This window comes from Squalius cephalus (assembly GCF_949319135.1).
Source record: "Squalius cephalus genome assembly, chromosome: 8".
NCBI classification, from domain to species: Eukaryota; Metazoa; Chordata; class Actinopteri; order Cypriniformes; family Leuciscidae; genus Squalius; species Squalius cephalus.
The window spans coordinates 44,055,155-44,127,243 of NC_137129.1; the positions used below are offsets into that span (position 1 = coordinate 44,055,155).

At 39.6% G+C, this 72,089-nt stretch overlaps 3 protein-coding genes across 4 annotated transcripts in view; 1 reads left to right on the forward strand and 2 right to left on the reverse strand.

Annotated features, from left to right (window-relative positions):
- Positions 1-6,861: 6,861 nt before the first annotated feature.
- On the forward strand, positions 6,862-12,032 carry LOC307163731 (uncharacterized protein). The gene is made up of 6 exons (XM_079879950.1): positions 6,862-6,960; positions 9,227-9,276; positions 9,921-10,223; positions 10,501-10,746; positions 10,868-10,921; positions 11,021-12,032. Coding segments are annotated over exons 1-6 (813 nt in total). The 5' UTR covers positions 6,862-6,958; the 3' UTR covers positions 11,179-12,032.
- A 2,754-nt stretch (positions 12,033-14,786) lies between these two features.
- On the reverse strand, positions 14,787-48,858 carry LOC307163665 (NLR family CARD domain-containing protein 3-like). Of its 2 annotated transcripts, XM_079879810.1 has the most exons (16): positions 48,650-48,825; positions 44,543-44,614; positions 44,127-44,243; positions 43,304-43,363; positions 41,428-43,221; positions 34,317-34,490; positions 30,689-30,862; positions 29,588-29,761; positions 28,735-28,908; positions 25,910-26,083; positions 24,593-24,766; positions 24,100-24,273; positions 22,812-22,985; positions 22,309-22,348; positions 21,396-21,645; positions 14,787-16,973 (listed from the first exon to the last, which is right to left on the reverse strand). In XM_079879810.1, exons 2-14 carry the CDS (start codon positions 44,590-44,592, stop codon positions 22,342-22,344), a joined length of 3,420 nt encoding a protein of 1,139 aa, XP_079735936.1. In that variant the 5' UTR covers positions 44,593-44,614; positions 48,650-48,825; the 3' UTR covers positions 14,787-16,973; positions 21,396-21,645; positions 22,309-22,341. The 2 variants fall into 2 exon arrangements, with proteins under 2 accessions (XP_079735936.1, XP_079735937.1); XM_079879811.1 differs by lacking the exons at positions 14,787-16,973; positions 21,396-21,645; positions 22,309-22,348; positions 22,812-22,985 and adding an exon at positions 23,583-23,804 and having other exon boundaries at positions 48,650-48,858.
- Positions 48,859-64,998: 16,140 nt separating this feature from the next.
- LOC307163765 (uncharacterized protein) overlaps positions 64,999-72,089 on the reverse strand; it is an 8,764-nt gene continuing 1,673 nt past the window's right edge. The window contains exons 3-4 of the mRNA XM_079880002.1: positions 66,815-66,850; positions 64,999-66,690 (exon numbers count right to left, since the gene is read on the reverse strand). Coding sequence (XP_079736128.1) covers positions 66,518-66,690; positions 66,815-66,850 — 209 coding nt within the window. The 3' untranslated portion in view covers positions 64,999-66,517. The remainder of the gene's footprint in view (positions 66,691-66,814; positions 66,851-72,089) is intronic.

Here is a 72,089-nt window from a genome sequence, read left to right on the forward strand (position 1 = left end):
AAATTTATTTTACAAATTAATGTTTGAGTAGTAATTAATTATTTGGTACTTTCAAAACACCACTTTGTAGGCTGAAGTTATTGGATGTAGTTTAGAAAACTTAACTTTAGTTGGCTGAACTTAAATTCAAAGTTTTCTTAACTAAATTAAATCAGTTCTTTTAACTCCATAACGTGTCAGGTAAACCTTTACAAATTTGTCAGGTACACTTTTCTGAATAAGTTAGTTTAACTAAAAAAAAAAAAACATGCAAAAAGAGAACAGAAAATAATGAGTTAAGTCAACAAAAGATTTTTGACAGTTTAGAAACCGGAATAAAGCACTACAGCACTGGTTTATGATTATAGAGACTCGGTAGACTCTCTTCTGATCCACTAGGGCTTTCCCCCTTCGAGTGATCACTGTGGCGACGTCTGTATATCACGACACCAGTCAGAACCACCAGAACCAGCAGAACCACAGCCCCCAGAGCCACAGGCAGTACAACCGGCAGCATCAGCATCCAGTAATCTACAGGTGAAGGAGAAAGTGGGAAGAGAGTTTTTCTAAATGTTGAATTCCCAGTTTAAGAACTCCTGTAAAGCTCTCATGCCTCATGTTTTACTCACTTCCATGTTCAGTGTCGTCAGTTTTGTCTTCATCTGTGTCGATCAGATTTCCCTTCCAGTCTAGAACAGATTCTGTTCAGAATATTGAAAGGTTAGTCGTGCAGTTTAGGATTAATTTACTGATTAAACATAATATCTCTCCTCCTCCACTGATCTTCTCTCACCTGTGACTGAGACTGTGATCAAGGTTTCTCCTTCATAATCCAGAACTCTGTATGTTCCAGCATCAGTGACTGTAAACTCATTAATGATCAGAGTCTCGTCACTGACGGTCAGTCGATCACTGTTGACCCCGTGACCTCTCGTCCACACCTCTGTCCAGCCTTCACTAGAGTTTCTCTCCACTTTATAAGCGTTTTTTAACCTAGGGGTTAAAGTGGACCCTGAGCTTAAGTTTGACAGTCAGATCAAGGCTGTTGTCAAATCAAGGTTCTTCCATTTGAGACAGCTGATCAAAATAAAGCCATTTCTGTCAAGACAGTATTTCTAGACTGTAATCCACGCCTTTATTACTACTCGGCTGGATTACTGTAATGCACTGTATGTGGGGGTTAGTGGGTCCTCCATCACCCGTCTCCAGATGGTACAGAATGCAGCTGCACGTCTTTTAACTGGCACACGTAATCATGAGCACATTTCTCCTGTTTTAAAGTGCTTAACAAATAAAGTTGGATTGGATTGGACTGGATTGACATACTTGCCTTTATATTCAATAAGTCACTTCAATTACATTGGGTCCCTCATCTCTGGAAAGAGTCCGTGATTGTGCCTGTGCCGAAGACCAAAGGACCCAACTCACTTAATGATTTTAGGCCAGTGGCCCTCACTTCTCGCAGTATGAAAGCTTTTGAAAAAATGATCAAACAGGAGATTTTTAGCAATAACACAGTTTCAACTTGACCCCTTACAATTTGCCTATAGGGCAGGTTGAGGATGGGGTTGAGGGTTGAGGATGCTACGGGCAGCCTGCTCAATGCAGTTTTTAATCACTTGGAAGGGGCAAAGCAATTTGTGTGATTATTATTTATTGATTTTTTTCATCAGCTTTTAACTGTATTCAACCCCACATTTTAGCAGATAGACTTTTAAAGAATCACAAAATTAACCCAGGGCTAATAGCCTGGTTAGTTGACTTTTTAACCTCAAGATCTCAAAGGGTTATGAAGTTAATGGCGTTTTATCTGGTAATCTTCTATCTTCTACTGGCTCCCCCCAAGGACGTGTCCTCTGCTCCCTCCTTTTTGTCTTATACACAAATGAATGCCGTTCACAATATGATGGTAGACAGGTTTTAAAATTTACAGACGACTCTGTCATTGTGTCTCTTCTTAATGAAAGTGTGATTGACCATGGACCAATAGTGAAGGATTTTAATGATTGGTGCAAGCGTTCCTTTTTAAACATAAATTTCTCTAAAACTAAAGAATTCATTTTTGATTTTAGGAACCAGTGCCCCCCACTTCCCCCCACTATCATTGATGGCCAAACCATTGAGATAGTACAAGAATATAAGTACCTTGGCACAATACTGTTTGTGCCAAAGCCCAGCAACGTATGTATTTCTGTCATAGACTGAGGAATTTTAACATTGACCCCACTTTGATGAGAATGTTTTATTCTTGTTTTATTGAGTCTGTTTTAACCTTCTGTTTTATGTGCTGGTTTGGTTCATTGTCCACAAAAAATGACTAGAGAGTATTGTTAGGACATTGTTAGCAAGATTGTAGGCATTGACTTCCCCTCTCTCTCCTACATCTTCTCCAACAGAGTGTCAAAGAAGGCCCAATCTATTGCAGCTGACCCTAGTCATCCCTTGTCCTGCCAGTTTAAGCTACTTCCCTCAGGCCGTAGGTACTCCATGCCCAGATGCAGATCCAATAGATTTAGAAATTCTCTTATCCCGATTTTAAACAATTTGCCAGAACTGTATTGTATGTTCTGCTTTATTGTTGTGTGTTGTGTCCTTGTGTTTATCTGCTGGCTGTACAAATGTACAAGTTACCTTACCTTAATAAATAACTTTTCCTGCTTTAAAAGTTTTGAGAATATTTCCTTTCATCACAGATGTTGTTATACAGTAACTCAAACCATTTGAGGAAACTGATTGCCTTAAACCATTTAAGTTTTTTAAAAACCATTTAAGAGTACTGTAAACTCATTTAGGCCTACATTGAGTTAAATTCACTTATATGTTAGTGTTGGTTTAGTCAAAAACCTAAATATTTAAGGTTAATTCTTTTCATTCAATTTGAATTCAGGTAACAAATCTAACTAAGTCTTAACAACTATATTGTTACTTAAATGGTTTGAGGAAACCGATTGCCTTAAATGATTTAAGTTAATCAAAGTAATAAAGTTAAGCAAAACCTAACATTGGTACAAAATAATGACAGAACAGGAGCATATTAAGTATTTATTGTTTTTATTTATTAAATGCCCAGAAATGTGGAGTAAACATGATATTTCAAAATTGTTCTAAATGTGTAAGTACTTAAAAGCCTAAATAGAGTTGTTTTATGCATTCCTGTGTTCTCTTTTTATGTGAAATGTTAAATATAAGTCTGATTCAGCATGATTGATGTGCACTTCTGACACAAATTAATAAATTGCTGTCACTGTTAAATTTGTTATTATAAAGCACTGGTGAAATATCAATGTAATTGTCTTTAAGTATAAACATTCGCTTCTGTCATGCTCATTTTGCGATCAGTATCATTTTTGATTTTTAGTTCTGGGTAGAGTTGTTCTAGTTGATTGTTTCTCTATTGTGTCACTCAGCCAAGAGACTTCCCTACCATGTCATCACACACCATGACATCACTCACGTATCTATGCAAATCATTCCATTAATGTATTACTAATAATTTCAGGATTTCACTACAATTGCACTGACACATCTGCTACTTTTTTTTTTCATCAACATTTGAAATATTAAAGGGATACTTCACCTCTGGAAAGATGAATGTGTATTTAAAATGAGTCATTTATGTAGCAGAAATGTGAAATTATTTTAGAAGTTGGTGTCTTCTAGACAGAAAATGTATTTTTGGCTCATGTGGATGAAAGACAACAACTCCCAGAATGCACTTGCTTCGCTGCCCTATGAGGCTACTCCCAAGCCACGCCTACCGGTAAGAGAGCGCAGTTAAACAACTAGGCTAGGCTACTAGTTGACTCGAAACTTAAAAGACGGCATTTTATCGTGAGTCTCTGTGATGAGTCTGCCCGGAATTTCGAGATCGCCCAAAATGTCCGGGATTCGGCTTTTGCGTTCTACAGTCGCCATTCATTATGTTTACTGTGGCGAGCAGGACGAGGCTGAGGGCCGCGGGAGAACGATGAGAGGCCGGTGGTGTGATTACTGATGAGCGACACCTGTGAGGCACTGTTCTCGTATCTCGCAAGGAGGAGCAGGAATTTTCTTAGAAATGCTAAAACGCACATCAACCGATCACTTGTTTAGCATTCACCAGTCGGAATGAATTCAGTTAGACTGAAACAAAAGGTGTGCATGTAAACAATGAATGGCAACTGCAGAAAGCAAAAGCCAAATCCCGGACATTTTGGACGATCTCAACCAAGGTCGCATTAAAGGGGAAATGAATCAGTAAATCAAGTTTACATGATTTACAAAATGGATTTCCACTATAATCAACAATTATATAAGAAACATGACAAATGTAAACATATAAAAGAAAAAAGAAAAACCGTTAGCCTATATCTTTCGCGGCCAGGGCGCTGCCATTGTGCAGTATTCTAACATGTGACGTCACGCAGAAAAAGCGATCATCTGCTATCATATTATCATGTCAAACCTCTCATACATGTTTGCATCATACTGGCTCCTTAACAAGATGCATGTGCTGGTCGAACCAGCGAACAACTAACGTTAGGTACAGTCATTGTTAGCTAACATCTGTAAGCATGAACTAGCTAAATAACGCTTAGTGTTTAGCTAGTTAAGTTTATTAGTACCAGACAAAAAGACGACATCTAACGTTATGTTAACAAACATGCACATGCACACTGTAGATGTTTGTGAAAAAATGTTTTATTCAATATAATGTTTTACATTTTACAGACATGTTACAAACTATTTACAGGCTATTTGCTAACGTTATAGCTTGTGTGTGTGTGTGTGTGTGTGTGTGTGTGTGTGTGTGTGTGTGTGTGTGTGTGTGTGTGGACTACTCTTCAATCCTTGGCTCACTGAAATGACAAAATAAAAAAGCCGTCTTCCTGATGGCCAGTATTTGGCATATTTCATTCTGTAACATACATATCTGTATTATGCTATTGTTTTTGATAGTGTTATACATTTCTTACAGATAATCACGATGATCATTGCGTTTGTCTTACCGAATGTGATATCTTCCTGTCAGCAATTACAGTTTTTCTATAAGCTTTTTTTTTTTTTTTTATTAATGCCGACAGTAAAATGTTGCCAGATATTGCTACGAAAAACAAGCAACAATTATTTTTTATTTTTTTATAATAATCCGAATAATATTAATATATCACGAACCCTAACATGCAACTTTCCACTTTAATAACTTCCTAAAGTGTGACATTAAATAAAAAAAAAAACAAGTCCAGAAGACTACTGCCACCTTTCTATTAGGTGGATCTGGCAACACGGGATCGCACTCGCGCCCTCACAATGCGCTCTCAAGCCCCGTTCACTGCGCTAGATTCTCGCAGCAAAATGAATTGCAAACACTCATATGAGGTGGTTTAAACGGCTAATTAATCATTCAGAGAGCTTTACATTTTATTTTTGAATGTAAAAAAATTACCGGTGACCTCATAGCTGGCTATGGCCATGTCCATCACCGGCTGTTCGACATAGCGACGTACCACTGCTCGTTTCCCACGCCGTATCGAATCAAATGCAAGCAATGGTACACACGGGCTCAACAGGTCTTTCAAGTTCGTCTTCCTCCATTTCAAATCAATTGCAATTCAGTCCGGTCTAGTAACGCTTCACTCTCTTCACTCACCATGCAGAACCAACCAACCCCTTTACGTAGGCTGTGACGTCACTACAAAATGGCGACTCGCTAGCTAGAAATTACGAAAATTATTTTGTCATATCCGTGGTTTTAACAACTTTTTAAAATAAAATTTTTGGCAAGGTGATTTTTCTAATATATGTAGCTACTACCAGTGCCAAAACATGGACGTTTCATTTCCCCTTTAATGCACGGGGTTATATGGGCTGAAGCCCAGGGGCCTCCCAAGTTAGGTTTATGATGAGCTGAAAAGGTCATATTGTTTTGTCAGGTTTTCTGTCAATCACTCTAATCGCACATTACTTGTCTGCTGACTGAGAGACCCACGTGGCCCCATAAGCCCCGTTCACACGGCCAGCGATTTTGTCGCTGTATGTCGCTAGTCTCTATACTGTGAAGTCGCATGTGGACGTTGGTGTTGCTGTCGCTCTAATGTTATTGGTAGACTGCACGTGTGGCCACATCTATACAAAACACCATCACAAGTGATACAACTATATTATTTTAATTTGACTAGGAATTAGGCTCAAAAGAAACAGTATGCTGTTGGGAGAGTGTTTTTATATTACCACACAGCAGTGTTCAGTGGATTAAATAATTTACTAGATTAACGATCGATCAATCTACAAATTAAACTCACTCATACTGTCATAAATTACTAAAATGTCATCCGAATTTGACAAATAATACATTGTCTTGTCCCTGATAGTCAACATAATGCAGGGGAAACTGTTAAAATGAACTGCAGCTAAACTTGCATCATAAAACTACAACACTAGAAAATGCTGATTTTTGCGTCATTCGAAAATACTACAGGTTTCCTACTGATACAAAGCTTAATGCTAAACGCTGAAGTTTCCCTTTAAAATGTGGCACAGGCACAGCGCTGTTTGTAGATCCTAACTTGTATGAAACCTGAAATATTTATGATCATGGATTCACAAATCACTGCTTTGTTAGCCAAGAGTCAATGCAAGCTAATGTAGAACAGATCCAGCAGGTTAAAAAATACACTGAGAAATCAGGAGGTTTTTAATCCATCTTTACACACTGTGGTTTGACGCAATGGGTTCAACACTTAAACTGATAGAGACTATTATTCAGAGTTTTACAGTGGAAAGACTTTGTGGTTTAGCGTCTCTGCATTGTGGTCTAATGATACAATGTTGTAAACTATGAACACAGAATGAAAGGAAATGGCATGCATTTTTTTTTTTTTTTTTTGCTGGGTTTTCATTTCACATCAATCACGTGACCCGTGAAGAGCTTGTGTGGTTGACGAGAGACGATCAGACACTAGTTTCTCTTCTATTGACATCGCTTGCAAAAAGTTTTATCATGTAAGTTTTCATGTTTTATAATATAAATCCAGCCTTTGTGTTTTTGTGTTATAAAGTAGGCTATGTGTTTCTGTTTGTGGAAAACTAAAGCTGCTAGTGATGCGGAAATGATCGTCGATATGTTTACGATGAACAATACTGTGATTTTGATAATGACCATGATTGTGATGATCGTTTTTACTAGTGGGGTTATTAATACATTATCACTGAATTTGTAAAGTCTGTTTTTTGTGTTTTGAGTTTGACTGATAATTTTCAGTTTTATATGGGGGTGGGGGGGAGGGGGTACAAATCAACTATGGCGGAAAACGCTGTCAAATCACTAGGCAATTTGGTTGGATCTCACATTGCTGGGGACGTTCGTGTAAGTCCAATCTGTGCAGATTTAGAGCACTCGACCCGTGAGTCATAATGATATAGTAAATACAGCGTAGTGTTAGGACGATTCTAAACTGTGACGCAGTCTTAATTTTGGCAGCCATTTTTGATTTAGTCTTCATGGGCGGCAGTGACTCAGTGGTTCTGGGGTACCTAACCCCAGCTGCTCCCGACGAGCTGGATGGCGCCTTGCATGGCTGACACCGCCGTCGGTGTGAATGAGTGAGTGAATGGGTGAATGTGAGGCAATATGTAAAGCCTCACCAAAGCGGTGGCCATAGGTCTGTGAAAGCGCTATATAAATGCAGTCCATTTACCATTTACCAGTCTTTATATATTTTTTTCATCTTCAGACGAAAATGCTTATTGGTCTTAGTCACATTTGAGTCATTTTGTCTTTCATAGTTTAAGTCTAGTTTTAGTTAACGAAAAGTCATTGCATCTTTTGTCAACTTTTAGTCAAACTGCAGTTACCGACATTAATTTTGGTAGCTATTTATATGTAGTCTTTAGACAAAAAAATGTCATTATAAATTTTATCTCTAGGCCAATTCAATTAAGCTTATGAGAAATTTTAATTAAGGTAACAGGCTATATTGACATTGCACTCTTTAGCAGTAGCACTTGTGCAATTCTACATTTCCTTAGTTCAGTGGTTCAGTGTTTTTAGAGTGCCCTACCTCCTGGTATCCCCTCTCTTCCACTTAGACTGCAGTCACACCTTTTCCGTTAAGGGACAATATTTGCCCCCTTTAATCGATTTTTCCAGTTAATTTTTTACCTTTATAAGTACCTTTATAAAACAAATAATGCTTTAAATTAAACAATGTTCAATAAATATGCAATGATGGTAAAAAGTAAGTGATACTTTAAAATATTAAATTAAAATCGCCAGTAGGTGGCGGTAAGTCACTGTCTTTATGAGTGAGTCATGGAGTCATTCATTCATTCATTCAGTAACGGAGCAAATTGCTTTATTTATGAACGGGTCATTGAATCTCACGATTCGTTCAAAGCCACAGATTCGTTCACGAACCACCACTGTGTGCTGTAGTTCTGCTATGGCTTTCGTTGCAAAATAGAGCCATAAGCCTACTGACAATACTGTTTTAAATGTAGTACATCACTTAATGTTACCCTTCTGTTTGTTGAACTGTTGTATAAAATCAATGTCACATTTGAAATCGTGTGAATATTCAGGAAACATTGCATTCTTGCTCGTATAATATGATCAACATTAAAAACACTGCTGGATATCAGCCTGCATTTCGACCGAATGACACTTTAATTTAAGTAGAAAATCTCAAATGAAGATCGCTGATCTCCAGCTTACTTGTCTGTGTTTTCAGATCATCGCGCTTCTTCAGCAGTGTAGAGAGCGTGCGCGCGCATGGTTGCCAGATGCTATTGTAGAACAGAACAGAAAAGCTCTGAATGGGGTTTAATTATTAAAATCTGGCAACTGTAAGGCTGAACGCTTGTAAAAACAGTCAATGTGTTGTCGTCTCCTTTATTTGACCCAAACAAGTGGTTTTGGTCAAGTTTAAAAAAAAATGTAAACACATTTCAGTCTCGTCTTTTTAGTCACAGTTATCGTTTAATGACGTGGGTGTCGTCTCTCATCGTCTTGTCTTAGTCAGGGGAAAAAAGGTCGTCAACAAACATTTTTCGTCATAGTTTTCGTTAACGAAATTAACACTACTGTGTGACGTAGTTAATCTGGTTCATTTCTTTTTTCTTTTCTTTTCTTTTTTTTTTTTTTTTTTTTGGCTAGTAGAATTTCTGAATGGCCTGTAACTTAAAAATGTAGTAGCCAAATTGACCGTTCATTTCAAATCCTGTGTGTCTGTATCTGTGACATAAACCATCTCTTCTGTTTTCTCATCAGGTTCAGGTGGTTGAATCTACTTCTGGTGTTTAGCTTTATCAAATATAGCGGTCAGTATCATATTTGTTTATACATTATAACAATATTTGATCTTCAGTTCCAGGTAGAGTTATTCTAGTCGAATGCTTCTTTGTTGTGTCAATTGGTGGTGAAAATTCTCCAGCATATTACATTATCATATCCCACATCCAGACTTAATCCAGTTCATTCCAGTTCATTCGACTGTTTGCTTGCAAAGGCCAATAAGAAATACTGCCTTAATAGCTGAACAAGCTAACTCTGAAGAAAGTGAGATGATCGTTTAATTGTTTATTGTAAATGTTAATGATTATGTAGAGGAAATGTTCATGGCTTTAACGAACAACCTTAATCTTTCCTGGCATTTCTGATGCTAAATATTGAAGAAACTCCACCATCATCAGTTCACAACTGTTAAATCCACTTGGATGTTTACATTTACATTTATGAATTTGGCAGATGCTTTTATCCAAATCAACTTATATTGCATTTCAAGGTACACATTTACATTCTTATCAGTTCAGTTCAGTTCAGGATGTGTGAACAAGAGACTGAAATAACTCTACTAAAATATTTCATGATGACCTTTATATGATGATTAATTACTGAGAATAGACAAAAACGCATGTATTTTTTCAGTTTGTATTGAATTAATTTATATTGCCTGTATTTGCAGAAACCACCACTGTAGGAAATATCCTTATACATGTGACGGGACAAAAAGCAGAAAACGCCACCTTGCCATGTGATATTGAGGCCAGAGACATTTTTCATGTTATTTTAACCAGTCAGTCAAAAAACATCCTTGTCTGTGAGAATGAAGAATGTAAGACTGAAAATAGCCGAGTGTTTAAAAAAGGATCATGTGACATCATCATCAAGGATCTGATCTACAGTGACGCTGGAAAATACATTTTAAAAGTCCATTACAATAATACTCCAGAGTCACAAATCAGGACGTACCATCTTCAAATTCATGGTAAAGTCAAAACTGATCAAACCATCATCTTTCCTTCAGTGATTGTGCTGGTATTCCATGAATTCCTGTAATCAGAGACACTGAATGTGACACGTACCGCTTATTCAGATAAGTCGTCTCCAATGGGTTATTACAATGTCTTGCATTGTATATAATTCAATATAATACCATAGATTGCATTTGTTCCCCTTAATCCTAAATATGTGTTTATGGCCTTGACTGATTGACACCATTATAACAATGATTGAGGATAAAGTGTCTTTCTGTTCCTCCTCAGATGAGATCTCTGTGAAGAAAGGAGAGGATCTGAAGTTGGATGTTCTGTTGATCAACGCTGATAAAGTGGAGAGAAACTCTAGTGAAGGCTGGACAGAGGTGTGGACGAGAGGTCACGGGGTCAACAGTGATCGACTGACTGATCGTGATGGAAATCTGACCATTAATGAGTTTACAGCCAATGACACTGGAACATACAGAGTTCTGGACTCTGAAGGAGAAACCTTGATCACAGTCACAGTCACAGGTGAGAGAAGATCAGTGGATGAGGAGAAATATTTGAGCTGATTTTACAGCTGAGGTTTATTCATCATGATTTGAACAGCAAATGCTAAATGGTATGACTAACATTTCAATATCATCTCCAGAATCTAGAACAGACTCAGACTCGCCAGGAGAACGCAAAGATGACACTGAACATAGTAAGTAAAATAGGAGGCATTGAGAAATCTTTAAGCAGTGAGTTTAAAAAAAAAAAACATTTTAAAACTTCTTTTCTCTTCCCACCTCGCTCCTTCCAGCTGCAGTGTATTGGTTCTGGGGTGTTGGACTGCCTGTGATTCTGCTGGTTTTGGTGGGTGCGATTGTCTTTGTTGTCATCAAGAAACACCGGCGTCGGAATAATCTTTATTCGCAGCCGTCACACCAGAGTACAGAGGAATCAGAGGGCCTGTACTAATCTCTCCTGAGCAGTGGCGAGCACAGACCTCCTCAGGTCCAGGGGCGCAAGGACCAAAAATGGTATAAAAAAGAAACTGCTTACTTTCGTGAGGAAGAAAATACTTCAAGTAGGCTAGTTGTAAAGGTGTGTGAGTTTCATCATTTTAATTTGCACTACAAAGAGTGAATGTGTATGTATATTTTTTATTACTGTTTATTTATTTTTGGTACATTTCTTAAGAAGCATCATTTATTTTTAGACTTATTTATTGGCCAGTTGTTGACTGGGCAATAAATATTAAAAGTTCTAAACCTTCTATTGTTTTGTTGTTCCATAGTAAAGATAACATTTTAATATTTAAGGTAATAGGTGTCTCTCACAATGTCCCACACCAAATTAACATTAAAATAGTGTGAATTAGTGTACAATATTTTATAATAATAATTTTTTCTATTTAGTGTCCATTTAATTCATTTAACTTTTTTTTTTAAGTAACGCAATAGTTACTTTCCCTGGTAATTAGTTACTTTTGTAATGATGTAACTCAGTTACTAACTCAGTTACATTTTGTGAGAAGTAACTAGTAACTATTAGGGGTGTAACGGTACACAAAAATCACGGTTCGGTACGTACCTCGGTTTTAAAGTCACGGTTCGGTTTATTTTCGGTACAGTAAGGGAAAGAAATGCAAACATTAAACTGCAGGTTGTTTATTACTATAATTTTTTTTTACAAGTTGTTTACACTTTTTTAAACACTTTTTAATAAAATGTAATAAAATAGATATAAAATAAAAAAAGAATAAGAAATAAAATACTGCTGCAAAGTTCTCCACTAAATAAAATACTCTCAGTCTCAAACCAATATCACATAATAAAATATAATGAAAAATATAAATAAATAACTATGATTACAGTGCAGGAACAGAAAATAGCCCTATATTAAAATAATATTAAACAAATATATTAATGTATTATTATTTTTCAATAATCAATCAACATAATCAATTTAAGATTTTTTTTTCCACTTTTTTAATAATTATCAAAATAAAATATAGTCCAAAGCTATAGTACAAAGCTATTATTACCAGAGCATGTGATCAGAGCAGGTCATTTTACCATTGTTGCCAGCATGACATACCAGCTCAGCAAACAGAAATCTAAGTTACTACTGAGAAATTTCACCTTATTTGAGCGGACTTTGCTTTTCCAGTGCGTGATCGGTACATGATTGGAGTGTTTGGGCCCTTAACGACAGAGCAGAACGCGCAGCGCAAACACGGACTCGAACATTGAGCAGAGAGCGCAGCGGGTCGTCGACACACACACACACACACACACACACACACACACGCACGCGCGCACGCCACGGAACGGAGAGTGCGGCGGCGCACACGAAGCGGAAAAGCTTTTTTTCGCCCTGCAGTCTATTTCATTGTTACAGTGACGACGGGTAAAACACGGGTAAAACCAGAGAATGTCTAATAGGAAAAAACATTAGAATCAGCTGCAGGGCGGGATTTGCGCTGAACGCGGAGACTTCCGCCACTTCCGCCACACGAAAATGTACCTATGTTCCGCACACAAAATATTGCATTCAGTCATTCGGTACACACGTGCACCGAACCGAAAGCCCTGTACCGAAACGGTTCGGTACGAATACACGTACCGTTACACCCCTAGTAACTATAACTAATTACATTTTTAAAGTAACTTGCCCAACACTGAGCGCGGGTATAAATATGGAAGCAGATGCATGCACCATTTGTTTTTCGCTGAGGAGTCGAGCGGAGCCCGGGGTCAGCGGTGGTCCAGCAATAGTGGCAACGGGACTCACGTCTCCATTCCCTCCTTCAGGGAACGAGGGTTACATACCTAACCGAGACGTTCCCTTTCAGTTTGGTCACAGCCTCTGAAAAAGTTTCAGTGGGACCACTGTTCTGCTCTTGTCCGTACTCAAGCAGTTCAGCACTGACCGGACACATTCCTCTGTGAGGCGTGCCGTCTGGTGGAGCGAGTCCAGCTCCATACCGAGAAAAGAGATCCTCTGCACGGGGACGAATTTGCTCTTTTCTCACTTGACCTGAAGACTCAACTGGCTGAGATGCTGGAGCACCATGTGCCTGTGTCCGCACAACTGCTCCCGAGACTGAGCCAGTATGAGCCAGTCGTCCAGATAGTTGAGGACACGAACACCACGCTCTCTCATGGGAGCAATGGCCACCTCCGTGACCTGTGTAAAGACGTGGGGTGACAGGGCCAGCCCGAAGGGTAGGACTTTGTACTGATGCCCACGACCCTGCATATGTCTGTCTATGCAGACCCTTGGACGCAAAGAGCAAGAATGACCTGTGTCGCGGGAGGATGGAGACATGAAAGTTTTTAACGGAAGCTTGTAAAGGGCCCGATTCAAGACACTCAGGTCTAAGATTGTCCAAAACCCACCACCTTTCTTGGTTACAATGAAGTAGGGGCTGTAGAAGCCAGGCTTCATATCAGCTGAAGGGACCACGTGCATAACAGGGGCTCGTTCGCTGAACACCGAAGTGAAGTGAACACCCCTGTATCTGGGCGGGTGGCGGTGGAACTGAATCGTATAGCCGAGTCTTATGGTATGGAGGAGCCAGCTGAACAGACTGGGAAGCCCTTTTCAGGCTTCCACAAACTGAGCCAGGGCTGGAGATACAAGAGCCAGTCTGGCCCTCTTGGGACCCAGGAACAGAGGAATTTGCTCTTTTTTTGAAAACGTGGGCGGAACAGAAACAGAAACAAAACAAAGATTCTCAACCCAGTCCTCCTCCGGGGGAGGGAGTGGTGCGGTCACCATCTCCCGAAGAGCTCGTTCCTTCATCCCTGGGTGGAGGCTGCTGCTGTGGCCTAGCAGGAGCGGAGGCAGCGGCAGGGGGACGCAGCCGAGTCATCATCTCCAGAGTCCAGCTCCCCATCCGATGCAGTGATCGACATCCTGTCCTCAGGAGGAGCCCATAACAAAACGACTGGTTGGTCCACTACTGGGGGACCAGCATGTTTCAGTCGGAAACTCCACCGGCTGCGGTGTGAGTGGTTACCGGGTGGGGAAGCCCTCACTGTGATCCTTCCAAGGCAACAAAAAACGTGCCATTTTCCCTGCTTCAGTCACAGCAGGACGGGCTCACGCCACTCTCAAGAAAAATAACAGGAAACCATTTCAAACTTCTTCAATCATATTTAGGGCACCTTTGAACATTTTCTGTTTTATTCTCATAGCTTTATCTGAAGATTAACCAGCTCAGCAATGCTAATGTGTGTAGCGTTAGCTAGCAAACAATCGAAGAGCCAACGCGCTGTTACATCAAAGTTATCAACTGCAGGCATTAAATATGCTGTGTTTTACACCCCAGTTTGTCAGTGGGAAATTAAGAAATATTTTTTGTGCTTACAGTCGGGCACAGTCTGATAAATGTGACTTTAATGTTTTGAATAAACAAATAAGGATTTCCTGTGTGGATAATACTTTATTTGAATGAAATTATAATGAAAACAATTTCACAAGTATTCGAGAAGTTCATTTGCTCGCATGTTATCGTCTTTGTTTCCATAGTGACTGAGTCTTGAGGACGTGTGCCGTAAACGTGCGTTTAAAAAAAAAAAACACGTCGAGCTCACATCCGTCCTTTGACTCAAGAGGCTCTCCAAATATAGATATGAATGGAAAAAAAGTTAACAATTGGTCTGTCCAATAACTTATGATGAATGTAAGGCGAACTGCACTGTTTGCAGAGAAGCATTCTGACTTAAAGCAGAATGCTGTGACAGACACATCCGTGCTTTTAAAGGTATAGGCCTATTGTTTTTTGTTTTAATTTTGATAATTTCTTAATATAATATTCCATATATTGTCAGAGCTTGTTAGACAGTTAAAGCTACAATATATAATTGTTTTAGGTCGCTAGGGGTCGCAAACCTCTTACAATATCAAAAGGCGTAGGTTGAGGACGCAGTCAATAATCAGAATCATGGAACTTGTCGTCATGCCGATGGATCTAATAATGTTTATTTTTGCTAATGAGAGACAGATATCAGCGCCACACGCGAGTCCTGTGGATATAAAGGAATAAGGACATTTCATTCTACCTGTCACGCTGGGTTCTCAAAGAGGACGATGGAGGCAACAGGTAACAAAATAACAAGAAGCTTTATTTCTAACAACAATATTAAACTAGGTGCGAAACAGTGTGATTTAACATGAAAAATCACAGACAATAAACTGAAAACAAGCAGGAACTAAATACACAGAAGATAACAAGACAACAGCTGAAGACAATGACGATGACGCTCATGACTGGCAGGTGCGGGTAATAGTAGAGGAGGTGCAGGTGTGGGCCAAGGAGGATCATGGGAACTGTAGTGCAGACAATGACGATGACAGTGACAGTGAATCATGACACTACCGCTCTAACGTACCCGCAAGTCCTGAATTAATACTCACACAGGTCAGTTTTTTTGACGAATTAAACTTGTGAGGTAACGCAGCACTGTTTCACTTGTTCTAACGTATATCACACTAAACAGCATTAGTGTGTTGAAAGTTATAATGTTATTCTATGTGTTAGTTTGTTGGCTGTATGAGATTAGCAGTAAGCTAGAGAAACATTAGAATAACATACTGATTATTCTAACATTTCATCATGTTGAGCTATATAACATTGATTTGTTTTATGTACATTTGTTCATCTGTCAAATAAAGTACATGCAAGAGCAGCGTGCGTCTCTGTCAAGAAGTTTGTCGCGCACGTGGAGCTCTCTGCATTTCACCGATATTGATCCTCGTTTTATTTCTCCTTTTGTCCCAAAGTCTGCTTGCCATGGTCCATAATATTTGAACGAAACAACAACAGCGTGAGCGTGCCGCTAGACGTAACGCAGTTGTCCATGTCTGTAAGTAAGTAAGTAAAGTTTATTTATAAAGCGCTTTTCACAGATAAAATTGCTGAACAAGAGAATAGGTAAAACAAGCAATATAAAAATGTATATACATATGTAAAATTAAAGTGACACTAGTGAAAACCCATCAACCAAAAGCTTTCCTAAATAAACAAGTTTTCAGATCCTTTTTAAAAGAGACAACAGAGTCTGTCAGACGCATGGACAGGGGCAGGGCGTTCCACAGTCTGGGAGCAACAGACTGAAAAGACAGGTCGCCTCGGGTCTTATAACGAGTCTTAGGGACTACAAGCAGGTTCTGGCCAGAGGACCGAAGAGTCCGGCCAGAGGAATACGGCTTAAAAAGGTCCAGGATGTACTGTGGGGCATGACCGTTTAAGGCTCTGAAAGTCAGCACTAAAATCTTAAAATCAATCCTGAATTTTACAGGGAGCCAATGGAGAGCCAACAAGACTGGAGTGATATGAGACCTTCGAGGGGCACCTGTTAAAAGTCTAGCAGCAGAATTTTGAACAATTTGCAGTTTGTTCAGAGCAGACTTATTCAGACAGGTAAAAACAGAGTTGCAGTAGTCAAGTCTTGTTGATATGAAAGCGTGAATTATCATTTCCAGATCCTTCTTTGACAACATTTTGTGAATTTTAGAGATGTTCCTAAGATGATAAAAGCAATTCAGGACGAGCTGTTTTGAGTGTGTCTACAAAGACATGGCCTGGTCAAACACAACCCCCAGGTTTCTGAGGCTGGATTTGACAGAGGAGCCCAGAGAGCCAAGGTCCTGTTTGATCAGCGGGATCTTATGGTCTGGAGCAAAGATCAGCGTTTCAGTCTTGTTTGAATTTATCTGCAAGTAGTTAGTGCCCAGCCAATCTTTGATGGAGGACACACACTCTAGGAACAGAGACAAACGATGAAACTCAGCATCATTAAAAGAACAATACAACTGGACATCATCAGCATAGAAATGATATAATACATCCTTGAAACAACCGATAATTTGACCAAGTGGCAAAATGTACAGTAAAAACAAAACATGGGTACTATGGCAGTACGAGCAGAAACCAGGGATAACACGTATATTACATCATTGACAGGCGACAAGGGATGGGCACTATTTAAAATTGTAAATTTCTCTGAATTTACAAATTCTTGGAAACATTTAGGATAATGTAAGTACATAATTGAAAGAAATATATAACACTGTGCAAGTACTTTTTAGATATTTTAATACAAAATTCTTACATATTGTACCTCTAACTTTTATATTTGTAGACATTATTAGACATATTCATGTATTGATTATAATTAATGTTATTAATTAATTTATCCTTTATACATATTAATCATATATATGCATAATAAATTATGATCCTATCTGTCCTATACAATTTATGGCATTTATTTTTTTAATTATTAAAATAACAGTTGGACATATAATTACATAATAATGAAGTCTTAAATGAATAATGAAATAATAAATAGTCATAAAGTGGAGTTGGCAATAGATTAAAGACAGCATATGGAATGTATATTTTGTAATTCTAAATGAAAATGAAAATGTGATTAACCTTTGTATTACTGAAAGGTGTCCATAGATTATAAATTAAAAAAATTAAAAAAAGATTTTCATTTTATATTTAAAAGTGGCGATGCATCATTGCTTTTAAATAAAAAAGAAATAAACGGCAATAGATTATAAAATTGTGAATGTTACTATAATCAAAGGCATTTGAATATGTTTGGTGGGCTGAATTACTCAAATTAAGTCATTAAATAAATATTATATATGGAGTTCCCTTTCGTGGTCACTACGAGTTATGTTGTGATGACGAATGGGGTTTCGCTTAGAAGCCTATCACCGTTGAGTATTACAAAACGAGCCAATGGCAAGGAAATGTCATGGGTCTGCGGAATTTGCATAGTGTGACTTAGTACGTGGGTATATAAGGAATATAAGGTATATAAGGAAGTACGCTGGCAACATGCAGTTATGTTTTTGCTTCGCCTAATTCTCTGAGTGTCATCTGAGTATCTTCGAGACGAGCAGCTCTCCTGTTTGTGTTGGTGTTACGGTGTTTCTCCAGCGAGTTTCTAATTCCAGCCTGCTGATATGTGCAGTGGTCTGCAACAGCGTGTGTGCAACAGCGGAATCACTCTGCCCTGTCTGCCCTCGACGGGGCACTGGCCTCACTGCATGCCATGGCCGTCCTCCAGGTCTACCAGGCCAGGATGCTCAGGGACATGCACAAGGGTAGAGCTGACCCTTCTGCGACTCCCGCCCCTCCCATTCGGCCCCAGCAGCAGCCTTCACCCGCGCCGCGCCGTGTAGGTAGTAGCAGAAAGGTGCTCCAGTCCACTTCAGCCCCGCAGCCTGCTAAACGCCAGGCAAAGCGGTGCTCCTGACGCGGACAGCTCAGAGATGGGCTTCAGTTCTGTCGAGGAGGTGGTAGCAGGGCCACTCCTACCCCCAGTGGAGGGCCAGGGGAGAATCTCTTGTTCTCCCACCACTGGCCGGCTCCCTTATGTGGTTAAAGACAGAACTGACTCCCCCATATCTGAGCCCCCAGAGCGTGCGGATGTCAGTGTGCGCCGCTTACGATCCTCACCACTCTTGTCCTCCTCTGTCGCCAGAACCCTGTCAGAGCAGGCCCCAGTGGAACGCACGTCCTTCCCTGGTCTCCTCTGTCAGGACGCGACTTATGACCATGCCCTCACACCGGGACACTCCACCTCCCACGTCCGGGCCGGTCATTCCACCTTGCTGCCCCACCGAGGGTACATCTGTGGTTTGCGTGACCCCGCTGGTTCAGTTTTTGAGCGCCTGGCTAGAGCTTCCCAACCTGTCCCGCTGGGTCGCAAGAACCATCAGGCTCGGCTATGTGATTCAGTTCGCACAATCTCCTCCCCACTTCTGGGAAGTCTGTTACACTATGGTCAGTGGCAATGCCCCTGTCATGTGTGTGGAGGTTGCTACCTTACTGGCAAAAGGTGCGATCGAGATTGTCCCTCCAGCCGAAATTAAGTCCAGGTTCTACAGCCCCTTCTTCATTGTACCGAAGAATTCCGTGGGTTACGGCCAATCCTGGACCTGCGTGTCTTGAACTAATCCCTTCAGAGGTTTCCGTTCAAGATGCTCACAGCCAAACGCATTTTCGAATGTGTTCAGCCGCAGGATTGGTTTGCAGCGATCGACCTGAAGGACGCCTACTTTCATGTCTCCATTCTTCCTCGACACAGACCGTTTCTTTGGTTTGCTTTTTGGTTTGTGACTTCACTAAAGTTGTCAAGGCAGCCCTTGTGCTGCATGGTGTTCGCATCCTGAACTATCTAGAAGACTGGCCTATCCTAGCTCACTCTCAAGACCAGGTTTGCGAACACAGAGACCTAGTGCTCTGGCACCTAGTCTGTCTGGGCCTTCGGGTCAACTGGGAAAAGAGCAAACTCTCCCCCGTGCAGGGGATCTCTTTTCTCAGTATGGAAATCGACAGCATGAGCAGTCACTGCTGACTGGACGGGACCCCAGCACCTTTGGCATATCAATTGCCTCGAGTTGCTGGTGGTACGTTTGGCTCTGCACCGCTTCCATGCGTTGCTCAAGGACCAACACATACTAGTCCACTCAGACAATACCGCGATAGTAGCGTACATCAACAGACAAGGTGGTCTACGCTCCCACAGTATGTCGCAACTCGCCTGCCACCTCCTTCTATGGAGTCAGAAGCATCTGAGGTCGCTTCGAGCCATTTACATCCCGGGAGACCTGAACCGTGCAGCCGATGAGCTCACATGGTTTCAGCCTCTTCCTGGAGAATGGAGACTCATATGGGAACAGTTCGGCGATGCACAGGAAGACTCTGTTTGCCTCCCACGACTCTTCCCATTGCAGCCTGTTTTATTCCTTGACCGAGGGCACGCTCGGCACAGATGCACTGGCGCACAGCTGGCTGCCGGGTCTCCGCAAGTATGCGTTTTCCCCAGTGAGCCTTCTCGCACAGACTCAGTGCAAGATTAGGGAAGACGAGGAGAAGGTAATTCAGGTTGCGCTTCACTGGCCCACCCGGACATGGTTCTCCGAACTTGTACTCCTCGCGACAGCACCTTCCTGGCCAATTCCTCGGAGGAAGGACCTCCTTTCTCAGAGACAAGGCACCCTTTGGCACTCTCGTCCCAATCTGTGGAACCTACACGTGTGGCTCCTGAATGGGACGAGGCAGGTTTGAGTACCCTACCACATGTGGTGGTGGCTACTAGCACTTCCGTTAGAGCATCGTCCACGAGACATGCCTATGCGTGCTTTCCTTCCTGCAAGATGGGTTGGAGCGAAGGCTGTCTCCCTCCACCCTCAAAGTGTATGTTGCCGCAATCGCAGTTGAAGGTAAGTCCGTTGAGAAGCATGACCTGGTCATCAAATTCCTGAAAGGTACCCTCTTGGGACCTCGCAGTGGTTCTATCTGCCCTGCAGAGTGTTCCCTTTCAGCCTTTGCAATCAGTCGAGCTTAAATTCCTGTCAATGAAGACAGTGCTCCTGGTTGCATTGGCTTCTATCAAGAGGGTAGGGGACCTGCAGGCATTTTTGGTTGACGAAGCATGCCTAGAATCCGGGCCGGCCTACTCTCACCTGATTCTGAGACCCCGGCCTGGATACATGCCCAAGGTTCCCACCACCCACTTTCGAGATCAGGTGGTTAACCTGCAAGCGCTGCCCTCAGAGGAGGCAGACCCACCCTTGGCACTGCTCTGTCCAGTACGTGCCCTTCATGCTTATGTAGAAAGAACACATTGTTTCAGGACCTCAGACCAGCTCTTTGTCTGTTATGGTGGGAAGCTGAAGGGAAAGGCTCTCTCCAAGCAAAGGTTGTCTCACTGGATAGTGGACGGCATTGCTTTGGCATACCAGCAGCAAGGTCGACCATGCGCTGCTTGCGACCATAACTGGTCTCTAGCACATGGCGCCTCGCTAACAGACATCTGCAGAGCTGCAGGCTGGGCCACACCTAACACATTCACGAAATTCTACAATATCTGAGTGGAGCCAGTATCCTCCCATGAACTCGCTTCAACTAGCCGGTAACTAGGATCTGCTCAGGTGTCTTCGCTTGCTATACCACTCCTCAGACTGGAGACTGGATATTCTCCTCAGGTGAGTTTATCCGGGAAGCCCTGAGTTCCTCCACCGCCGTTGACGTCAACGCCAGAGTTATGCCGCCGGCAGCTTTCGTATTGGCTAGGTGCCTCCATGTGCATGCCCCCCCCCCCCTTGGGTGACCCCCACATGTGTATTTCCACTGTAAGCCTCTCTCGAGCGTGTCTTACCCTTGGCAAGCCACCTTGCCAGCCCTGGTGTTGAAAGATTCCATCCTACTGGATACCCCAGTGTTCTTCCATATGCAGGCCGCTCGCGGGTCATGTGTATTCTATAAGTCCTCCCTTCTGGCAGGCATTGTGTTGAAAACCCCATTCCTCGTCACGACTTAACATCTCCGTTCCCTACTCAGGGAACGAGGGTTACATACGTAACCAAGATGATGTTTGTAGTATTGCATTTGCAGTATAAATGTCACTTCTGTAGAAACAAAAGTCAAGTCACCTTTATTTATATAGCACTTTTTAAAATACAGATGTTTTCAAAGCAGCTTTACAGTGATAACAGGAAAATAATGCAGCAAGGTTTGTTCCTGCTGTACAGCAGATCTAGAAGAAAATAATATCATAGTCCATCTTAAGTAAGTTCAGTGTTGATTAATTTCTGTTGTAAAAAAGTTATTACTTTAGTTCATTTATTTATACAGCTACTCTGGAAAAAATCGTGATGTCATCATCCAGCTCAATTCAGTTCTCATATAATGGTGTCAATTCAGGCAGATCAATAATATTGTTGAATATTAAGTGTTCCCAACTAAGCAAGCCAGAGGTGACAGTGGCAGGAACTCAAACTCAATCAGTGACAGGATGGAGAAGAAAACCTTGGCAGAAACCAGCTCAGTTCTCCTCTGGCCAATGAACGAACAGTGTATTATTATGAATCAGGCATTACAATTCAGATTGGATCTGAACATTCAAAATATTTATCCAGTTCCATCTGGTTGAAGGTTTCTTGGTTTGACCTTTGATGAAGAATTGGATCATTCAGTAAAGTTACACAAACACGTGTGTGTGATGATCACTGTGGGTTTGTGTCTGTTGATTGTGTTGAATGTGATTGTGTCTGTAGTGGCTCTTTATTCACCCTCAGCTGATCCAGAAAAGATCAGACCAATATCTAGAACCTGTAAGTAAAACACAGACAGTCAAATGTGTGTGACATTATTGCACTATCAACTTTAGAACAAGTAAAAGTAACTACTTAGATGATTAAGTGATTAAGATTATAATATAATACTGAGATACATGATTGCTAAAGCTTATATATAACCCTGCATGACTGTCCTCTTTCTGTGTCACTGGGTCAGTTTTATTTATGATAAAGAAACTAGTGATAAATATTTACCATTATATTTTATTGCAAATGACATTGACAATGATAAAAGCAAAATATTGAATTGTTTGGAATGAAAAGAAACTTGAAGATATTTTATTGTTGCTATAAACTATTATATAAAAAATAAATGAATCAAACTCTTATTAAACATGTTTACAGTGTGTAATTCACCATCACAAGGAAAGTAAACTAAGAAGAAACTAAATGAACTTTCAATTAAAATTTTAACAGTTTTAATCATCACTACTCACAGAAGCGTCTCTAGTTTATAATGTGGATCCTCCTTCAGATCAGAGAGCAGCTTCACGTCTGAGTCTCTTAGTTTATTAAATGTCAGATCAATTTTTCTCAGGTGTGAGGGGTTTGATCTCAGAGCTGAAGCCAGAGCAGCACAACCTTCATCTTTAACACCACAATCCTCCAACCTGTAGAGAACAATGACACTCTTCAGTCTCTCAGTTCAGGATCTACAGCTCAGATAAGCAGAACTTCATAATCAGACACTTAATCCACGGCACCATTAACAGGTCCAGTCTAAGGTTCAGACCTGCTTCTACAAACTGCTTGAGCGTGTTAGTTTCCATATCATAAAAATTCCAAGAATATTCGATAACATTTTATTTAACAGTGTCCTTGTTACATGAGTTACATGAACTTACCATAGTAATAACAGTAAATTATGCATAATTACATGCAACTAATCCTCAACCAAATCCTAATCCTACCCTTACCCTAAAATAATTACATGTAGTTGCTTAATATTACTCAGTACTTAAAATATATAATTACACTGTAACAATGACAATTAAAATAAAGTGTAACCGAATATTCATTTTTTATGCAAGTACCCAAAAATCATTAACATATCTATATATGAACACGGCTGTCACATCTTTACATCATCCAGTCATGTTTATACTATCATTAATATTGTTAAATTATGTCAGACATTGGAAAGAGTCTAACGAAAATTCTCATTCCCGTTAGTAATTTCACAGTAGTTTTTATTTTTTTTATTTTTTATGGCAATCTGTTAAGGAAGCAGACTCAAGAGAAGGAGATTGAAGTTAATTGAAGGAGAGGGAGTTTATTGAGACAACAACTGAGCAGATGAACTGAAAGCAGGTAAGTGGAAAGTGCAATGATTCTTTGGAGAGCGGGATGCTGACAGGGATTAGCATGTTTCTTCTGACAGGTGTGATGACTGGTAGATGATGTAGGGAAGGCTGGAACTCTGAAGAACACTAGACTTGGAGACACGGAGGAGAATGGAGATGAGACTGGAGAAGGATTGCTGGAGATATCAGGTTGTAGTCGCTAAGGCAGGGTAAATAGTCCTCTTCATACAAACGAGAACGGACAATGAACTGTGGTGAAGTGTGTTTCTAAATAGTGGCAGTGATGAGGATGATGATGAGGTGCAGGTGTGTGTGATTAGAACTCAGGTGAGGGAGTGCGTTGTGATTGGCTGGTGTGAGAGCCTGGCAGATCTGTAACACAATCATTATTTACCATATTAGACATTTTATACAGTCTTACCACAGTATCTCCAGTTTACAGTGAGGATCCTGCAGTAGATCAGAAAGCTGCTCGACTCCAGAATCTCCTACTTTATTCGATGACAGACTCAGTTCTCTCAGGTGTGAGGGGTTTGATCTGAAAGCTGAAGTCAGAGCAGCACAACCTTCATCTGTAACACCACAATCCCTCAACCTGTAGAGAACAATGACACTCTTCAGTCTCTCAGTTTAAGAAACACCAATATAAATGTTATGATATGATATGAATTTCTCATGAATATATTTTATATGAAAGCAGTGGTCACCTCTTCAAGACATCCAATCATGTTTTTGACTTGTAAAACTATAAAAAGTAAAATTACCTCAGAAACTTTGGGAATAATCTAATGAAGATTAAACATCCTTTTCAGTTTCTTGATGGTAAACTTTTTTTAATATATTATTTTTGTATATCATTGATTATTCACCACAGGAGAGAAACAGATGATGTTGAGACTTTTATAAAATCTTACTTGAGTATTTCCAGTTTACAGTGAGGATCCTGCAGTAGATCAGAAAGCTGCTTGACTCCTAAATCTCCTACTTTATTCCATGTCAGATCCAGTTCTCTCAGGTGAGAGGGGTTTGATCTCAGAGCTGAAGTCAGAGCAGCACAACCTTCATCTGTAACACCACAATTCCACAACCTGTAGAGAACAATGACACTCTTCAGTCTCTCACTTCAGGAAACACTGATATGAATGATACAATTTATATGAATTTCTCCTTTCTCCTCAACAGAGTTGTATATGAAAGCACCTTTTCACATCATCCAATCATGTTTATAACTATCAAAAACTATCAAAAGTAAAGTTACCCCAGAAGATTTGGAAAGAATCTAATGAAGTGTCAGGGTTCTGCCCTGGCAGCTTTGTCTGTGTCTTTGTTTCATGTATCTATGTTTGTGTTGTACTTCAACATATAGCTCTGTCTTTGTTTGTGTTGGCCATGTGCTCCTCTGTTCCTGCCTCATTGTTTCCCTGTACCACGCTCTCTTGTCTAGTTAAGTCCTTGTTTGTCTGAGTGTTGTCACCTGTTCCTCATGTTCTCTGCTCCCTTGTTTGAGTCCTCGTTTACCTGAGTATGCTCACCTGTTCCTCTTGTTCTTAGCTCCCTTTATATGTGTGCTCTTTCCCTCATGTGTTGCCAGTTTGTTAGATGTTGTGCTACATTGTACTTCTGTGCTACATAGTTTGTTTCTTGTTACTAAGGTCTATAGTGTTTTATTTGTAGAAGCTTCTTATTGTTTTTTAGTGCTTTATTTCTGCCATCGGTCCTGTCTCCTGTGTCTCTAGTTTCAGTCCTGTCCTGCTAGTAGAGCGTCCCTGGCTGATTACACTCTTTGCTTTGGAGCAAGCCTGGTGCTAAGCCTGAGATCCCTGAGTGCTTTGCCTGGTGTACTTGAAGTTCCTGTCTGGCTATTGCTGGTATTCTCAGGTCTCATTCTGCTCTGCCACTACTACTCTCCAGCCTACAGTCCTCTTGTGCTAGTTACAACGGCTGCTTGGCTAGTTACAACGGCTGTCATTGTGTCTCATCCCTGCCTATGGTCTGGACTGTTCACCTCTCCCACCACATCTTGTCATCTGTCTACTGTTTGTCAATAAACCGGTTAACACTCGATCTGCATTTGAGTCTTCCTTCATAGACCCGTGACATGAACATTAAACATCCTTTTTAGTTACTTGATGGTAAACTTTTTTTTTTTTTGTATATATTATTTTTGTATATCATTGATTATTCACCACAGAAGAGAAACCAATGATGTTGAGACTTTTATAAAATCTTACTCGAGTATCTCCAGTTTACAGTGAGGATCCTGCAGTAGATCAGAAAGCTGCCTGACTCCAGAATCTCCTACTTTATTCAATGTCAGATTCAGTTCTCTCAGGTGTGAGGGGTTTGATCTCAGAGCTGAAGTCAGAGCAGCACAACCTTCATCTGTAACACCCCAATTACTCAATCTGTAGAGAACAATGACACTCTTCAGTCTCTCAGTTCAGAAAACACTGATATAAATGATGAGATATATATGAATTTCTCCTCAACAGATTTGTATATGAAAGCGATTGTCACCTCTTCACTTCATCCAATCATGTTTTTGATTTGTAATACTATCAAAAGTAAAATTACCCCAGAAGCTTTGGAAAGAATCTAATGAAGATTAAACATCCTTTTCAGTTACTTGATGGTAAACTTTGGTCAAACTTTATTTTAAGGTGCCATTGTTACAGTGTAAATATATATTTAAGTACTGAGTTATAATAAGCAACTACATGTACTTACTATAGGGTAAGGGTAGGATTAGGATTTGGTTAAGGGTTAGTTGCATTTAATTATGCATAATTTACTGTTATTACTATGCTGCCCTACAAAGGCAAAAGACCTTAAGTCGCTAGAGTGTGGAACTGAGAAAAATGACTTTAAAGATTTTTAGTTGTCCCGCCAAATTAATTATAGGTAGGACACTGGAAATCTGGCAAATAGATGTTTTAGTAATGGAAATGATATACATAAAAAAATCTTGAGCTCAAACTTGACTTTTGACCACTATTTTAAAGTTACTGTACTCTGCCTTTGTATTGTCAGCAAAAAGTGAGAAGTCATGCCAAGGCAAAAGGCAGTAACTTCCACATTATCAATATTTAGTTGCTGATCACCATTAACAAAATCATTATAGTACACACCTGTATAAAATCTAGTGATCATGGCATTTATTTTGTATGATTTACAATTATTTATAGCCATCTACTTATTGCTATCCTGTGCTTTGGTTGCAATTTCTGATGGCATGTATTATTAATACATTTGACATGACAAAATACCTCCTATTAGTCCAGCGTTGACTCGACCGCGTTTAGGGCGGGGCTGAAGGCGAAGTTTTGGCACTCTGCCAGCTAGTTTGCCGAGCTTTAATTCTTGGTTGTATTCATCTGATACGGCAATGTGTAACGTTTTTCTGTCAACTCTGCATAATCCTTCGCGATCGATATCGCACGTTTGTCGAGGGAGCTAACACAGTCTCACCCCAAAACGTCATGTACTGACGTGTCTTGACCAAACGGCAACATACGACGAATAGGGTACCCCTAAAACGTCCATATGTGACTATTCGGGTTATGGGTAGGTTTAGGTATGAGTTAGGGTACCGCTAGGAGGCGCTGCTGGTGCGCTTATGTCTTCGTCTCATATGGACGTTTTAGGGGTACCCTATTCGTCGTATGTTGCCGTTTGGTCAAGACACGTCAGTACATGACGTTTTGGGGTGAGACCGGGCTGAGGGAGCAGACCATACTAAATGTTCTGACTGCTCTGAGGACATCAGAAGTTAGAGCGACTGATGGCAGCTGTACAAAGTACACAGGCTACACCGTAATTTAAATTTGAATGGACATTAAAATAAAGGCAGATAACCGTACAATCTGGTAGGTAGCATTATTTGATTGAACACCGGCACAGTAACTTCATATTGACGCGCACCTAAACAAAGGCAGAGCACCGTAACTCAATTTGAGCGTTCCAAAACAAAGCCAAAGAGCGGTAACTGATGTTACGGTGTTCTGCCTTGGTTTCTCATGAGCTTTTGGAAGTTACTGTTAAGACAAATCATTATTTTCTCGAAAAAAAAACGGAATTGATTCAAGATACTTATCCACATGATAAAGAAGGTCTTGAATGTGCCAAAAATATAAATAACTAATTTTCGACCAAAAACGAAGTTACGGTCTTTTGCCTTTGCACGGCAGTATGGTAAGTGTTACGGTTGTGATGCTTTTGTTGTTGTTCCTACTGTCTCCTCCTCCTCCTTTAGGATTGGTCCTGGACTTAATGAGAAGCCGTTGGTGGTTGGACCAGAGAAAGAGGCCTGGACTATAAAATCCCCTGGAATTCGTCTAGAGGGAGCTCTCTGGTTTTTTTTGCCTGCACTTTGTTGTACTGTGTGTTTGACATGTGAAAGTGTAACACAATGTCTGCTGTGCTCTTTCTGTGTAGAGTTAACCGAGTGCTGTTAGCCACCTAATTTTTGGTGATATGTTTTTTTTAGAAACCTCAATGCTTTTGATTACATCTGTTACATACAAGCTACATGACTTTGAGAAGCCATAGGGGGTGAGTGCCTCGTTTTCTTTGTAGGCCAAAAGGCCTTCACTTTTCTCCTGTTTACTGGATAGTTAAGGAGATAGGGTACTTTTTTGTATATTTTGTTTCTTTTATTTGTGATCAATAGGGAAGTTAGCTTTCTTGTGGGAAAGTTAGTTTCTGTTTGTTTGTTATTTTGGCATTAGCTCACCCCTGAAGATTTTGCTTCATATATTGTTTTGTTTGATTTATTTGATTTATTCAAGACACTGTAAACTCTGAGATACCATATTCTGAAAACAATCAAGAGAGCAAGAAAAGTCAAATAAAAAGACTAACTGAGAAGCATTGTGTTGTTGTTTATGTTACTTCCCTGACCTAGACCAGGGTCCGTAACATAAGTATATGTATCTTATGCAACAAGGACACTGTAAAATAAAAAGTGTTACCTAAACTGTTTTTGTATATATTCATATCATTCATTATTCACCACAGGAGAGAAACAGACAACGTTGAGACTTTTATAAAATCTTACTTGAGGATCTCCAGTTTACAGTGAGGATTCTGCAGTAGATCAGAAAGCTGCTTGACTCCTAAATCTCCTACTTTATTCTCAGACAGACTCAGTTTTCTCAGGTGTGAGGGGTTTGATCTCAGAGCTGAAGTCAGAGCAGCACAACCTTCATCTGTAACACCACAATCCTCCAACCTGTAGAGAACAATGACACTCTTCAGTCTCTCAGTTCAGGATCTACAGCTCAGATAAGCAGGAACTTCATAATCAAAGACTTAATCCACGGCACCATTAACAGGTCCAGTCTAAAGTTCAGACCCACTTCTACAAACTGCTTGAGCGAGTTAGTTTCCATATCATAAAAAATGCAAGAATGTTCGATAACACTTTATTTAACATTGTCCTTGTAACATATGTTACATGAACTTACCATAGTAATAACAGTAAATTATGCATAATTACATGCAACTAACCCTCAACCAAATCCTAATCCTACCCTAACCCTACAGTAAGGACATGTAGTTGCTTAATATTACTCGGTACTTAAATATATAATTACACTGTAACAATGACACATTAAAATAAAGTGTAACTAAATATTATTTTGTTTTTTTATGCAAGTACCCAAATATCATCAATATATCTGTATATGAAGATGGCTGTCACATCTTTACGTCGTCCAGTCATGTTTAAACTATCAATAATATTGTAAAATGATGTCAGACGCATTGGAAAAATTCTAATGAAAATGAAAGCAACATTCCCATTAGTAATTTCAAAGTAGATTTTTTTTTTTTTTTTTTTTTTTTTGTATAACATTCATTATTTACCATTAAAATAGAGGACTATGTTGGGACATTTTATACAATTTTACCACAGTGTTTCCAGTTTACAGTGAGGATCCTGCAGTAGATCAGAAAGCTGCTTGACTCCAGAATCTCCTAATTTATTCCATGACAGACTCAGTATTCTCAGGTGTGAGGGGTTTGATCTCAGAGCTGAAGTCAGAGCAGCACAACCTTCATCTGTAACACCACAATCCCACAACCTGTAGAGAACAATGACACTCTTCAGTCTCTCAGTTCAGGAAACACTGACATAATTGATATGATTGTAACGGGGTTTAGATGTTCTGGGAAGAAGGAGGCGGGAACCGGCGGACATTCAACAATATTTAATAATAAAATACACAAATACAAAAATAAAAGTAAAAGCCAGCAGCCCCTCACGGACGACTGCTGGCGACACAAACAGAAACAAAACATGAACTAAAATCAGGCCTGTCCTCTCTCGCTCTTCACTGTCGTCGCTCCTCCTTTATGCTTCCGCTCCTCCGTGAGAGATGCGAGACCGGTGCGTCGCGCACGTGTCGCTCATTATCAATCGCGCCACCGGCCTCGCGCCGTCCTCCCACGGCCCTCGACCTCGTCGTGCTCGCCACAATGATATATATGAATTTCTCCATTCTCCTCAACAGATTTGTATATGAAAGCAGTTGTCACCTCTTCACTTCATCCAATCATGCTTATAACTATTGTTGTGGAAAATATGCAATTGTCCTGTTACAAGTATGCCTTTTTGTAAACTAGTTAACCTGTAAATAATAAAACTATATTTAATTAAAACTAAGAAGCTTGTCTGCCAAAAGTCTTTGATTTCTAAAAAACTGAGCCGAACAGACCATGAAGAAGTCTTCTGACCTATAGATTGTGAGTATGAAAATTCAGATGCTTATGATTTAGGACAGATTTGATGTACTTCACCTAACCTGAGAATAATCAAAATAAGGTTAAAGGTGTCTAGAAATACGCACCATAAAACATTATCAAAAACTATCAAAAGTAAAATGACCTCGGAAGCTTAGGAAAGAAACTAATGAAGATTGAACATCCTTTTCAGTTACTTGATGGTAAACTTTTTTTTATTATTTTTGTTTATCATTCATTACAACGTTGAGACTTTTATAAAATCTTACTTGAGTATCTCCAGTTTACAGTGAGGATCCTGCAGTAGATCAGAAAGCTGCCTGACTCCAGAATCTCCTACTTTATTCAGTGACAGATCCAGTTGTCTCAGGTGTGAGGGGTTTGATCTCAGAGCTGAAGTCAGAGCAGCACAACCTTCATCTGTAACACCACAACATCTCAACCTGTAGAGAACAATTACACTCTTCAGTCTCTCAGTTCAGGATCTACAGCTCAGATAAGCAGGAACTTCACAATCAGAGACTTAATCCAGGGCTCCATTAACCCCCTGGGGTCGGCGGTATCGCCGGCGATACCAGCTTGCTTTTTTTTTTATCAGTTCAAAAGTGATTAATTTTGCTCTGTTGACTTTGATATTACAAACACGTTTCATACATCAATCGATTCTGTTAAATGTGTATTATTTTTGTGTATACTCACAATAAAAACAAAGTGTTTTGCTTTTTGCCAAATAAAGAAAAATAAACACGAAGCGAGTTCTGCCTTCTCTCTGTCAGTGAAGTCCATTCTGAAACGCGTCCGAAAATGAACAATAACTCAGCGAATACTCAGTCAAACAGACATACAGACACACAGGCATGAAGCTTGAATTCTCTTCTTTTAAATGAAGTAATTTATATAAAAAACAAATATTCTCAGTTCATGTAATCTGTAAGAAAAGAGCGAGATGTCAGTCGTTCTCATCTCATCTAATTATTTTTAATGTGACTCCGCTCACCGAGAGCGCGCGCTATTCAAACGCAAATGACTGAGGTAATCCACGCAAACCTGTGAACACCCCCATATCAGCTCGAGAAAACACAAGTTTAATCAGATCATTGTAGCCTACTTGTTTACACCGTCTCGCAGCGCTGTGAGAAATAATAATAATGGAAAATGTACCTCAGAAGTGCGGGTATTTCGAGGAGCAAGGATCCGACTGAGCTGAGGAATACTGTAGTAAGTTTTTTTTTCCTTCTCAAGTGAATCACGTTTCTGTGTGAATGAATGAACGGCAGAGATGTGCGCTGTTTACCACAGCTCGCAATCTGTGTGTGAATGAATGATGATGTTTTAGCAAACTGTATTGCTATACTGAGATGAGTAAAAATCGACTGAAATATGTTGAAATAAAATGTAGGCTATTTGTATAAGCAACGTATTAAACTGCAAATTAACATTTATATGTTGGCTATATTCAAACTAATGAATACATAATAAAATGTAGGCCTATAATAATTTTTTTACAAAGAAAGAGTACACTTGAAATATTGTTGAAATTGTAATTATTGTTGTAATTGTAACCTTTTTAATAAAATAGCAAAATATATTTACAAGATAGATGTAAGCAAAATATTAAATGGTCAATATAAGTCTTCTTCTAAATATATATTTTGTCCTTGCATTGTGGCTCAGTCAGTGTCACACCTGAATGAATGGCTCATTATGCAGAGTGGGTGTGACATTGTATTCTCAGGTGTAAACCACTCCTCGTTCACGCCCCCCTCGCATATTGGCTTTCCAAGCAAAACCTGTCTTAAATCAATGTATTGTTTTATGTGAACGATAAAGCAAGACTATTTTCACATAATTTTGAAGCCAGAACTCGAAGTGACAACATCCATTAGTCAAAAGTCTTGTGGACACATATTTAGTATGATTTTTGTGGTCTTATTTCAGCAACTTTCATTTAATTTTTTTCAATAACCACGCATAAACATTATTCTCTTAAAAATACAAACATCTACATACATGATGCTTACATATTATGGTAGCCCTGTTTGTGCTATATAGAGTGAATTTACACCTTTGCCATTATCATGTTTAAACATGTCAAAACATCCCAAGGGCCCCAAAAACACCTTAGACCCCAGAGGGTTAACTGGTCCAGTCTAAGGTTCATACCCGCTTCTACAAACTGCGTGAGCGGGTTAGTTTATATTTGATAAAAATTGCAAGAATAATTGATAACACTTTATTTAACAGTGTCCTTGTTACATATGTTACATGAACTTATCATAGTAATAATAGTAAATTATGCATAATTACATGCAACTAACCCTCAACCAAATCCTAATCCTGCCATTACCCTATAGTAAGTACATGTAGTTGTTTAATATTACTCAGTACTTCAATATATAATTACACTGTAACAATGACACCTTAAAATAAAGTGTAACCGAATTTTTTTTTTTTTTTTTTTTTTTTTTTTTTGCAAGTACCCAAAAATCATCAACATATCTGTATATGAAGACGGTTGTCACATCTTTACATCATCCAGTCATGTTTATACTATCATTAATGTTCTAAAATTATGTCAGACACATTGGAAAGAATCTAATGAATATTTCCATTAGTAATTTCACAGTATATATATATATATATATATATTAGAGGTGGGCATAGATTAATTTTTTTAATCTAGATTAATCTAGATTAATTTTGAAATTAATCTAGATTAATCTAGATTAAAATGGCTCATTTGAATTCTGCCGAAAGCATTCAGAGTATGTGTGCTACCCAAATAATGACTATAAAAGTAAGTCTTTGAGAACGGGTTTCTCAAGCCAGGTGGCGCATTAGACCAGGGGCTCATCTCCTGTTTCCAAAATGCATCACAAACTGCTTGAGAAAGCTGTTCTACTCATAGACTGTAAGGTTACTACTGTACTGTTACCGTCCGTAGGCAACATTAGGTAGGCCTATGTTATTATCAACTACTATAGGCTATCAATTAGGGATGGGCGATATGGCCTAAAATCCATATTGTGATATACATTGCAGCCTCTTGCGTTAACGATAATAAAACCATTTCAGAACAGGTTACACAGACCCTGCAAAACAACTGCTAAATGTTTTTTTTTTTTTTTTTTTTTTTTTGAAAGGGTGTATGTAGTTTTGAGAACATATATTGTGCAAAACTGTAAGTATACAACATAATTTTGCAGATAAATAAAATTTAAGTACACTAGCTGCAGAGACTTAAGTAGGTCTAATGTTTATTATGGCTTGGAGCTTATGAAACCCCAAATTTAACATTAGAATATTGTCTAACTGATGTCTTTTCAGTTAAAAAGAAACACAACAACGATTCTTAAAATCGGGCGCTTTTAATAAAAAGAGATTATGTGCTACTCCACTCACTAAGATATATTGGGAATAATACGCGCGCTGGTATTCAGTGATATGTTTCGTTTTGAATTTGAGGTGGTAGAACGGATCACACTGGATCGTGTGTTAACTTACCGAACTGTTACACCACACAGTCTACGTCGGACGGCTTAAATCCGAACCAAGTCCAAATAATGGATGTTGCACCGATCTTTTACACCAGCTTTCACTTTCAGCCGTGTTTACTTAAGATGACGACGAATATGATGCGTTGAGCCGGGTGTTCCTCGCGGCCGCGGGTAGATTGCGTCATCATAGCTTGTGTAGCTTGAGCCAGCTCCCAACCCAATTTGGAGAATAGATTAACGGCGATATTTTTTTTATCGCGCGATAAGAGTCTCGCGTTAACGCAGCGCGTTAACGCCGATAACGGCCCACCACTAATATATATATAATGATATATGATACCATTACCATTAAACTAGAGGACTATGTTGGGACATTTTATACAATTTTAAACAATCTTACCACAGTATCTCCAGTTTACAGTGAGGATCCTGCAGTAGATCAGAAAGCTGCTTGACTCCAGAATCTCCTACTTTATTCAATGTCAGATCCAGTTGTCTCAGGTGTGAGGGGTTTGATCTCAGAGCTGAAGTCAGAGCAGCACAACCTTCATCTGTAACACCACCATCCCTCAACCTGTAGAGAACAATGACACTCTTCAGTCTCTCAGTTCAGGAAACACTGATATAAATGATAATATATATATGAATGTCTCCTTTCTTCTCAACATATCTGTATATGAGAGCAGTTGTCACCTCTTCACATCATCCAATCATGCTAATAACTATTGTTGTGGAAAATATTGTCCCGTTACAAGTATGCCTTTTTGTAAACTAGTTAACCTGTAAATAATAAAACTATATTAAATCTAAGAAGCTCACCTGCCAAAAGTCTTTGATTTTTAAAAAAACTGAATGAACAGACCATGAATATGTCTTCTGACCTAGGAGTATGAAAATTCAGATGCTTTTGATTTAGGACAGATTTTAAGTACTTTATCTAACCTGAGAATAATCAAAATAAGGTTAAAGGTGTCTAGAAATATGCACCATAAAACACTATCAAAAACTATCAAAAGTAAAATGACCTCAGAAGCTTTGGAAAGAATCTAATGAAGATTAAACATTCTTTTCAATTACTTGATGGTAAACATTTTTTGTATATATCAGTGTTTCCCATAGGTTGACTTGTGGTGGTGGGCAGGGCGAAGTGGCGCAAAGTTTATTGAGCGGGTTCAGAATAAAATAGTCAAACAAAGGTTTATGAACTCTATTTATTACAGAAAATACTCAATACTCTTAACAAATAATTTAGAAATAATGTAGAAATCCATATTATGCATATATTCATAAAATGTTAACTGAGTGAGTTAAATGAGTGAGTCATCGAGTCATTCATTTATACAGTAACAAAGCAAGTGGCCGCAATTATGAATGAATCATTGAATCATTGATTCAAAGCCGCAGATTCGTTCACCAACACTGCTGCGGATTTCGGAGCTATTATTTTGTTGCAAAAAATACTGACAATACTGTGTTTAAAATGAACATCACTTAATATTAATACCTTTTGTTTGTTGAACTGTTGTATAAAATCAATGTCACATTTGCAATCGTGTGGATATTCGTAATGTGATCAACATTACAGGAACTTTGAAACTTTTAAGAGTTTGAATCTTCAATCGATCTCCTTGCACAGCCTGTGTCTATATTTGTTCTTCATGCTAGTAAGTGCTAAATACCAACTTTTACAAAGGTACATGGTCGAGAACGGCAGTGTAGCGTGATTTGGCAAGGCAACATAATCTGAACACAACCTATCATACCATACACGCTGCTTGTGTGAATGCAAAAACAGTTTTGACCACAAAAGATGAGGTTATTTGATCGGATGTCATGTATTTACAGCATTTTATAATACATGCTCAGTTTAAAAGGTTAGTTCACCAAAAAATTTAAATTCTATCAGAAATTACTCTCCCTCATGTTGTTCCAACCCCACAAGACTTTCGTTCATCTTCGGAACACAAATTAAGATATTTTTGATTAAATCTGAGAGCGGTCTCACTTCTCCATAGGCTTCTATTTTATTGAAACTTGCCAGCCCAGAAAGTTAGTAAAGACAATGTTTAAAATAGTCAGGCCTCAGGTCTCAGCATAGAGCCTCAGTCAGGCCTCAGCTTAGAGCCGGCCGCAGTAGGGATGCCTAGCCCGCTCTAGGTGCTGCCAAGCCAGGTGGCAAGTGACAGTGAAAGCATTCCTGAGCGTGCCGCTCAGGGATGGGGAAGGGTGCTTTGGAGTTGGTCATCCACTCCCTCCCCCCGGATGAGGGCCAGGTGGAGTCTTTGTTTGTGTGTCTGTCTGTTCCACTGCTGGCTCCCAAAAAAAGGGCAGAGCAAGCGGTACCCACACTTCAAAGAAAGAGCAAATTCCTCTGTTCCTGGGCCCCAAGAGGGCAAATCTGGTGGTGTGCGACCCTGTAAAGCCTTGCACCCCTCAGCCCCCTCTTGTTCGCCAGCTGGCAGCTGGGTGCGGTTCGAGGACCCGGTTATCCGCCCTTCACGCATCCCCTGCCACCTAGTGGAGTCAGGTAAGTGTTGCATCACACACTCACACTTGCCCCATTCGGTACCTTCAGACCCGGCTTGCGATTCATTTCGCTCGGCTTCCGCCCAGGCTCAGTGATATTCATCATACCTAGGTGTTGAGCAGAAATGCTCCTAAAAGGTTTTTTAATGAGATCCATCACACCTAGGTGCTGAGCAGAGCTCCTGTCCTGTGTGTGTGCGCGCCGCAGTCCTACTGGCGAAGGACGTGTGCTAGCCGTTCCCTCCAGCCGGTATGGAGTTTGGCTTTAGAGCCCGTACTTCACTGTACCCTTATTATGTGGTGGATTATGACCATCTTGGTTCTGTGCCAACTGATACGGGCCCTTTTTCGAAAGCCTCCGTTCACTTGTAAACACAGAGTTGCATTTTCAATGCCCCGTCCCCAAGCTTGGTCTGCAGCGTTCGACTTAAAGGAGAACTCCGGTCAATTTTAACATTGAACTCATTTTTTTGTAAATTTGGAGTGCTGTCAGTACAGAAAACAACGACAAAAATCAGTGTTGCCTACACCGTGTTCACTCTGAAGGAATCACTTACAATGGTTGGCCACTTGTAATGACACATCAAGGATGTTAAGAGGCTAAAAGCAGGTTTAAAACTTGCCCCATTTAAGTCAACAGGGTGCAAATTTTAAAAAGAGGATAACACAGTGTAGGCAACACCGATTTTTGTCGTTGTTCTCTGTACTGACAGCACTCCAAATTTACAAAAAAATGAGCTCAATGTTAAAATTGACCGGAGTTCTCCTTTAAAAGACGTGTACTTCAGATCTCTATCCTTCCGCTCCACAGGCTAACTGTGTTCATGCGTTCGAAGATGCAAAGTATCAGTACATGGTCCTACCCTTCGAGTGCTCCGTAGCCAGTTGGGTCTTCAGGTCAACTGGGAAAGAGTAATCTTGCCCAAATGCAGAGTATCTCTTTTCTAGCATGGAGGTGGTCTCGCCCTAGTACATCTCTCAAGTGAGATATGCCAGCTCAGTGCTATTTAGAAGTGAGAAAGGTTCCCACTGAAACTTTGAGGGGCTCCTGGGGCATATGGCAGATGCAGCCGCACGGCTTCCTCCAAATGGAGACCGCTTCAGCACTTGTACTTTTCTGACAACATTGCGACCGTCGAGCTGCGCTCCCCTTGCATGTTGCAACTCACCCGCCACCTCCTCCTTGTAGTCAGAAGCTTCTAAGGTCGCTTCATTCCACCTATTTTTGCTGGCCTGCCTAATCGTGCCGCTCACAAGCCTCACGACAGCCTCCGGACCAGATACAATGGAGACTCCATCCCCAGCTGGCCAGCTGTTTCAGACCACTTCGAGGCCTTCTTTCACTATGGTGCTAAAATCAGAAAGAGATGGAACAGGTTTTGTTAGTTGCCCCTAATTGGCCCAACCAACCTCCTCTAGACAGCCTTCCTGACACCTTCCTCTGAGCACATTCTCAGGGATGGGGCACGATGGCACCCGCATCTAGACCTTGGAAAGTTCCAGGTCTGGTTCTATTAAGAACAGGACTCGGAGGTTCTGGTCTACTGCAAGAATTGTTATGCAGTAGAGACCATCACTTCTGTGAGCACCCTCTAGAAAGACGCTTGCTCCTCTTATAGAAGTCGAACCTGTTCGTTTAATTGAGTCTTCTCTCCGTGAGGAGATCCCGAAGGTGTTCGATCACTTCAGTGCTCCATTTTAAAAAACTGCTTGTGGTTGGAGTGAGGGCTGTCCCCTCCACCTCAAAATGTTGTGGCTTCTACATTGCCACACATCATGAGGCAGTGAATTCAAATCCAAGCGGAGTGCGATTTGATCATCAGGTCCCTGAGGCGAGCAATGAGATATATCAGCCTTGCATCCCCTCCTTACCCTCTTGGGTCTTTTTCTCTGGTGCTTCTGCACTGCAGAGACCGCCCCTGAGCCATCGATGGCAATGAGCTAAAACATTCAGTTTTTTAAGAAACAGTTCACCTGATCGCATGGTCTCCACTAGAGGGTAGGGACTTGCTGGCTTTCGGTCAACGAGTTGTGCCTGGAATTCGGGCCGGCTAACTCTCACAAGTTGAGACCCCGGTCTGAATGTGTGCCCAAGGTTCCTACCTTTCCTACGGGACCAGGTGGTGAGCCTGCAAGTGCTTCCCCGGAGGAGGCAGACCCAGCCCTGGCTTTTCTCTGTCCGTCCGCCTCAGTGCGGTTATATGTGATCAGAATGCAAAGCCTAAGCCATAGACCAGCTCTATCTGTAATGGAAACCAGCAGAAGGGAAGGCTGTTTCCAAGCAGAGGTTGGCCCACTTCAAAGTAGTTGCCTTCGTCCTGGTGAGAAATCCCAAGATGCACGTGAGCTCCTCCTAAATGAGAGTACTGCTCCCTCCTAGGCGTTGGCATACAGTGTCTCGCTGAACAGATGTTGAATAGAGTTGGGGGCATGGCGACACCTATACACATTCCCTAGAGAAATGCCATGTGTCGAACTGTTGCTTCCCGTGGGCTCCCTTCACATGAAGCCAGTTTTCACTGTAAGCACAGTTCGAAGTGTCGGATTGCTGCGCCATTCCCCTCCTATGGACTGGATACGTGGGCAATTTTTTCTCCAGTTGAGTTTCCTCTTAAACTGAACCCTGTTGAGTTCCTCCATACCCTTCGGCATCGGACGTGGCGGAGTGTCCGAAGCCAGGCCTATCACTCGTATGCACTGGTGGAACCTGTGTTAGGCCTGGTCCATATGTTGTGATCCTTGCGGCGATCCCATATGTGTATTATTCCACGATACAGCTCCCTACGGTGCTCCCTACGGTGCTCACTGTTGGTTGATCCTCCCCCCTTTTAAGGCTTTTACCTAGGCACTGGAAGGTGGCAGCTCTAGTGGCGTTTTCCAGGGTTAAAGATCCCATTCAGTCGATGTCAACTACGTCTGACGTTCTCGACTGAAAGGGAACGTCCTGGTTGCGTATGCAACCCACCATTCCCTGAAGGAGGGAACGGAGGACGCCTTTGCCACTATAGCTGGACCACCGCTGACTCCAAGTTCCGCTCGGCTCCTCAGTGAAAAACAAGTGATGTGTGCATCTGCTTCCGTATTTATGCCCGCGCGGCGGGGTGGAGCGCACGATGCGTCTCACGCACGCCAATGCGCGCATTGGCTCGTTCTAACATGCTAGAAGAAGACAGGCTCCCTAGCGTGATCCCATTCAGTCGACGTCGACTACGTCCTGCGTTCCCTCCTTCAGGGAACGGTGGGTTACATACACAACCAGGACGTTCTTTATTCTTAAGTGCTTTGTTCTAATCGCAATATGTTTTAGTGTCTGTAAACCGCAAAAGACTTTAAATTTGAATCGCGTATCTGTGTGTGAATGAATGAACGACAAAGCTGCGCGCTGTTGTTTACTACAGCTCGCACAAAAAGACTGTTTAAATATTAATCGTGTGTCTGTGTGTAATGAATGAACAGCTTTTACCAAACTATATTGCTATATTGAGATGAGTAAAAATCGACTGAAATATGTTGAAATAAAATGTCTTTGTATAAGCAAAGTATTAAACTGCAAATTAACATTATATGCCCTAATATATCATAAAAATTATAGGCCTATGTTACAGACGAAATACGAAAGACAACATTTCGTTGACTAGTTTTGGATAGATTATAAAGTTTTTACTGTAAAATAGACTACTGACACATCAAAGAAGCCTTTGTTTGCCAATTTCTGCTCATATGATAAATATATATAGTATGTTTTGTTAAAAATAAAAGTCATCAACTAAGATGTAATTGTAGTGTTTGTTCCAATGTGGGCTATATTCAAACTAATAAATCCTTAACTTTGAAATGGATGATAAAATATATACTTTAGTTTTTACAAAGAAAGATCACACTTGAAATATTGTTAAAAATTTAATTGTTGCTGTAATTGTAACATTTTTAATAAAATAGCAAAAACTATATTTACAAGGTAGATGTAAACAAAATCTTAAAAGGTCAATATAAGCCTTCTCTTAAAGTTTTATTAGTGACAAATTTGGGGAGAGGATAAATATTCCAAAACTTTCTGAAAATACAGTATGAGAATTAACTGCACAATTACTAGAAATGTTTACCTTGGATATTATACAATTTGCAAGCATACACAATTTGTGGAAAAATATATTTTTTTCGAGATGTTTCCAACTGTGAACCAATTTTGTAGAATATATATTTTTTTTTTTTCTTATATATATTTTTTTATATATATATTATATTTCTTTTGTCCTTGCATTCTTTCTTGGGGCTCAGTGACACACCTGAATGAAAGGCTCATCATAAGGGTCATTGTCTTCTCAGGTGTGTACTACATCATTATTCATGATCATTCACGCCCCCACACATATTGCCTTTCCAAACAAAAAGTGTCCTATAAAATTTAAATCAATGTATTGTTTTATGTGAATGATTAGGCAGGATGATTTTCAGATGATTTTGAAGCAAAAACTCTAGGCGGCAACATCCATTAGTCAAAAGTCTTGTGAACACATATTTAGTATGTTTTTTTGTGGCCTTATTTCAGAAACTTTAATTTTTAGTTTTTCAATAACCATACATAAACATTCTCATATTCTCTCAAAAATACAAACATGTACATACATGTTGCTCACATATTATGGTAGCCCTGTTTGTGCTAAATAGAGTGTAATTACACCTTTGCCATTAATATGTTTATATGTTTATGTTCACCTTAGACCCCAGAGGGTTAATTATCAAACATGTACTAACATGTTGTTAAGGATTCTGTTACTCGTGTATGAATTCATGAGTTTGTGTTGAAATAACGATTAATTCAGGTATTAGTACATGATTATTCATGTACTGTTATTTTAAAGGGTTACCTAAGATATATATGAATTTCTCCTTTTACAGTTTTGCTTTGGTACGAAAGAACATGTTAAAATCATAAATGTGATCATGTTTTATCAGTGAAATGATTGTTGTGATTGTTGACTTACTGAACTGATCTGGATTCTTTAACCACAGGCAGCAGCTTCTGAAGAACTTCATCTGCTGTATTTTGTGCTCCAATAAACTGTTTTAGATCAAAAACATTCATCTTCTGCTCTGATGTCAGCAACACATAAACCAGAGCTGACCACTGTGAAGAGGAGAGTTTGGTTCCTCCTATTTCTCCAGATTTCAGATAATGTTGGATCTCCTGCATTAGAGAATCATCACCCAGTTCATTCAGACAGTGGAACAGATTGATGGATCTCTCTGGAGAGCGATTCTCCCTGATCTTCTGTTTGATGTACTGAACTGTTTCCTCATTGTTGTAGGAGCAGCTTCCAGTCTGTGTGAGTAGTTCTCGTAAGAGAGTCTGATTGGACTCCAATGAGAGACCCAGAAGGAAACGCAGGAAAAGGTCCAGATGTCCATTCTTACTCTGTAAAGCCTCATCCACAGCTCTCTGATGCAGCTCAGATAATGAATGATATTTCTTCTGGTTTAAGATTTTAGAAAATAAACTTTGTTTGGTTTTGTCAAACACATTTCTGTTCTTATATGTAAAGTAAATGTGTGCATATAGAGCTGCTAGATGTTCCTGGATGCTCAGGTGAACAAAGCAGAAGACTTTCCCCTGATACAAGCCCAACTCCTCTCTGAAGATCTGAGTGCACAATCCTGAATACACTGATGCTTCTGCCACATCAATGCCACACTCTCTCAGGTCTTCCTCATAGAAGATCAGGTTGCCTTTCACAAGCTGTTGGAAAGCCAGTTTCCCCAGTTTGAGAATCATGTCTTCATCTTTCACTCTCTTCTTATAGTCCTTCTCATGTCTGATGTTGGTCTGAATGATCAGGAAGTGTGTGTACATCTGAGTGAGAGTCTTGGGAATCTCTCCTCTCTCTGCTTCACTCAACATCTCCTCTAGAACAGTGGCTGAGATCCAGCAGAACACTGGGATGTGGCACATGATGTGGAGGCTCCATGAGGACTTCAGGTGTGTGATGATTGTATCGGCCAGACTCTGATCACTGATTCTCTTCCTGAAGTATTCCTCCTTCTGTGGCTCATTGAAGCCTCGTACCTCTGTCACTCGATGGACACACTCAGAGGGGACGAGATCCGCTGCTGCTGGTCTGGAGGTGATCCAGATGAGAGCAGAGGGAAGCAGATTCCCCTCAATGAGGTTCATCAGCAGCTCGTCCACTGAGGCTGATTCAGATATATCACACAGTTTCACTTTGCTCTTAAAGTTCAGAGACAGACGACACTCATCCAGACCATCAAAGATGAACAACACTTTATATTCATCACTGGATATTTCTATTTCTTTTGTTTTGGGGAAAAAGACATGAAGAAGATCTGAAAGACTGAGTGTTTTGTCCTTCATCAAGTTGATCTCTCTGAAAGGAAGTGGAAATATGAGCTGGACGTCCTGATTCTCTTTCCCTTCAGCCCAGTCCACAATGAACTTCTGCACAGAGACTGTTTTTCCAATGCCAGCGACTCCCTTTGTCAGCACAGTTCTGATGGGTTTGTCTTGTCCAGGTAAAGGTCTAAAGATGTCATTACATTTGATCGGTGTGTCCTCTGTTTCTGCTCTCCTGGATTGTGTCTCAATCTGTCTCACCTCATGCTCATTATTGATCTCTCCACTTTCACTCTCTGTGATGTAGAGCTCTGTGTAGATCTCATTCAGGAGTGTTGGGTTTCCCTGCTTTGCTGTTCCTTCATACAGACACTGAAACGTCTTCAGCAGATTTGATTTAAATGTGCTTTGGACCAGTTGAGAATCACGACTGAAAGATTAAATGATTGGATTATAACAAATTAGTAAAAGTGATAGTAAAATATAGTTATGTTTAGACAGAAATGTTGTACCTCAGATTAGATGACACGTGTCTTCCCCTAAATGTTCCTCGAGTGTCCATAGACTGTTCACTAATTATGGATAAACGTGGACAGAACAGAGACAATACAACAGAGTCGAGAAAACAGAGACAAGAATTCATATAGTGTTTATATAGAGCCAGATAGAGCGGTGCCAATGAGCACCTCAACGCTCCTGTTAACACTTTAACATAACACTGTATTTTAGCACAAGTACATTTTGCAGCTGAATATTACTATAAAAAATAAAGAATTTTTAAAATGTTATTAGAAAAACGATGATCAGAAACATTTAAGTTGAGTGTTTAAGTTGTAAGGGGGAATTAAAAAAATGGTCAGAAATGGCCCTGTCTGTATTTAATGTTTTTATATAAACACTTTATATGAAGTGTCCGTCTGTTGTCTGTGTGAAGACACAAGAGATCCTTCTGACACTGATAACAGCGACAGCGAACACTCAGCATGAGTTCAAAAACACCACATTCCAGCACCAGAATGAAATTAACACAAACTAATGAAATTAATACTCTTGCTAGTAAACTGGAGATGTTTCATTTGTATTAGGTACATGTCTGGAAACTCAAGAAATGTCTGTAACTCAAGAAATTCTAAAGATATCCTTTTAGATTTCGTTTCTAATCTTAATTTTTGAGGGCCTATGTGGTTCAATTCAATAAATGCATCGTCTAAAATAAATTCCTCTATTAAAATAAATGCATAGAACAAACCTGACTGAGAGCCAAAAAAAATTTATTTTTCCAAAGTTTGCATGCATGTAACTCGAGAAGATCTATCTATCTTTGAAATGTTGTACCTCAGATCAGTTGATGTGTGTTTTCCCTCAAATGTTATTGGCTCTGTCATAGATGTGTCACTCTTCATGGACACACAGCTGGACTCCGGTGAGATTGATCTGTCACTCTTAAACTGACTTTAATAGAATAGAGATAACAGAATAGAGACAAGAATCAACTTGGCTGATTTAACATGAAAATAAATCTCACATGAGAAGGTTGTCTATTAAGACAGTGTGTTCAAGAGTGATGAGACTGTCCAAGAATAATGTGATATATCATGTAGCTGTGTATCTGTGTGTCTTTGGACAGTGTTTAAAGACCCTGAGTGTCTCCAACTACTGTATATCCTGGCACCAGAATATGATAGAGACAACAGATCAGTTATAGAAGATCAGTCTTCTATAACATTAAGATCATATGAAGATTGAAGTACCTGAATCCTGGAGAAGAATCTCCATGTCTGAATGTGTGTGTGTCGTCCATGATTCATTCAGTCTTCATGGAGCTGCTCGAGTAAGAGATCAGAAACACTCATTCACACACACTCAAATACAATACATTTCATTTGACATTTTCTTCATTGTGTTTATGGAGACCAAACAAATCAGATTTATGATTTCTAATCAATAATTATCAACATTTAATGTGATTTTCAATCATGTTAATGGATGTTTAGAACTGGTATCATCTGAATCAGCGGATTCTCTTTGTTCTAATCGTGATATGCAATAGTGTCTGTAAACTGCAAAAAGACTGTTTAAATATGAATTGCATGTCTGTGTGTGAATGAATGAATGGCACAGATGAGCGCTGTTGTTTACTACAGAACTGCTTGCATCTGTGCTGTATGAGCAACGTATTAAACTGCAAATTGTCATTTATATGCTAATATATCATAAAAACGATGTTACAGACGAAATTGAATGTTTAGACAGGATTTCGTTGATTAGTTTTGGATAGATTATAAAGTTTTTACTGTAAAAAAGGCTACAGTCACATCAAATAAGCTTTTGTTCGCCAATTTCTGCTCATATGTTAAATATATAGTATGTGATGTTTTGTCAAAAATAAAGTAGGTATATTAAATCATCAACTAAGATGTTATTATAGTGTTTGTTCCAATGTTGAATTAATGAACTAATGAATTCAAAGTTGAACTAATCAACTAATGAATCCTTAACCCTCTGGGGTCGGCAAACGCGCCCTCGCGTTTTGCTGGATTTTCGTCACATTGTAGCACAATAAACTTAAATTACTCCGTCATTTATGGTCATACAGAAAAAAGAAATATAAAAAAATAATCTGTGAGATGTCTACTTTTGTATGTGTCCACTTACAATCAAATCAAAACATTGTGTTTTTGTAAAATAAAGAAATAAACAGGGTGTGAGCAGAGAATATTTGTTTTCAGTTTGAATTCGATCATTTAAAAGTACACACTTAAATGATTATAAAGATATATGGCTCATATTTCTGCCTCTCCGTCTCGCTGAACTTTTTTTTGTTGAGCACGTCAATAAACTGAAACAAAACTCAGCGAATACTTGTCACACATTGAGCCATATATCTTTATAATCATTTAAGTGTGTACTTTTAAATGATCGGATTCAAACTGAAAACAAATATTCTCTGCTTAAGTAATTGATATAAAACCAACAAGATGTCCAGTTTCTCAAGCGCTTGCTCATTATTTTTTATTTGACCACGCACGCAAAAGAGATTGACATGCAAATCTCCACATGGAACGGGAACGCGCTCATTACCTCAAAAAACAAAACACCACACTTCATAAGTCTCTGCTTTTCGTCGAGTTTGGAAGTTTGAGCTTACATTGGATTTACCTCAAAAGAAGAAGAACGCGATTTGAAGACAAGAAAGATGTAAGGTAAGAAATTCTTAATGTTATTGTTGCATAAACTTCACATTGCAGTTGAACCGTTACTGTGTTTGTGGATATCTGCTCAAACGTAGATATGTATAATATGGTAACCATAATGTATCATATTTTGGAGTGCGCTCTGCGTTTGAATGTTTCATATTTTGGAGCGCGCGCTATGTTTGAATGTATCATATTTTGGAGCACGCGCTACGTTTGAATGTATCATATTTTGGAGCGCGCTCTGCGTTGGAATGTTGGAAACATTTGTGTGTGTGTGTGTGTGTGTATTCTGTGAATTTTTAACCAGAAAAGAATTTTTAACCAGAAAAATCTAAAATCTATTCCCAAAATCGTGCAGCCCTATAGTTTCTCTTGATATCAGTATGTTCACAGGTTTTGTCCTTTTTTTTTTTTTTTTTTTTTTTACAGGGCCCAGATGCAACTAAGTCCTGCTTCAACATTCACATGAGTCTCTGTACATGAACATGGTAAAGTGAAAACCAAACACCTTGGAAATGAAAGGTATGTTACAATGTTTTTAGGAATGGCACAAAGGTTGGATCTTTGGATCATTGTTTTCAATAATGTGCTTTTTTGTCATTTGTTGTGTATCTTTGGATTATGTTTTGTTGTAAACAAATCCAAACAATCAAACAGCCATTATTTTTTAAATCTCCTCATTCTTTGTGCAAGGTTGCTCAGAATGACAGGGCCTGATAGCTCCTAATAGGACCATTATGGGAGTGTCTTTGTCTTTCTCAGGTGTTAAAAATCCATACATATTAATGATTTGTTTACGCCTACCGCATAAAGCTTTCTTACACAAAACACGTCTTACAAATTTTAAATCAATATATTGTCTTATCTAAATAAGCAGTCAGGGTGATTTTCACATAGTTTTGGAGCAAATATTCTAGGCTACGTGATACAATTTTCAAAAGTCTTGTGAAGAAATGATCAGTATGGGTTTCATGGCCTTATTTCAGTGACAATTTTTTTTGTATTTTCACAAACCACGCATAAATGTCATTATCTCAAAACTACAAATGTTTACATACATTCTGCTGACATATTATTGTAGCAGAGTTTGTGATAAATACAGTGCAATCAGACTTTAGCCATGAAAATGTCACAAGTAACAGAAATAAGCACAAATGTCAGAGCATGTCAGAACACCTCCAGGGCCAGAAAATATCTCGGACCTCAGAGGGTTAACTTTTTACAAAGAAAGATTACACTTGAAATATTGTTAAAATTGTTATTGTTTTTGATTTACATGTGATTTTTTTTTATAAAATAGCAAAAGATATATTTACAAGGTAGATGTAAACAACATCTTAAAGGGTCAATATAAACCTTCTCATTAAATTATTTATTATTGTTTTTATTAGTGACACATTTGAGGGGAGGATATATTCCAAAACTTTCTGAAAATACAGTATGAGAATTAACTGCACAATTACTAGAAATGTTTACCTTGGATATTATACAATTTGCATGCATACAAAATAAGTCCTCACATTATTTCTTATGGTACCCAAGTATTGTGGACACATATTTAGTATGTGTTTTGTGGCCTTATTTCAGAAACTTTAATTTTTAGTTTTTTCAATAACCATGCATAAACATAATTCTCTCAAAAATACAAACATGTACATACATGTTGCTCACATATTATGGTAGCCCTGTTTGTGCTAAAAAGAGTGTAATTATACCTTTGCCATTAATATGTTTATAAGCAATTGAAAAAAGCACAAATGTAAGGGCATGTCAGAACATCTCAAGGACCCCAAAAACACCTTAGGCCCCAGAGGGTTAAAACAGAAATATCTAGGCTGAACAGACTGGGAAGTTTGTTACACTAGAATTTAAAGTTCTTCCACTGAACCATCAAATATTGTACAAATGGGACAGTTTACTGTAAGCCCACATTTAATACATCTGTGAATCTGACTAACATTCACAAATATTTGTTCAAGATTTTTTCCAACTGTTTTCAAATAAAAGGTTTCCTATTTGTTTAGTTTTAATGAAATGTTTAATACAACTGGCATTATCTAAAGTGAGTTTATAAAAACAGCAATAAAATGCATATAATTAAATAAATAAATATGAAATGGGGTGAGTTTCTTAAAAGTATATATTTCAGTTAATTTGATTAACAAAATAAAGACATGTCCAAAATTTAAATTGATGTCCGTGATTTTCAATAACTATTATATCGACCCACAGCGTCTGTTACTCTCTCACTCCCCCTGTGAGTGAAGGAGGTTTAACAACAGCACTCTTTGTCCTTCACAATGTCAAGCTCACATTTATTTACTCAGAAATTATCTCAAATATGACAAAGTTTGAGACATCAACATTGCAACGGTAAAGTAAAAATGTACAATCTCCCTCATCTACCGTACTTATAATTTTTTAGTAATTAAAATATCTTAACTACACGTCATTTCTCAGTTACCTTATTTTTTAGTTGTGGCTTGTAGAAAGTTGAGATGATTCACAAATCTGTACTGATAATTAATGTAATTTTTAAATTATTGACCCTTATGTCCAACCCTACCCACAACATTGTTTTTAAATACTTCAAGAAAGTATTTCCTGGTTTGTGAAGTTAATGAGGAAGTAAAGCAGCTCACCTGACTAATGTTCACTCACCTGGATTAAACTGTTGGGTTACTGGTTCCCGACATGTTCATGGTTTCTCATCAACTGTTTCCCCACAACGTCAATTCCTGTAGAGGAAACTAGAAATATTACTATTAAACACTTTGATGCTCAGTTTTGAGGTACAGAATGAGGAACAGGTAAATAATCTTATTACGTCCTGGTGTAAAATGGCACACAGTAAAAATACTTTGACTTCTGGAGGCAAAAGTTGCCGAACCAGCTGATCCAGTTTATATAAAACAGTTTTTTTTATGAGAGAGAGAGAGAGAAAGAGAGAGAGAGAGAGAGAGAGAGAGAGAGAGAGACCTCACGTTTAGATCAGTAATCATTTGAGGGCTTGATGAGATTTTTAATTTTATATTTAAACAAATAAGACTATTTGGGATCCAGAGATTATATTATTTATTCATTTCAAGTAAAATGTTAATATTATGATGTTTATTATAAATATTATGATGATAATATTAAATTAATAAATATATAGAAATTCTTAAATTTTTGTAGCAGACTGAGTTTTATTTATTTTTTAAAACGTACTCGGTTACCTAACGTAACCTCGGTTCTCTCTAGAAGAGGGAACGAGTATTGCGTAAGTGGCTTACGCTACGGGTAAAGTCATCTTTTCTCGAGATCTGAAGCCAAAAAATTATCCTTAATTTTGTATTTATTATCAACGCAGTGTGGCAGCCAGCAGACCATAGCAGGCTGTATAGCGTGCTCATTGGCTGTCCTGCGGCAACTGCAGCAGCCTACCGGTGAGCCCTGCGTGACGTCACACCCAATGAGGGCTTAGCGTATATAAGGAAGGGCTCAACAGGCTGAACTATGGTTTTCATTGAAGAAGCGAATAAGCTTGTGGCGCGAGCACGGCAGGTTATGCAATACTCGTTCCCTCTTCTAGAGAGAACGTCTACGGTTACGTATGTAACCCTCGTTCCCTGAGTAGGGAACGGAGACGTTACGTCGGATGACGACGAATGGGGTTTCGCTTAGAAAGCCTATCACCTTCTAGTATATAAAACGAGCCAATGGCAATGAAATGCCATGGGTCTGCGGAATTTGCATAGCGTAACTCCGCCCCACCCTGGGGGTATATAAGGAAGTGCGCTGGCAACATGCAGATATGTCTTCGCTGAGGAGCCGAGACTGAACTCAGGCGTTGCAGCGGTACAGCGGAAGTGGCAGGAAGACGTAACGTCTCCGTTCCCTACTCAGGGAACGAGGGTTACATACGTAACCGTAGACGTTCCCTTTCGTAGTCACTCCGAGTTACGTCGGATGACGACGAATGGGGTTCCCAGTCTAATCACGCCACCTCTCAACTGTCTTCCAGTGCCCTGCGTAAGTCTGAGCTCCCTGTCGTGAGACTAGCACGGACGAAGGAGTCCTACTTAATACAGGAATACCAAGGTACACTGGGAAGCATATCTCAGTGGAAATATGCAATAATGCCCAGCCCGAAGGGGGGGACTTGGAATACACATATGACTCCGGGGGGCTGCATATGGAGTATCACTGGGGTGTCCAGCCGCAGGTGGAATATTTCAACCCCAGGGGTGGCAAAGTGGCTTGCCAAGGGAAAGACACATGCTCAGAGAGGCTTACAGTGGAAATACACATGTGGGGGTCACCCAGAGGGGGAACCATGCACATGGAGGCACCTAGCCAAGCGCGAAAGCTGTCGGTGGCATAACTCTGGCGTTGACGTCGTCAGTGCTGGAGGAGACTCAGGGCTTCTTAAGCTCACCTGAGGAGAATATCGCACGTATCCCGTCCGTGGAGAGGAATGGCGAGCAAGCGAAGACACCTGAGCAGAATCTAGTACCGGCTAGTTGTACATGAGAAGAAACTGGCTCCACTCTGAGATTGTAGAATCTCGCGAATGTGTTAGGTGTCGCCCAGCCTGCAGCTCTGCAGATGTCTGTTAGCGAGGCGCCATGCGCTAGAGCCCAAGAGGATGCCACACTCCGAGTGGAGTGGGCCGTCACACCAAGGGGGCATGGTCGACCTTGCTGCTGGTATGCCAAAGCAATGGCGTCCACTATCCAGTGAGACAACCTTTGCTTGGAGAGAGCCTTTCCCTTCAGCTTCCCACCATAACAGACAAAGAGCTGGTCTGAGGTCCTGAAACACTGCGTTCTGTCGACGTAGGCACGGAGTGCACGTACTGGACAGAGCAGTGCCAAGGCTGAGTCTGCCTCCTCCAAAGGCAGCGCTTGCAGGTTCACCACCTGGTCTCGAAAGGGAGTGGTGGGAACCTTGGGCACATATCCAGGCCGGGGTCTCAGGATCACGTGAAAGTTAGCCGGTCTGAATTCCAGGCACGCTTCGTCAACCGAAAATGCCTGAACGTCCCCTACCCTCTTGATGGAGGCCAATGCAACCAGGAGCGCTATCTTCATTGACAGGAACTTAAGCTCCACTGATTGCAGAGGCTCAAAGGGAGCACTCTGCAGGGCAGTTAAAACCACTGAGAGGTCCCAAGAGGGTACGAGGGGAACCTGATGATCAGGTCGTGCTTTCCCAGAGACTTACCATCAACTGCGTCGTGATGTGCGGCAATGGCGGCAACATACACTTTCAGGGTGGAGGGAGACAGCCTTCGCTCCAACCCTTCTTGCAGGAAGGAAAGCACAACACTGATCGGGCATTTCGTGGGTTCTAGATGTTTAGAAGAACACCAGTTGACGAAGAGGTTTCACTTCAACGCATAGGCATGTCTCGTGGACGATGCTCTAGCGGAAGTGATGGTAGCCACCACCGCTGGTGGTAGGGTACTCAAACCTGCCTCGTCCCGTCCAGGAGCCACACGTGGAGGTTCCAAAGATCGGGACGAGGGTGCCATAAGGTGCCCCGTCCCTGAGAAAGCAGGTCCTTCCTCAAAGGAATTGGCCAGGGAGGTGCTGTCGCGAGGAGTACTAGTACTGTTTGCTCCTGATCGATTGCTCCTGTCTGCCTCGCTGCCTGCTGTGAGTGTGTTTGCTTCGGTGCTGTAAGCTCCGTTTAAGCCTCGTATTTCTTTGTTTTGAACCATCATTTACTACAATTTGTAGCTGTTTATACTACTAAAATACATCTTACCCAACATCTCAGATTAACCTGACATCGCTAGCTACGTTACTACTAGCACAACACGCTAGTAATTCGCTAGCCTGTTAACGCGTCACCCGTGCGCTCAGCTATTTTTATTTATTTATTTTTCTCTTGCGCGCCCGCGTCTTTGAGTTCATTAAAAAGCTCAGGTGAGTAAGAATCAGTCAAAAACACGGTGAGTAATGTATTGTCCTGTTATTGTCACCTGCACTTCATGTCACATGTTTAGCATAGCCTTCTCTGTCGGCAATATAGGATTTATATGTGATAAATGTAAGGAGACAGTTAGGTTGACGGAGAAGATTTCAGAATTAGAGACACGCATCCAAACATTAATTGAGGATAGTAAGAGTGCAAGAGATTTAAATACTGCTTTGGATGCGCCTAGCATAGTGAGCTCTTTACATGAGTCGGTTCTGGCTGAAGTAGAGCCTGCGCAGCCGGGCAAATGGGTGACAGTGAGGGATCACTCTAGTCGCGGATCTAAAAACCACTCTTCCGTTCCAATTACCATAACAAATCGATTTGCCCCACTCAGTGAAACACCCACTGAGAATGATTGTGCCCTAGTTATTGGCGATTCTATTACACGGAATGTGAAAATAGAGACACCAACCACCATAGTCACATGTTTGCCGGGAGCCAGAGCGCCTGACATCAAAGCAAATTTAAAAGTGCTGGCTAATGCTAATCGTAAATTCTCTAAGATCATTATTCATGTCGGCACTAATGATGTTCGACTCCGCCAGTCGGAGATCACCAAAATTAATATTAAAGAGGTGTGTGAACTCGCAAGTACGATGTCAAGGACTGTAATTTGCTCTGGCCCCCTTCCTGTTCGCAGGAGTGATGAGATAGTAGATTGTGTTCGCTTAACGGTTGGCTGTCTAAGTGGTGTCCGCAAAATAATATAGAATTCATAGACAATTGGAAAAGTTTTTGGGGCAAACCTGACCTGTTGAAAAGAGATGGTATTCATCCCTCCTGGGATGGTGCTGCTCTTCTCTCTAGTAATATGGCACATAGTCTTAGAGCTCAAACATGACAATCTGGGGCTCAGGTCAGGAAGCAGACAGACTGGCTAAACCGACTGTCTGCTAGCGGCCTCGCGTCACCAAGGTCAGATAAATCCCATCACATAGAGCCTCTTTCACCTAGCTATCATCATATAGAGACTGTGTCTGTTCTCCGAATTTGGAAATCCAAAAAACGTTTAAACCCATCTAAGGTTAAAATTTTAATTGATGTTCAACAAATAAAAAACAGATATAATACAGATGAGCAAATGCTAAAGCTCGGGTTGCTGAATATCCGATCACTTACTTCAAAATCACTCATTGTTAACCCTCTGGGGTCTGGGCTGTTTTTGGGGCCCTTGAGATGTTCTGACATGCCCTGACATTTGTGCTTTTTTCAGTTGCTTATAAACATATTAATGGCAAAGGTGTAAATTCACTCTATAAAGCACAAACAGGGCTACCATAATATGTGAGCCACGTGTATGTACATGTTTTCATTTTTGAGAGAATAATGTTTATGCATGGTTATTGAAAAAAATAAAAAATAAAATTTCTGAAATAAGGCCACAAAACACATAGTAAATTTGTGTCAATAAGACTTTTGACTAATGGATGTCCTCGCCTAGAGTTTTTTCTTCAAAATTATGTGAAAATAGTCTTGCTTTATCGTTCACATAAAACCATACATTGATTTAAATTGATGTAAAACAGGTTTTGCTTGGAAAGCCAATATGCGAGGGGGAGGAGTAGTTTACACCTTAGAATACAATGTCCCACCCACTCTGCATAATTAGCAATTCATTCAGGTGTGAAACTGACTGAGCCACAATGCAAGGACAAAAGATATATTTAGAAGAAAACTTATATTGACCATTTAAGATTTTGCTTACATCTATCTTGTAAATATGTTTTGCTATTTTATTAAAAAGGTTACAATTACAACAATAATTACAATTTCAACAATATTTCAAGTGTACTCTTTCTTTGTAAAAAAAATGATTATAGGCCTACATTTTATCTATGTATTCATATTTCAGTCGATTTTTACTCATCTCAGTAGCAATACAGTTTGATAAAACATCATCATTCATTCACACACGCGATTTAAATTTAACTTCTGGCAAAGATGAAGTTGACGATAGGCTATTGACTCGCGATCTTCGCAGTAGGCTGGTGTTTTGGATGGTTTTGTTTAGAACCAGCTTCCTGTAAATATATTTCACATTTTTTAGACATGTGAGGCGAGTAGGCTACGGTCTGGTTCATGATGATCTCCAGTTCAAGCACCTTATGTTGTGATTGCTAGCCTATATTTACTTTAAATCCAGGAAATTTGTTAATGGAAAAATTATTAAAATAAAGATACAATTGATACAAAACTAAATTCGTTTTAAACAAAGGATTTGTACTTTCTGTTTTGAGGTCTCTGTGAAAGTTTGAAAGTCTTTTAGTGCCTTTTTTAGAGCGCTCGCGTCCATAATGGAGAACTGTCACGTAATATTGTTTTTTCCTCATAAATGCGAACACGAAAAATAAAAGACAAAAGACTTTTAAGTAAAACTTACTCCGAAATTGTGTTCTCGGCGGAATTCTCTCTTCAAAATGCTGCCGTTCGTCCTCTGAGGAAAAGGTGCATTCTTCCTCGCTGTCCAGAATCATCTGAAGGGCGTCTTTATTACCGGAGAAGCGTGTCATACTCAAAACGCGATGAACTATCAGTAAGTCTGATGAAGAAACTGTGTTTTTATGGCATTGATCGGGGGGCGTATGCGATGCATACTAGATCACGTAAACTATTTACATGTGAATCGCGCCGGGGGCGGGGCGGCTGCAGCTCATTTAGAGATAATGAAGGGAGAAGGAAAAACGGTACCTCTCCTTGCTTTCAAAGGGATTACATGAGTTGAAAACTTTTGTTTTTTATATAAATTACTTCATTTAAAAGAAGAAATTTCAAGCTTCATAAAGACATATCTCACGTGCCTGTGTGAGAAGTATTCGCTGAGTTATGATTCATTTTCGGACGCGTTTCAGAATGGACTACACGGACAGAGAGAAGGCAGAACTCGCTTCATGTTTATTTTTCTTTATTTGGCGAAAAGCACAACACTTTGTTTTTATTGTGAGTATACACAAAAATAATACACATTTAACAGAATCGATTGATGTATGAAACTCCTATGGAAAATCAAAGTCAACAGAGTATTTATGAGTTTCTTTTACACTGATAAAAAAAAAGCGAGCTGGTATCGCCGGCGATACCGCCGACCTCAGGGGGTTAATGATATGATTTCAGATAATAACCTAGATGTGCTGTGTTTGACAGAAACCTGGCTAAAACCAAACGATTACATTACTTTAAATGAGTCCACCCCGCAAGATTACTGTTATAAACATGAGCCTCGTCTGAAACGCAAAGGGGGTGGTGTTGCTGTAATTTATAGTAATACTTTCAAAACCACTAATAAATCAAGTTTTAAATATAATTCTTTTGAAGCATTGGTGCTTAATGTAAAAATATATAGTGTAAACGATAAATCACATTTGAGATTTGTGCTGGCTATTGTATACAGGCCACCAGGGCACCATACAGACTTTATCAAAGAATTTGCGAAGTTTCAATCAGAATTAATATTGACTGCAGATAAAGTACTAATTGTTGGTTATTTTAATATACACGTAGATAACGAAAAAGATGCATTGGGATTGGCATTTAAAGACATTGTAAACTCAATTGGAGTTAGACAACACGTGTCAGGACCTACTCATCGTCGTAATCATACTCTAGATCTAATACACTGCTCAAAAAAATAAAGGGAACACTTTTTAATCAGAGAATAGCATCAAGTCAGTTAAACTCCTGGGATATTGATCTGGTCAGTTAAGTAACAGAGGGGGTTGGTAATCAGTTTCAGCTGCTTTATTGTTAATGACATTAACCCCCTGAGGTCGGCGGTATCGCCGGCAATACCAGCTCGCTTTTTTTTATCAGTGTAAAAGAAACTCATGAATACTCTGTTGACTTTGATTTTCCATGGGAGTTTCATACATCAATCGATTCTGTTAAATGTGTATTATTTTTGTGTATACTCACAATAAAAACAAAGTGTTGTGCTTTTCGCCAAATAAAGAAAAATAAACACGAAGCGAGTTCTGCCTTCTCTCTCTCCGTGTAGTCCATTCTGAAACGCGTCCGCATCATAACTCAGCGAATACTTCTCAAACAGGCACGTGAGATATGTCTTTATGAAGCTTGAAATCTCTTCTTTTGAATGAAGTAATTTATATAAAAAACAAATGTTTTAAACTCATGTAATCCGTTTGAAAGCAAGGAGAGGTACCGTTTTTCCTTCTGCCTCATTATCTTTATAATCAGCTGCGTCCGCCCCGCCCCCGGCGCGATTCACATGTAAATAGTTTAGGTGATCATCGCATACGCCCCCCGATCAATGCCATAAAAACACAGTTTCTGTCAGACTTACTGATAGTTCATCGCGTTTTGAGTATGGCACGCTTCTCCGGTAATAAAGACGTCCTTCAGATGATTCTGGACAGCGAGGAAGAATGCACGATACCGGGTTGTTTCCTCAGAGGAAGATTATAACAGATGACGAACGGCAGCATTTTGAAGAGCAAATTCCGCCGAGGACACAATTTCGGAGTAAGTTTTACTTAAAAGTCTTTTGTCTTTTATTTTTCGTGTTCGCATTTATGAGGAAAAAAACAATATTACGTGTCAGTTCTCCATTATGGACGCGAGCGCTCTAAGCACTAAAAGACTTTCAAACATTCACAGAGACCTCAAAACAGAAAGTACAAATCCTTTCTTTAAAACGAATTTCGTTTTGTATCAATTGTATCTTAATTTTAATAATTTTTTCATTAACAAATTTCCTGGATTTTAAATATATATATGCTAGCAATCACAACATAAGGTCTGAACTGGAGATCATCATGAACCCGTAGCCTACTCGCCTCACATGTCTAAAAAAAATTGAAATATATTTACAGAAAGCTGGTTCTAAACAAAACCATCCAAAACAAAAAAACTATGTAGCCTAATAAATGTGCATTTCTCCGGTGCGTTCACTAGCCTACTGCGAAGATCGCGAGTCAAAAGCCTGTCATCAACTTCATCTTTGCCAGAGGTTAAATTTAAATCGCGTGTGTGAATGATGTTTTAGCAAACTGTATTGCTAGACTGAGATGAGTAAAAATCGACTGAAATATGAATACATAGATAAAATGTAGGCCTATAATCTTTTTTTTTTACAAAGAAAGAGTACACTTGAAATATTGTTAAAATTGTAATTATTGTTGTAATTGTAACCTTTTTAATAAAATAGCAAAACATATTTACAAGATGTAAGCAAAATCTTAAATGGTCAATATAAGTCTTCTTCTAAATATATCTTTTGTCCTTGCATTGTGGCTCAGTCAGTTTCACACCTGAATGAATGGCTAATTATGCAGAGTCATTATGCAGAGTGGGTGGGACAATGTAATCTAAGGTGAAAACCACTCCTCGTTCACGCCCCCTCGCATATTGGCTTTCCAAGCAAAACCTGTTTTACATCAATTTAAATCAATGTATGGTTTTATGTGAACGATAAAGCAAGACTATTTTCACATAATTTTGAAGAAAAAACTATAGGTGACCACATCCATTAGTCAAAAGTCTTATTGACACATATTTACTATGTGTTTTGTGGCCTTATTTCTGCAACTTTCATTTTAATTTTTTCCAATAACCACGCATAAACATTATTCTCTTAAAAATTCAAACATATACATGCATGTTGATCAGATATTTTGGTAGCCCTGTTTGTGCTATATAGAGTGAATTTACACCTTTGCCATTAACATGTTTATAAATAACTGAAAAAAGCACAAATGTCAGAGCATGTCAGAACACCTCCAGGGCCCAGAAAACAGCTCAGACTCCAGAGGGTTAACAGCAGGTGCACTAGATGGGCAACAGTGAGACAACCCTCAAAACAGGAATGGTTTTACAGGTGGAGGCCACTGACATTTTTTCCCTACTCATCTTTTCGGACTGTTTTTCACCAGTTTTGCATTTGGCTAGGGTCAGTGTCACTACTGGTAGCATGAGGCGATACCTGGACCCTACAGAGGTTGCGCAGGCAGTCCAGCTCCTTCAGGATGGCTCATCAATACGTGCCATTGCCAGAAGGTTTGCTGTGTCTCCCAGCACAGTCTCAAGAGCATGGAGGAGATTCGAGGAAGACAGACAGCTACTCTAGGAGAGCTGGACAGGGCCGTAGAAGGTCCTTAACCCATCAGCAGGACCGGTATCTGCTCCTTTGTGTGAGGAGGAACATGATGAGCACTGCCAGAGCCCTACAAAATGACCTCCAGCAGGCCACTGGTGTGAATGTCTCTGACCAAACAATCAGAAACAGACTTCATGAGGGTGGCCTGAGGGCCCGACGTCCTCTAGTGGGCCCTGTGCTCACTGCCCAGCACCAGGGAGCTCAATTGGCATTTCCCATTAAACACCAGAATTGGCAGGTCCGCCACTGGTGCCCTGTGGTATTCACAAATGAGAGCAGGTTCACCCTGAGCACGTGACAGACAGGAAAGGGTCTGGAGAAGCCGTGGAGAATGTTATGCTGCCTGTAACATCGTTCAGCATGACCGGTTTGGTGGTGGGTCAGTGATGGTCTGGGGAGGCATATCCATGGAGGGACGCACAGACCTCTGCAGGCTAGACAATGGCACCCTGACTGCCATTAGGTATTGGGATGAAATCCTTGGATCCATTGTCAGACCCTATGCTGGTGCAGTGGGTCCTGGGTTCCTCCTGGTGCACAACAATGCCCGGCCTCATGTGGCGAGAGCATGCAGGCAGTTCCTGGAGGATGAAGGAATGATACCATTGAAGGGCCACCACGCTCACCTGACCTACATCCAATAGAACACCTCTGGGACATTGTGTTTCGGTCCATCTGACATCACCTGGTTGCACCTCAGACTGTCCAGGAGCTCAGTGATGCGCTGGTCCAGATCTGGGAGGAAATACCCCAGGACACCATCCGTCGTCTCATTAGGAGCATGCCCCGACATTGTCAGGCATGCATACAAGCACGTGGGGGCCATACAAACTACTGAGTACCATTTTGAGTTGCTGCAATGACATTTCAGCAAAATTGACAAGCCTGCTGCAGCATTTTTTCACTTAGATTTCCGGGGTGTCTTTGAATTCAATCCTCGGTAGGTTGATCATTTTCATTTCCATCAAACGATGTGGCATCCTTTCGTTCATAACACATTACCCAGTCCATATTAGTATAGATATCCAGCATGCTATTTTTCCCCATTGAGATCTGATGTGTTTTCAAAGTGTTCCTTTAATTTTTTTGAGCAGTATATATATATATATATATATATATATATATATATATATATATATATATATATATATATATATATAATCTGAAGTAAGTTACTCGCTACTTGAGTAGTTTTTTCATTGGATACTTTTTTACTCTTACTCAAGTAACTATTAAGATTATTACTTTTACTTTTACTTTGAGTAAATATTTCTATAAGTACTTGTACTTTTACTTGAGTACAGTTTTTGGGTACTCTACCCACCTCTGGCGTTATTGCATCCCTAGTTATGCCTACAATGCAGAATTGTTCCTCGCGATTGGAAGCTCCTGTAGCCGCCGATACGCATTTCAAAACATCGCAACGTGAAATGCCACAAAAAGCGGTTTGTGAAGGTCTTAGTGAGTTAGGAGTCCTCTCGACTTCTTTTAAGCTGTCCCAGGCTTAGGTGCTACTTTTAGGGCTAAAATGCTTCGTGAATTGCTCTTAGTCAAAAAAATGAGGAGTCCTAAAGTTACGAGTGATTATTTTTAGGAGTTGCTCCTAAATTCACCAGTTAGGAGCTACTTTTAGCCTTAAAATTCTTTGTGAATATGGCCCCAGGTTTGTACATCACCTTCAGATTGTATCTCTGTAGTCTTAGAAGCATTCTTTGTAATCTCATAGGAGCCTGATGCAGCGGCTTCTTAAATATACTCTCTAATGGCTTGTGATCACTTTCAACCGTGATTTCCTTTCCGTACACATACTGGTGAAATTTCTCACATCCGTAAACTATGGCTAACAACTCCTTTTCAATTTGTGCGTATCAACGCTGACAGTCGTTCAGAGCTCTCGAGCCATAAGCCACTGGCCTTCCTTCTTGCAGAATCAAAGCTCCTATTCCTTCTGAACTGGAATCTACCGACAGTGTGACCGGTTTGCTCACATCAAATAATTTCAAAGTAGGACTTTGAGTAACCAAATATTTCAGTTTTTAAAAACTTTGCTGTTGAGCATCCTCCCAGTGCCACTCTGTCTCTCTCTCCAGCAATTTCCTCAAAGGTGCACTTATGTCAGACATATTGGGAATGAACTTTGCCAGATATTGCACTACTCCAAGAAATCTTTGCAGTTCTTGCTTGTTTTGTGGTGGTGGAATTTCAGTCACTGCCCTTACCTTTTCTTCATCTGGCTTAACTCCTTGAGCACTCAGTATGTGTCCTATGATCTCTGTCATTCTTATTTTGCACTTGTTCCTGTTGAGCTTTAAATAGTTTTTTCTTGCACATTCCAGCAGCTTTATTAGCCTTTCATCATGCTCTTGAATGGAGTCTCCCCACACCAGCAAGTCATTGATGATATTTACCACACCTTCCAGTCCTTCTATCATTTGTGCAATGGATCTCTTAAAGACTTCTGACGCTGAGGATATACCGAAAGGTAACCTAAGAAAACGGTATCGCCCAATTGGCGTGTTCATTGTACTTTCATGATCCAGCTTTATCTGCCAAAACCCTTGATTTGCATCTAGCACAGAAAAGTACTTTGCATTCGGCATTCTTGAGACCACATCTTCTACTGTCAGCATTGGATAATGCTCTCTTTTTATTGCCAGATTGAGATCTTTAGGATCCATACACATGCGCATTTTCTTCGATGTAACTACAGTTACCATGCTGTTGACCCATTCAGTTGGCTCAGTTTGCTTTGCGATGACCCCCATCTGCTCCATTCTCTGTAGTTCTTCAACCACTTTCTCTCGCAGAGCTACAGGTATCCTTCTTGGCGCATGCACAACTGGTCTGACATTTGGATCAGTTTGTATGTGGTGTTCTCCTGGTAAACATCCTAATCCTTCAAATAGATCGTCAAAATCCTTGAGAATATCGCTGCTCTTTTCAATTTCATACAGTCTCTTAATCATGCCCATTTTTTGACATGCAGATCGTTCCAGAATGACAGGTGCATCATGCTTCATTATTTCAAACAGGATTTTGTATTTCTGTCCTTTGCACACACAATTCAGTGCTTTCTTGCCCAATGGCGCCATCTTGTGTCCAGAATATGTAACAAGTTTGCAGCTTGACCTCTGCAGTCTCCCTGCTATGTTTAGCAACTTGCACACTCTTTCTGACATGACATTACATTCAGCTCCTGTATCCAGTGTCACTTTTACATCATTCCTGTTATCTGGATTGTCTCGACCCATTGTTCATCCTCCTTACTTGAGTTGATGGACATTACATTTCTTTCTTTTTCCACTGTTACTGTACCAATAAACATGTTACCATCTTGTTCAATCACGTGCATTCTTTTACTCTGACTCTGCAGGTCTTTGGTATTACACATCTTTGCAAAATGATTTTTCTTCTGACAAGACTTACATGTTTTCCCGTAGGCTGGTCATTTTCTGTACTCGTGCTTGTTGCCGCATCTGCTGCATTCCTTTCTCATCACTGACGCTCTGATTTGGTGTCTCTTTTCTTTGGCTTTATGGATTCAACTTTGTGTACATTTACTTCATCATTGAGTGCTTTCATCTGACTCGACGTGATCTCGCTGGCCCTGCAAATGTCTATGGCCTTCTCCAATGTGAGATCCGTTTCTCTTAGAAGTCTGCCTTTTAGCCGATCCTCTCTTATGCCACATACAATCCTATCACGAATTAATGAATCGTGCAGATCACCAAACTCACAGTCTTTTGCTTTGCTTTTCAGATCAGTGACGTACATGTCGATTGTTTCTGCCGGCCCTTGCAATCTCGTGAAAAACACATGTCTGATGTACGGTAGGTTTTTCGAGGCTCACAGTAATTTTTAAACTTGTCTTTTAGTACTTGTATTTTATTTCTCTCCTCTTCTGAACTCAAATGTATTACATACTTTTATGGCCTCTTCCCCCGCCACGTGCAGAAATGTAGCACACTCACTGCACCGTCTCAGACTTCTCTGCTACTCCGCTAGCTAGCGGGAAAAGTTCGAACCTCTGTATCCAGTTCTTCCAATTTTCCAAAAGATTTCCTTGCAGGATCAATGGCGGTGGTGGCTGTAACTGTGCCATCCTCTTTTCCTGCGTTTATATCAGTTTTATTCTGACACCATGTTCTGTTCTTCAGATGGACAGACGAACACGAGCACCTGCTCCATCACCTAACTTTATTTTAACTGACTTCAGTCACCAAAACAAACACATGTGACTCTGGATATCATTATATCAGATGACCACTAGATGTCCTCATAACCTCATATATGTATATCATATATAAAATATGTTATAGACATCATCTGAACTGCACTCCAGTATAGAGGACTGAAGGAGACCCGTTTATTTCATCAAACTCTCAACAACACATTTAACATTGAACACATTTTTAGTTATAGCCGAGCTTTATGTGCTATAAAATAGATGGCATTCATATTTTCCTTAGACTGAGCGTATATGTACATATTAATGCTCCTAAATATATAATGTCTAAAGATTTCTAACAAAAGGTCTATGATATTCAAGCATGTGTTTGTTTGTTTTGGCTGTGACAGAACTTGACTCTTGCTTTTCTTATTGATATAAAAAATGTCAGTTGCATAAAATATGCTACTTAAAGGTAGGAAGAAAATCAGCATAAACTTTGACTCTCTTTAATATCACTAGCAGGTTTAGTTTTCCACAAAAAAGACAAAACCATTGGTATAAGAACATAAAAACTCACAAGCTGGTGTCATATCTAAAAATATGAACACTTACATGCAGTTCTGCATAGGGATGGGAACTTATCAGATTTGATCAATATCACTGACGATTCTGCTAATCAATCCGATTCTCTATCGATTCCTGATGGCACTGTGTGGAAAAAGCTTAGGAACAAAGCTTTTGTTTTAAAGATTACACTTGAGTAAGCAAACTGTACTTTTTATGTAATTTATGTTATAAATGGAGCCTTATTGTAAAGTGTAACCTAAACAATCCTGTTGATGTAAGAAAAGAAAGAAAAAGACTAACACTCATGAATATATAAAACAGTTATTTTATTAATATCTGCGAAGAGAAAATAAGAAAATGCATAAATTAAAACCATAAAACTAATTTAGAAAAGTTATTCAATTTAATAAGATGAAGATTGGTCCAATTAGACGAGTGGGGGAGGAGCCAGGACACAGATGATGCAACACTCCTCGCGAGATAGAGAAGCTGTGCGATCCTAAAAAGAGGAGAAGAAATAATAGGCCCTGTCCCAAATGGCACACTCCGGACTTGTGGACTTCCTCAGAGTCCACACTTTGGTGACATCATGTAGTGCAGACCTATAGGGCCCTTGGTGCGAGTCCACGAGGGCGCATTGAGAGGTATTTTTGGGACAGACTCGATCGTCACGCCGGAAATAACGGCCTGTTTTTTTTTTTGTTTTTTTGTTTTTTGCATTACAATATAAATCATTACAATGGAAATAATACAAAACAATGAACATGAACATGTGGGGATACAGAGAAAATGAAAGTAAATAATAACAGTAAATAAAATATTTTTACAATTTATATAGGCTAAAACTTGTTCTATAATACAGGATATTTTCGAAGCTCTTTTATTGGAGGGGATTTTTTGAAGTGAAGAATAACTGTAAATCATAAGCAACAAATTTGCAACTAGGTTTGAATTTAAGGTATATTGCTTTGTGAATATGATATTTACCCATCGTACAGAAAAAGTTTAATATATCATCTAGCTTTTTATTTTCAGAGACATCAGAGTGAAAAATAACCTTACTGACAGAAATATTACAGGCTGGTTGTTGTTGGACAGGAGAAATCACATTTTTTGCGCTCCAACGTCTCATCTCCACGTCCACTACGCAGCCTAATTTTACAGTTCTATATTTTGATATTGTGCATATCACCTGGGCATTAGACAATAGATATATCATGCTTATTTAAATGATGTATACAGTTGTACATAATAATACATAATGTTCCATTTGAACTAAGATTGCAATTTTAAAACATAATGAAAATGTGCATGAGTTTCAGATGAATTTACAGGTTTCAATTCATACTATGTTTACATATGACTCAGTAAAGCCCTGCCCATTCGGTTCTATTTATTTAATGAATCATAATGTGATCGTATTATTCAACGCACTATTATTATGTTTGAGACATCAACCACTGGTCGATGACCATAATGTTTGTATAAACTGTAGGTAACAACTGGTAAAATGTACATCTAGGTCATAAAAACTGTAATATTTTCTTCTCAGCCATGTCAACAATTATCCGTGAGCGAAATCTCCTCCCATCCGTTGTGTGATTGGCCTTTCGCAAGGATTCCTGGGTAGTTAAAGTGCGTGAAGCCTGCTTCTATGCGGGCTTCGCGGAAGACCGCTTCAAGGGTACAAAGGGGGCGCTGCTGAGCACACTTCAGAGCGGTAAAATGCTGAATGGGACGGCCTACAGACACGTAGACTCAGCGAGCACGCGCAATTCAAGTCCACGAGACCGAAAGTCCGCATGAAGTGCGCCATTTGGGACAGGGCCATACTCTTCTCCGTTTTTCAGTTATTTAAAATACGGTTTTAATTCATACTAATGTTTTTATTTTATTAGCTTTAGTTAATTTGCATAGCTTATTTGTTTATTTGCTCTTTTGAGTCGGCTAGTCAGATTGTGCCACCCTCACCGCATATGTTGTGGTTTTCTGTGCATCATCATAATGAAGTCAGTCAGGAAACCATTACTGTGCTATGCACAACATTGATGTGAAACCATTTCTCTTCTCTAAATTATCATGGCAGATCCGACATGACTGAATATATACAGTAGTGTTTGAACAGGTTTAGCTTTGGTAATGATCAGGTTTTTCTGCCAGAAAATGCACACAAAAACAAATAATTATTATTTTGCTGTTTATTTGATCAGATCTCTCAGTAATACATTTATCATTTAAGACATGTTGACATTTTTATTTAATCATGAATTGCCAGAAAATAGTTTGCATTTATATTTTCTCTTGAAAACACAGTTAAACACAGCTCATAGATAAATATATAGGGTCCTATCTCTCACCCAGCGCAATTGAATTTGTACACCGACGCATGTATCATTCCTATTTTGCACCCGCGCAAAACTAAGAAATACACTTGCGCTCCCGGGGGCGGTTGAAGGAGGAGGAGGAGGAGAAGAAGGAGGAGGAGGAGAAGAAGGAGGAGGAGGAGAAGAAGGAGGAGGAGGAGAAGAAGGAGGAGCACAAAGAGGAGGCGTGCTCTGGCGCAAACATTCCCTGGTGCTATTTTGCAGGTTTAGAAAACAATTCCACCACTGACCGAAAAAACCTAGTCTAAAGTCAGTGGCGCGTTGCGCATGTTATTCATATGCTATTTTAAGGGCGCATGCTTGGCCATAATCAATGTAGCGTGTGCACAACATACACTTTGATTCTCTCATCTACACAGAAGCAGCAGTTTTCATTTTTGCAAATCATACATTATTACGATAGATAGATACTGTAGATAGATAGATAGATAGACAATTTATTATAAAAGCATACATCTAGCTTACACATTTACCCAAATTATTATACGCCTGTTTAACCGAAGCTAATCTAGGTGTGTTTCTCCATCCCCAATGTCACTTCTCTGTGTTTTACGGCCCTGACGAGAACGTCGGTCTCCTCGGCTGTGAACCGCTCCTGGCAAATCTGCCGTTATAATAGCAATCCGCCATGGAACAAGCGCGCCTGCTCTTAAAGGGAATGTGAGATGACGCTCTGATTGGTTTATTTCACGTTACGCCCAAACCACACCTATGAGTAATGAAGCGACTTCAGACCAACACATTTTAGATTTGCGTCGGGCGCAAGAGTCATTTATCCCGCCGGTATTATAGCAACAGCGCCCGAGATCCGCCCACAAAGTTACTTGCATTTTGCACTTGATACTTGTGTTTCAGATCGTTGAAATAGGGCCCATAATGTCTAAAGATAAACAACATAATGATATTCAAGTATATGTTTGCTGTTCTTTTTGAGCTCACTCTTTACATGTAAAAACTGCAGTTATGTAAATCATACCACTTGAACTCTAAACTTTGAATATTGGTTATATATGCTGAACTAATAAACATTTCATTAAAGAAGTGATTTGATATTTAACTGAATATTATTGTCAAGCACAAATAACCACACAAACCTGAATAATCACCACACCAGTAATGACTGGTTTGCTGTTTATAACACTATGTTTACCACATCATCTCAGTTTCTCTGAAGTGGAAGTGAAATCAGGCCAACAGGAAAAAACATCTGAGGCACAATTTGCTGTTTTAATATGTGACAACTATAGCAGTGCTGATATAACTGGCAATGCGAAGCTCAGGGACAGGCCTATATTGAGTTAGATTGTAAAATAAAGCAGAAATAGATGTTATTCAGCTGATCTTTGGTCCATCAGAGCTTCATGTTTCGCTGCTCTCCATCCTTTCTGCCAACCACGACGGTAAATGATTCCTCCTGCGATGACTGTAGTCAGAAGAAACACAAACACAGCCAGTCCAACACCAGCGAACATCAACACACGCTTCGTCACCGTCACCTCGTCTACAGAGACAGAAGAGTTACTCACATTCATACAAACAGACAGTATTAACTCATAACTTAGATTTAGTGCTGGATCTCCAGTCACTATGAAAAATGAACATCCAAGATAACGATCATCATGTACCTGTGATGTCTTTTGGCTCTTCTGTTACTAAAAGACCTGTAAAAAATGATCAAACACACACAAAAAAACTGTTTTAGTTGTTAGTTGTATGGGAAAATGGATTAAGAAGAGCTTTTCTCCCACTATTCTGTCCAGGGCTTCATTTGAGCCGGAACACGCCGGAACATGTTCCGGCACCTCCGACGATGGATCCGGAGCTTTTTTTTATTGGATTCGGCACCTAATGTGTAAAATGAACCGCCTAAATGAAAAAAAATTAAATGACTATTTGTGTAGTGTTCAATGTTGTTATCTGTCTTGTTAGTCTTTATTCCCCATTGAAGTTCCACAAAAATCTTGTGTTTGCATTTTCGATGCGTTTTGAGGTGAATTTTCAAGTGACACATGCGCTTGTTGTGCTGGTTGAGATTGCTGTTCGCCTTGTTTCACTCAGGGGAAAAATGTCAAAAAGACAACAAAGTTTGCTTAACTTTTTCAGATACGCTGACCAGTCAGATCCCAAACAAGCAAAAATTGTTTCTACCAATCAAGAATGTGGAGACCACAGTGGACACAGCAGTAGTACTAGTACGCCTACCATTAATGCTGCTAATGCACACCTGTCGTTAGCGGGGATGACGATGACCCACACGGGGAAGGAGATGAAGATGACGACGAGACGGCTGATGGGCACTTTGAATCTGCAAGAGATTGTGATGGCGACCAAGCAGGTACATTTGTCGGGGACACTCAAACTGGGCAAATCTGGACGGATGCTCAGTTTAGAGAGGGAAAAAAAGTTGTCCCTGGCTTACAATGGACAAAACTGGACTAGGCTGTGCCATTTGTAAAAAAGTGGGATCACTGGGTCCAGATAAAACTGCAGGTGTGAAACTGGCAAAAGAATGGATCTCAGGCTCAGTGACATCATCTGTGCCCGATTTAAGAAAAAAGCAAAGAGCCTTAAAGGTCCCGTTTTTCGTGTGTTTTTGAAGCTTTGATTGTGTTTACAGTGTGCAATATAACATGTGTTCATGTTTCGCCTGTAAAAAAAAAACAGTATTTTTCACACAATTTACTTATCTGTATACCGCTGTTTTCACTGTCCTAAAAACGGGCTGATGCCTATTTGGAGAGTATTGCGTCTGAGACACTTCCGCCTACTTTATCACAGGGATTACTTACTTTAATACCTAAACCTAAGAAAGACATTCTTTTGATCGATAACTGGTGTCCAATTTGTTTATTAAACTGTGACTACAAGATATTAGCTTTGTTACTGGCCAAAAGACTTAAACCGGTTCTGAGTATAATAATAGACGAGACTCAGTCAGGTTTCATCCCAAAGAGGCATATTGCTAACAATATATGCCTTGTTTTAGATTTGTTGGACTATGATGAACTGGATTTTTATAAAGCCTTTGATTCCCTTGAACATGAATTTATTTTGCAATCCCTGTATAAATTCGGTTTTGGTTATTTCTTTTGCAAAATTGTCCGTACGTTATACAAAAATGGAAACTGCTCAATTAATCTGAAATCTGGCACTTCTCCAAGGTTTAATGTATTTAGAGGGGTTCGCCAAGGTTGCCCGGTTTCGCCTTATTTGTTCTTGATGGCCGCTCAACTCCTTACTACTTCCCTGTTGAATAGTCAATTACAAGGGATTAATATAGCAGATAAACACATTATTATAACTCAATTAGCTGATGATACCACACTCTTTTTAAAAAAACGACTTGCAGATCCCTATCGCTCTTGATCTTATCAAAGTGTTCTCAAAAGCCTCTGGCCTTTCTTTGAATTTAGATAAATGTGAACTTCTTCCTTTAAAGTCTTGTTCTGCTCCATTCCTGCACAATATTCCTGTTAAGTCTCAAGTGAATTATTTGGGTGTTACAATTTGTAAAGATGTCAATACAAGGGGAAAATTAAACTTTGATCCAGTAATTACTAAAGCTAAGAAAAAATTTAATTCCTGGCTCCAAAGAGACTTGTCTTTACGAGGAAGGGCTCTCCTCGCCAAAGCGGAGGGTATTTCTAGATTGACCTATACCCTGCTCTTTCTCTGCACGTGGATAAGATATTTTCGGTAAAAGTTGATAGAATGCTTTTTGATTTTTTATGGAAACACAAAAGACATTACATCAAGAAATCTGTTGTCATAAATAGCTTTGAACATGGTGGTTTTAATTTTCTTGATTTTGCTTCTTTAAACAATACGTTTAAGATCAATTGGTTGAGGCAGTTTTTGAACGATTCTGATTCATTATGGAATGCTATTCCCAATTGTATTTTTTCTAAAGTTGGTGGTCTCCCCTTTCTGTTATGTAATTATAATATCTCTAAATTGCCCATCAAATTATCAAATTTCCATAAGCAGGTGCTGTTGGCCTGGCATTTGATTTACAAACATAATTTTAGCCCCCACAGGTATTTTATTTGGAATAACCATGATATCCGATACAAAAATAAGACACTCTTCTTTTCAGATTGGTTTAATAATAATATTCTTTTGGTTTCTCAACTTGTAAATTCAAACGGTCATTTGTTTTCTTATTCTGAATTCTTAACCAAATATTGTATTCCTGTCACCCCACGAGACTTTGCCATAGTGATGGATGCCATCCCCAGTGGTGCTATTGCACTTTTGAAAAACTCAGGTGATTCTTTACTCTCTTCTACCTCTTGGATACATCCTTGTGAGACAGCAATAGGGAAGATCTGTTTTTTATCTAGTCCCTCTCTTAGGAATAGAAAGATTAGACAACTTTTTCAGAATGATATTATTACTGTCCCCTCTATAATATCATATTGGAGTAATTGTTTTAATGATATTCCTTGGAAGAAAGTGTGGTCTCTATCCAACAAATATTTAATCACTAATAAGGTTAAAGAGGTACAGTATCATTCAAGTTGTTACATCGATTTTACCCAGTCAATCTTTTTATCCAAAAAATGTTTCCTGAGTTGGATCCCCTGCTCCTTCTGTGGAGTGGAAGACGAGTCTGTAACTCACTTTTTTTGGGAGTGTGTTCATGTAGCTACTTTTTGGAAGAATTTTTGTCTATTTGTACGTGCTTCTTTATTAGTACATTTTTCTTTGGGGTTTAAGGATGTCTTGTTTGGTTTTTATAACTCTGACAAAAATCTAAAAGACAAGTATTTTCTTGTAAATCTATTTATTTTTCTAGCCAAATTTTTTGTACACAAGTGTAAATTTTTGTCTATCAAACCTCTTTTTATTATTTTTTGCAATGACGTGAAATGTTATTTGGGTACTATCTCTTCTTCCAACAATGCTAAAGCTTTAAAGTCAGTTACATTGTGCACAAAGTATAATATTTATGCTTTTTTATAATGATAACAAAAAGGGACTCGAGGCATTTCTATCTCTATTGAATTTTTACTAATTTATGTTACCCCTGGATTAATTTTTATTTATTTTTTTATTTTTTATTTATTAATATATTTATTTTTTCATGTTTTTTTTTTTTTTTTTTTTTTTACTTTATTTTTGTTGAACTTGCTATTTGTCTACTGTTTATAATTCTATTGTTATTGTAGATTAAACTGTATTTGCTGTTATGTTCAATAAAGAAAGAAAAAAAAAAAAACGGGCTGATGACTTCCTTGTTCTATAAAGTCCCTCCATCAGAAATACGTAACGAGTTCTGATTGTGCCAGCGGTTCCTGTGTTGTGATTCGACAGCAGCTTAGCGCACGTTGCCCAGAAAGGTCACGCCTCTTACCATAACGTGGAGATGCATGCGCTCAGTGTTATTGTAAACATGTCTTTAATATTACCCTATCAATTTGAGCCGGAATCAGACCCGGAGAACATAGATGAAGAGGATCGATTATGACCTGTTCAAGCACGACTTTTGCAGGATGTTTCACAATGGTAAGCTGTTTATTTAGTAGCTGTCATACTTTTACGATTGGCTGTTACCTTGAATTGGTTAAATTGTAATGTTAAATGTTACAAACTGTTATAAAAGCTTGTGGTACAGTATATGGTTTTGTCCGTCTGTCGTATTAACGATGGTGTTGTTGAATTTTTAAAATAAGTGCATTGTTTATTCCTACCTTAGTTACACGTGAGCACGAGTTTTGATTAGTAATATATGTTTTATAGGTGTACATGTGGTAACTGTGACAAAATGCCAATGGAGGTTGAAAACATCTGCTGCAAAGAAATATAAAAAGTACTGTAACACCTCCTAATTAAATAATTTTTTGTTGTGTATAGTTCTTTTGAAATTGTTTTCATCCAAACAACTTTATATAAATACACTTTATTTTCACCATGAATATAGCCTTAAAAGCTGCCATGTTGTGTAAAAGAAATCGTTGCCATGCATTACAATAATTTATTTATTAAAAGTTGAGTGTTACAGCGTCTCGACGACATGGCGACAAACACACTCTACAAACGCAACTCTTCCTCTTCTCCGTGGGAGCGCAACAAGACCACGCCCCCTTTTTTTGTGTATTCCTGTGGGCGGAGGTTAGTCAAAAAAGGTCTTTGGTGTTTTATGCCCCCAACGTCGCCTTCCAGGCAGCGAGGGGATGGGTAGGTTTAAGGTTGAGGGTAGGGTTAGCTGCCTCTAAGGAGCCATTGGGGGCATAAAACACCATCGAGCGTCAAAAAACTGTTCTAGTGACGTCATTAAAGCAGGAAGTAGAGGGATGTAGTCCAAACCGGCCATTCACTGTAGGCTTTGAAAGGGGACTTCTGTTAAATAAAATATCTCGCTTGGCATTGAACTTTGAGCTTTATAATTTTACAGGTATTATTTATGCTCTAACAGCAACATTACACACTAACTAAAGTTTGAAAAATGGGATCACGAAGAACAGGACCTTTAAGGAAAAAGGTTTTTGAGCATGGGAGTACTAAAGCACGTGTAATGGCATCAAATATTTGTGACAAAGCAAATGAAAATATATTGGTAAACGCAGTAATCAATATCCAAAGCGACCAGGTGCAAACGACTTACACCGCTTTCAAGGCCAAGCATCACAGGCCAGCTCACGGCTTTGAAATAGACTGTCAGGAAATGACTGGTCCTGATATGGGGAGGATTCTCCATGTTCTCATATACAACAGCATCTTGCATTTATCGTGTATTTACGAATGCAGTTGCCAGAGATGGAATCGCCCGAGAACATATTCTTTGATTGTGTGGAGTTAGATGATTTTGGCGCAGAAGGCATTGGGCCCTGTCTTGCACCCAGCGCAATTGACTTTGTACACTGACGCATGTATCTTTCTATTTGCATCTGACGCACA

Coding starts and splice junctions, on each gene's coding strand:
- LOC307163731 (XM_079879950.1), top strand. Junction 10,224..10,500: donor GTACCATCTTCAAATTCATG/GTAAAGTCAAAA, acceptor GTTCCTCCTCAG/ATGAGATCTCTGTGAAGAAA. Junction 10,922..11,020: donor CAAAGATGACACTGAACATA/GTAAGTAAAATA, acceptor CGCTCCTTCCAG/CTGCAGTGTATTGGTTCTGG.
- LOC307163665 (XM_079879810.1), bottom strand. CDS start 44,592: ATGGACGACACACACACATTCAGACATGGAGATTCTTCTCCAGGATTC. Junction 44,244..44,542: donor GATTCTTCTCCAGGATTCAG/GTACTTCAATCT, acceptor ATTCTATTAAAG/TCAGTTTAAGAGTGACAGAT. Junction 30,863..34,316: donor TGTAAACTGGAGATACTGTG/GTAAGATTGTTT, acceptor TGTTCTCTACAG/GTTGAGATGTTGTGGTGTTA.